At 34.7% G+C, this 72,089-nt stretch overlaps 1 protein-coding gene across 3 annotated transcripts; it reads left to right on the forward strand.

Annotated features, from left to right (window-relative positions):
* Positions 1 to 29,973: 29,973 nt before the first annotated feature.
* LOC141542920 (uncharacterized) lies at positions 29,974 to 36,752 on the forward strand. Of its 3 annotated transcripts, none has more exons than XM_074267633.1 (2): positions 29,974 to 30,441; positions 31,651 to 36,752. In XM_074267633.1, exon 2 carries the CDS (start codon positions 34,760 to 34,762, stop codon positions 36,464 to 36,466), a length of 1,707 nt encoding a protein of 568 aa, XP_074123734.1. In that variant the 5' UTR covers positions 29,974 to 30,441; positions 31,651 to 34,759; the 3' UTR covers positions 36,467 to 36,752. The 3 variants fall into 3 exon arrangements, with proteins under 3 accessions (XP_074123734.1, XP_074123735.1, XP_074123736.1); XM_074267634.1 differs by having other exon boundaries at positions 31,664 to 36,752; XM_074267635.1 differs by having other exon boundaries at positions 33,571 to 36,752.
* Positions 36,753 to 72,089: the final 35,337 nt, after the last annotated feature.

A 72,089-nucleotide genomic window follows, 5' to 3' on the forward strand; every position in this document is an offset into this window, starting at 1 on the left:
GAAAGGGGGCGGAAAGAGGGGAAAAGTTGGAAGAAAAGGTTTTGCAATTGTCAATGCTGAAAAATTATCCATGCATATATCTTGTAAATAAAAAAGCTGTAATTAAAAAATAAAATTAGTATGTTCCTCATTTTGATTGAACAATAATAATATTCCATTACTTTCATATTCCATAAATTATTCAGCCATTCTACAACTGATGGAGACTCATTCAATTTCCAATTCTTTACTACCACACAAAGAGCTGCTACAAACGTTTTTGTATATGTGAGTCCTTTCCCATCTTTTATGATTTCTTTAGGATACAGACCCAGTTTTGGCACTGCTGTGTCAAAGGCCACACATGTATAGCTTATATCAATTTGCTTGACTTCTCCAAGAGGGGGCAGGGGGCCAGAATATGAATATAAAAATGAATATAATGTTTACATGTAATTGAAAAAAAATTAAAAAGAACATTCCTGGGAAAAAATAAACTAACATTCAAAAATATTTGCAGGTGACTAGTAGATTTGCAATTAACTACCTACTTAAGAATCGGGAAGAGGAAAGATAAAGAACTCAGTTTTAAGAAGAAAAAAAAAAAGGTATATTAACTTTAGTTTAAAACTAGTTTTAGAGTTGACAAGAATTGAGGGAAGGAAGATTTGAGGATACGGAAAAGTAGGTTTGCAAACAAGATTACCTTAAAGTAATTTGAAAGAAACTTATAGTAGGGCCAAAAATTCTAATTAGGGGGAAAAAAGGCAACACAAATACAAAAATAGAAGAAAAAAGATGACTCTCATTACTTGAAATGTAAATAGATTAAAGGATATTAAAAAAAAGAGAGTGATAGAGTAAAAAAGAAAATAAAATCTCACAATTTATTTCGTACAAGCAGCACATCTTAAAGCACAAATATATATGAAAATAAAAGCAGAAGAAATGCTAGTCTTTCTTGTTGTTGCTTTGTGTGTTTTATGTGTTGTTTTTGTTGATTTGTTTTTTTAAGCATCCAATGAATACTAAAAAGATTTGCAATTATGGTATTAAAAAAAGCACAAACAAAAGTTAACAATAAAATGAAAGATAAACAATATAATTATAAACAATTATAATATATTTAAAAGAGCCACAAATGGACAAGATGTATGTAGGGACTTCCAGGGGCAAGTCAAGATGGTTGAAACAATACACGTTTCTCTCTGACCTTCTCTACAATTCTCACACTAATTACAGAATCTTCTGAATTAGGTCTGGACTAGCAGAAGCCACCAATATTGGAAATACAACAAATTATCAGCAGAAGACAATTTCGAAGATTGCCAGAAATTGGAAATGGGAGGGAGGCAGCCAGTGCAACCAGCTGAGTATAAATGCTAGAACACACAGAACAGAGTCCCAGGACCATGCAGTCTCCATGGGGTAGTGCAGATTCTTGAGTGGCAGAGAATCTACAGGAAGAAATATATAGGAATCTAAAGAAATGTTGGCCACACTGCCCTGGTTGCAAGCCAGTAGATTAACAGAGAAGTTATAAAACATCCAACACAAACACAAAAAATCAATAGTGAACCCCAAAACACCAGAGTATTATGGAACCTAGCCATGCCCACATAACACTGTCAGTGAATCAACACTGACCCAGCAGTTGAAGCCTCTTGGAAAACCTCCCCCGCCTTAAAAGGCAGACTTTAACTTTAAATAAAAGAATAAAAAATTAAAGAGAACTCTGACAATATACAGTTTTTATGGTGAATGAGAAGAACAGATTTCAAACCCTAAGGAGACTAAAGGCAAACTGTTTCGAGATAAAAGCCCCAAAAGGCAAAACAACCTGGTCCTGATCAGGTTTCTTCTAGATTCTTCTAGAAGAATTTAAAAGGATCTTAAAAGAGAGTTAGAAGAAAAATGGGGAAAGGAAATGAAAAATTTGCAAGAGGGTTTGGAAAAGGCAATACAGAAACTCTCTGAAGAAAATTCAATACAAAATAGACAATGAAATGGAAAAAGCATATAAATCATTAGATAGATTTGATAACAATGGACAATAGACAAAGAAAGTAACTCCCAGAAAAACAGAATTTGTGGAACAGAAAAAGAAAATAACTCCTTAAAACACAGAATTTTTGAAATGGAAAAAAAAAACATAGAACAAAACAACTCATTTAAAAATTCAATTGGACAAATAAAAAAAAAAGAAGTAAAAAAAATAAATGAAGAAAATAATTCACTAAAATTCAGACTTGAAAAAATGGAAATGAATGACTCAATGAGACAACAAAAATCAGTGAAGCAAAACCAAAAAAATGAAAAAGTAGAAAAAATTGTAGACTATCTAATTGGGAAAACAACAGACCTAGAAAATCGTTCTAGGAGAGACAATCTAAGGATTATTGGACTCCATCAAATACATGATGAAAAAAGAGCCTAGACACAATCTTTCAAGAAATCATCAAAGAGAACTGCCCAAATATCTTTTTTAAAATTAATTTTATAATTATACATTTTTTGACAGTATATATGCATGAGTAATTTTTTTTTATAACATTATCCCTTGTATTCATTTTTCCACATTTTCCCCTCCCTCCCTCTACTCCCTCCCCTAGATGACAGGCAATATCATACACTTTACATGTGTTACAGTATAACCTAGATATAATATATGTGTGTAAATCCATTTTTCTTGTTGCACATTAAGTATTGGATTCCAAAGGTATAAGTAACCTGGGTAGATAGACAGTAGTGCTAATATTTTATATTCAAATCCCAGTGCTTCCTCTCTGGGTGCAGTTATCTCTGTCCATCATTGATCAGATGGAAGAGAGTTGGATCTTCTTTACGTTGAAGATATCCACTTCCATCAGAATACATCCTCATACAGTATTTTTGTTGAAGTGTATAGTGATCTTCTGGTTCTGCTCGTTTCACTCAGCATCAGTTCATGCAAGTCTCTCCAAGCCTTTCTGAATTCATCCTGCTGGTCATTTCTTACAGAGCAATAATAGTCCATAGCCTTCATATACCATAATTTACCCAACCATTCTCCAATTGATGGACATCCATTCATCTTCCAGTTTCTAGCCACTACAAAAAGAGCTGCTACAAACATTTTGGCACATACAGGTCCCTTTCCCCTCTTTAGTATTGCTTTGGGATATAAGCCCAGTAGTAGCACTGCTGGATCAAAGGGTATGCACAGTTTGATGATTTTTTGGGGCATAGTTCCAGATTGCTCTCCAGAATGGCCAGATTCTTTAACAACACCACCAACAATGTATCAGTGTCCCAGTTTTCCCACAGCCCCTCCAACATTCATCATTATTTGTTCCTGTCATCTTAGTCAATTTGACAGGTATGTAGTGATACCTCAGAGTTGTCTTAATTTGCATTTCTCTGATCAGTAGTGATTTGGAACACTCTTTCATATGAGTGGATATAGTTTCAATTTCATTATCTGAGAATTGTCTGTTCATATCCTTTGACCATTTATCAATTGGAGAATGGTTTGATGAGAACTGCCCAAATATCAAAGAAACAGAAGGTAAAATGACCATTGAAAGAATTTACCAAACGTCTCCTGAAGGAGACCAATATTAAAACCCAAAAGAATATTGTGGCTAAATTTGAGAACTATTGGACCAAGGAAAAAATATTACAAGCAGCCGGAAAGAAATTATTCACAAACCTAGGAGCCACAATAAGGATTACTGAGGACTCTAACAGCTTCTACTTTAAAGGATCAAAGGGCCTGGAATCTGATATTCTGGATGGTGAAGGAACTTGGAATGTAGCCAAAAATAAATTATCCTGTTAAACTGAGCTTTTTCTTTCAGGGAAGAAGTTGGGGGGCAGCTAGGTGGTGCAGTGGATAGAGCACCTGCCTTGAATTCAGGAGGACCTGAGTTCAAATCTGGTCTCAGACACTTAACACTTCCTAGCAGTGTGACCCTGGGCAAGTAACTTAACCCCAGCCTCAGGAAAAAAAAAAGGAAGAAGTTGGACATTCAATGAAACTGGTGAATTCCATTTATTTTTGATGAAATGATCAGAGCTAAATAAACATTTTGATCTCAAAATATACAACTCAAGAGAAGCATAAAAAGGAATAAGAAAACAAAATCTTGACACCTGTATTTCTTTTACAGGTTTACATTGAGAAAACATGTATAATCTGATTTTACTGTCATAAAAAAAAGCAAGAAACTAGAGATGGAAAGGGGATTGTAACAGAATAAAAAAGGGAAAGTGGAGGTAAAATGAGGGTAATTACATCTTAGGAAGGAGCTAGAAAAAGAACAAATTAAAAATCCCCAATTGTAAAGGGCTAGAACTGAGGAGATGGATTTAACCTAGCACTTAAGGCTAATTACCAATTGGACAATTCTCTATTAACATGTTGGGGGGATGACCCTACTCAACTCTATGCTGGCTTGATCTGTGGGTGTGGTGAGACAAGGGAGGAGAGATCAGCAGGTGGAATAGGAGAAAGAGGATCATTCTTTGGTGGTGGTGAGAGAAGAAGGAGGTGTGGAGATTCCTATATCTAATCCCCTGATGGCAACCCAAAAGACCAAGAATAAAGACTTTTGCTTATCCTGACTCCAGCTGATTCTAAGATATCCAGGGTCTCAACACCAATCAAATACCAAACTTCACATTCTAAAAAGTAAAAAGAGAGATCAATTAAATTGAAACTTAAAAAAATGTTGAATTAAAAAATAAAAATAAGAGTTGGTTTTATGAAAAAACAACACAATAGATAAACCTTTAGTTAATTTGATTAGAAAAAGGAAAAATAAAAATAAAATTGTTAGTCTCAAAAATGAAAAGGGAGAACAATCCACCATGAACAGCTAACTAGAGCAACTATCAGGAGGTACTTTGCCCAACTTTATGCCAATAAATTTGACAACCTAAGTGAAGTGGAGGAATATCCATGAAAATATAGATTGCCCAGAGGAGGAAATAAATTATTTAAATAGTCCCATTTTAGAAAAAAGAAATAGAACAAGGTATTAATCAAATCCCTAAGAAAAAATCCCAAGGACCAGATGGATTTACATGTGAATTCTACCAAACATTTAAAGAACAATTAACTCCAAAACTATATAAAATATTTGAAAAAATGGGGAAGGACTCCCACCAAATTCTTTTTATGGTACAGACATGGTTCTGATACCTAACCAAATAGGAGGAAAACAGAGAAGGAAATTATAGACCAATCTCCCTCATGAATATTGATGAAAAAATCTTAAATAAAATATTAGCAAAGAGATTACAGAAAATCATCCCCACAATAATATACCATGACCAAGTAGGATTTATACCATGAATGCAGGGATGGTTCAATATTAGAAAAACTATTAGCATAATAGACTTATGTTAGTAGCTAAATTAACAAAAGTCATATGATTATCTCAATAGATGAAGAAAAAGCATTTGATAAAATGTAGCACCCATTGCTATTAAAAACACTAGAAAGTACAGGAATAAATGGACTTTTCCTTAAAATAGTCAATAGCATCTGTTTAAAATCATTAGCAAGCATGATATGTAATGGGGATAAACTAGAACCATTCCCAATAAAATCATAATTACTATTCAATATTGTATTAGAAAGGCTAGCTTTGGCAATAAGAGATGAAAGGAATTAGAGTAGGTAATAAGGAAATCAAATTATCACTCTTTGCAGATGATATTATGGTATATTTAGAGAACCCCAGAGACTCAACCTAAAAAAAAAACTATTAGAAATAATTCATAACTTCAGCAAAGTTGCACAGTACAAAATAAATCATCAGCATTCTTATACATCACTAACAAAATACAACAGCAAGAGATATAAATACAAAGAGAAAATCCTTTTAAAATAACTGTTTATAATATAAAATATATGAGCATTTATCTGCTAAGGGAAATTCAGGAACTATATAAGGAAAACTACTTTCCACACTAATAAAATCAGATCTAAGCAACTGGAAAAATATCAAGTGTTTGTGGATAAATCAAGCAAATATAATGAAGATGCTAATATTCTCTAAACTAACCTATTTATTTAGTGATACAGCAACCAAAATCCCAAGAAACTATTTTATTGACCTAGAAAAAATAACAACAAAATTCATCTGGAAGAACAAAAGGTCAAGAATTTCAAAGGAGTTACTGAAGAGAAAAGCAAATAAAGGTGGCTTAGCTGTACTAGATCTAAAACTATATAGTAGCAGTCATCAAAACCATTTGGTATTGGCTAAGAAATAGACTAGTTTATCAGTGGAATAAGTTAGGTCACAAAACAAAATAGCCAATGACCATAACAATCTAGTATTTGACAAACTCAAAGGCCCCACCTTTTGGGATAAAAATTTACTACTTGACAAAAACTGCCAGGAAAATTGAAAACTAGTATGGCAGAAAGTAGGCATAGATTCACAGCTAACACCATATACCACATAAGGTCAAAATGGGTTCATGATCTTGACATAAAGAATAATACTATAAACAAACTAGAATAACATAGGATAGTTTACCTCTCAGATTTGTGGAGGAGGAAGGAATCTGTGACCAAAGAAGAACTAGAGATCATTATTGATCACAAAATAGATAATTTTTATTTTATTAAGTTAAAAAGTTTTTGTACAAATAAAACTAATGCCAGCAATATTAGAAGGGAAGCAATAAACTGGGGAAATATTTTTACATCCAAAGAATCTGATAAAGGCCTCGTTTCCAAAATATATAGAGAATTGACTCAAATGTATAATAGTTCAAATCATTCTCCAACTGATAGATGGTCAAAGGATATGAACAGACAATTTTCAGATGAAGCACTTGAAAATATTTGTAACCACATGAAAAGTTGCTCCAAATCACTACTGATCAGAGAAATGCAAATTAAGACAACTCTGAGATACCACTACACACCTGTCAGATTGGCTAAGATGACAGGAAAAGATAATGACAAATGTTGGAGGGGATGTGGGGAAATGGGAACACATACATTATTGGTGGAATTGTGAATGGATCCAACCATTCTGGAGAACAGTTTGGAACTATACTCAAGAAGTTATTAAACTGTGCATACCCTTTGATCCAGCAGTGTTACTACTGGGCTTATATCCCAAAGAGATCTTAAAGAAGAGAAAGAGACCCATATGTGCAAAAATATTTGTAGCATTTGTAGTGGCAAGAAAATAGAAACTGAATCAATGCCCATCAATTGGAGAATGGTTGAATAAATTATGGCATATGAATGCTATGGAATGCTATTGTTCTGTAAGAACCAGCAGGATGATTTCAGAGAGGCCTGGAGAGACCTACATGAATTGATGCTAAATGAAATGAGCAGAACCAGAAGATCATTATACATAGCAACAACAAGGATATATATGATGATCAATTCTGATGGATGTGGCTCTCTCCAATATTGAGATGATTCAAACCAGTTCTACTTGTGCAGTTATGAAGAGAGTCATCTACACCCAGAGCAAGAACCATGGGAACTGGGTAGAGACCATTCTCACTCTTTCTTTTATTATTTACTTGCATTTTGTTTTCTTTCTTAGTTTTTCTTTTTCTTCCTTCTTGATATGATTTTTCTTGTGCAACAAAATAACTGTATAAATATGTATACATATATTGGATCTAAAGTGTATTTCAACATAACATCATGTATTGGACTACCTGCCAACTAGGGAAGGTGGGGGGGGGGGAAGGAAGGGAAAATTTGGAATAAAAGGTTATGCAATGGTCAATGTAGGAAAAATTACCCATCCATATGCTTTGTAAATAAAAAGTTTTAATAATAAAAAAGACCCACAAATATCAAACCAATATCATATATTACATTATGTGCTCTAACTGCTATAGCAAATAAATAAATACTTTCTGAATTGGATAATTTAACAAGAAGAGAAATAAAAGAAAATATTTATATCTATCTGTATTGCATTTATATATATATATATATATTTATTCATAATATGCATATACATATCTATATATACATACATATTTTTATCTCATACCTACTCAATTTGCCATGATGATAAAAGGTTAGAAATATACAAACGTGGAGAGACTGGAGAAAGAAATGCATACTAATTCACTTTTAGTGGAGCTATGAATTAGTGTAACAATTCAACAAAGAAATTTGAAATTATTCCAATAACGTGGACAAAATGACTATTACCTTTGACCTCTGATTTCCTACTGGGCATGAACTGCAGGATAGACATTGATAAAAAGAAAGGGCTCACCTATATAAAAACATAGTTAACCATCAATAAGGTAATTTTTTCTTGATTAGGTAAATTGAAGTTTATATAGTAATGAAATATTACTTTGTTCTATTAAAAAACAAAGAATATAGTCACTGCAGAGGAGCCTGGAAAGAGTTACAGGAGCTGATACAAGGAAAATTGAATAGAGCTAAGATAGTCACCACCAAACAACAGAAAAATGAACTTTGCAAAATTATTAATAACAAAAATGACCCCAAGGAGGAGATATGAAGATAGTTCTATAGGGTTCTATAGGTATAGAACCTTACATATGTTTTCATGTCATTTTACTCTTAATTTTTGTTGATTCTTTTCTTTTTTCTTAAAAATTTCCTAAATAAAAGTTGTGATATGAGATGTCTCTCTGAATGAATCAGAAATTGAAAGAAGAGAATTAAAAAGATGAAATTTAGGAGATATAACAACAAAGAAAATAAAAACATATTTTTTTAAAAAAGAAATTTTTTAAGTCTTTAGAGAGTTTAAAAAATACCATAAAGTTATATAACATGCATAACTTTCTCTACCCTGAGTTTTATTTCAAGAGAAATTAAGATATAATAATAAAGATACTATCGTTTGCATATATATATGCAAACGATAGTATCTTTATTATTATATCTTAATTATATATATATATATATATATATATATATATATATATATATATATATATATATATATATATATATATATATATATATACCCCAAATCCCTGTAGGAAATATTTTATATATCTGTATATTATTTCATAGAAGGTACTTAATTGTACAGTTTATAATTCTTGGCTGCAACAAAAGTGTTGCTATAAATATTTTTATGTAGATGGGCCTTTTCTTTTTATCAATGTCCATCTTGGGATATATGCCCAGTACTAAATCATAGGATCAAAGAATATGATCATTTTATCAACTTAATTTGAATAATATAAAATTGCTTTGTTAAATGTATATGCTAAACATGGAGATTCAAGTATATTCCTTACATAAAGGCTTTGTGATCCAGGAAAGATCACAAAATCTATTCACTGCTCTAAGTAATTATCTAAGATTCTAAATTAAATCACAATTGGTACAAAGAGTTTCTTCAATAGGGAGTTGCTCCCACTAATTACACACCTAGTTCTTATATCCCTTTTTTATATCATCTTGTGGCAAGTGAAAGTTTCTTCATTACCATCTTTTCAGGAACCAATCTTTTAAGAATTTTTAGAGTAATATTCAAGATCAAGCAAAGCCAAACAGATCCAACAAAGTGATCAGAGTCTGAAAGTTACAAAGACATCATAGCAAGTGACTTGCAATCCTCAAAGCTGAATTGAGACTGAGAATCCATAATGGATATTGAAGTCATAGCCTACTGATTCTAATGTCCTAATCCACACTCTGCAATTTTACTGGCATGTTTGTCATTTGGAAAGAAAGAACTTGAAAGTATGCCATGAGAAAAGTTACTTCTTTAACATAGACTCCATGAGGTTGATAAATTATTTCCAGTTATAACTGCGAAATTGTGTTTATTCAGCTTTCCAGTCAAAATGAATGTTGTCCTCAAACCTACAGGATCACTGAAGCTTATGAAAATCAAACAATATCCTGTCTGCTTCATAAATTATAAACAACAACAGCCAGATAATGGGAAATGGAGTTGGTTCTGAAAGGCTTCATGTTGGCAATTCAAAATGGCAATACATATAGCAGCTAAAAAAGAGCCTGACTTGATTTTCATAAACTAGCCAGCCCCTCCAGGGTGAAGAACAACAAAAAATAAATGAAAAATTATTCGGTAGTTTTTCTAGCAAGCTAAGCATGACAAGGAAATTGTAAAGATGAATACAGGCATGCAGAGTTACATTTATCTAGATGCCTATTGAATGCATCATTTTGGAAAGGGGGGGGGAAATAACAAATTCCAACTTATGTCTCACAGTGCAAATACCAAAACCTTGGGGATAGTCCTTTTTTAATCTATCTCGTTCATATTCTGCTACTTTTTCTCATTGAAGCATATTATATATTTTGTAATTTTTTAGTAAATCCTTTAACTCCTAAACACATACATAATTCCACACTAAGTCAAAATCACGATCCCAGTCTCTAGCATAATCACCAAAGGCCATGATGAAAAAGGGGATGATTATCCTTGATGCTAATTACAAAACTTAAAGGTAAACCAGAACCATCCTCAGTCAATTAACAGCCAAAGAGAGCTAATTCTATTTTGGGTTATGAAAATGCTGCAAGATTACCAATGTTCTTTAGCGATAATATTCTGAGTTCATACATAATGACAATGTTTCTTCATGAAGTTAAACAAGTAATCTAGGAGTGGGCTTGAGGCTGAGTAGAACATTGCCTGGGCAACTAAGTGGCACAGTAGACGGAGTGCTAGGTATGGAGTTGGGAAAATTCCTCTTCCTGAGTTCAAATCTGGCCTCAGGCATTTACTGGTTATATAACCCTGAGGAAATTCTTACAATAAACCTTTTATTTATAAAACCCTGAGGAAAGCACTTAATCCTGTTTGCCTTAATTTCCTGAATTATAAAATGAGCTGGAGAAGGAAACAGCAAACTACTCCAGTGAATTTAACAAGAAAATTCAATTTGTGATCATGAAAAATTGGACATAACTCTTGTGGCGAATACAAATGGCCAGTTCATGTATGGAAAGGCTTCTAGAGGCTTTTGACATCTTCTGGTGATAGCACTGCATTGCTCTCTTTGGTCCCTGCTGAATATATACCATTGTTATTGGGCGAAAGCTTTCCACTCTACATCCCTCTACTAGACTTGTAGTCTCCAGTGGAGACTGATCACAAAGTCTTTTGGACAATGCCAGATATGGATGCCTTCCTCCCCTGTGGACACATGTTTTTCTCTGTTTCCAGTTTCATTATTGTATTGCCTCCAGGTGTTTCCTTAGCTAAAATTCTTAGCTTGCTCTTCCTTATGAGAAGAATAAGTACAGCCATTGTTCTTCATTAAAATGTAGAAGTTTTCATGGTTTTTTGTTTGTTGTTTTGTTTTTCTTTTTTTGAAATAAGCCAGACTCATCTTGAGCTATCAGGAAGCTTCTCTATTCTATACTCTGGAGAGTTAGACAGGCCTATACATTCCAACTGAAAATTCTCAGCTCTAAGAGCCAGGCTCTCTAAGAGAAAGGAAGGGATTCTCACAATTGATTAATGTCCTTTATCCCATTTTTTTTTTGGAATAAACTTCATGAGTGTCTGAGAGCAACAATCATTAAATCAACAGCATTTCTCATGTCTTCTGATTTTAATTTCTAAAGCCAAGATTATAAGTCATGTAAGAATTATTTGTACAATAATTGCCAATCAGCTTAAAGTCTGGGGTTTCTCTATTTTTTCAGTTCTTTATCTCCTCTTACATAGATTAGGGGAAGGGGAGCACAAAGGAACAGAGAAACACTGAAGCTGAACGTCAAAACCATCTTTTCTTCTACTTGGTTAACCTTTTTTGGCCTTTCACACACAGATATGCCCAGTTAAAGTATGAAAAAAGCTTTCATATCTCTGTTAACAACCATTCATCCAGAAAATTAATTCTCTCCATGAAATGTGCTGCAACTATCACGGATAATCAAGTTTTATTTTAGTTTCTTTAATTTCTCTTAAAATAAGAATTTTTTAAGTTCTATCGCGTTATTCCCCAACATTGTTGTAATCTTGAATTTGGTGAACAAATGACCATTCTTTTTTTTTTTTTTTAATAGCCTTCATGACTATATATCATGCTTTTTTGCAGTTTCTCTCTGGACTTAATTAATCTTTTTAGTTTCTTGTCCCAAAGGACATCTCCCCTCCCGTCCAATGATTATTTTGGTTGTCTATCATATATATATGTATGTGTATACAAACTTATTTATGTGTGTAGATGTGTATAGAGAGAAACAGAGAAAAGAGAGTAGGGACACAGAAATATAGACAAAGAGAGAACCAGAGGCACAAGTATGTCAGGGGGAGATGGAACAAAATATCATAAATTTAGAGCTGGAAGAGACCTTAGAGTGTCTGATATATAGAGATTGAAGAATAGGAGGAATTTTAGGGGTTTTTTTTGTTTGTTTTGTTTTGTTTTGTTTTGTTTTTTGTTTTGTTTTTGGTTTTAGTTTTTTTACATGCCCTTTTGTATAACAATTATCTCTCAGTTTCTGGCTGAGGACTAACCAATACATTGAGTTGAGAATTGAAGGTGTATAGATCACTATTCTATAAGTATAGTTTGTGTCTTTCACTAAGCCAGTTATCTTGTATTATCAAAACTTGAAATATATCTGCCACTTTTTTGTATATAGTAGTGATGGTGAGGGTGTCAAAACAGGGTCTGATGGGTCATTGCAAGAGCTTCTTTTAATTTATTCTCATAGGTTTTATATTTCAATACCCAACTACTTAACTTTTAGGGGTATAAAATATAGGAATTTGAAGGGATTTCAAAGGGTATGTGCTTAAACTTAGACAAACATCCCCCATCATAAGACATCCAACAAAGGTTATATTTACCTTTAAATATCTCTAAGGAGAAACATTTCCTCCTAAAGCATCCCATTCCAAAATCTATGTTTTTATAATTTCAACACATTTCCCCTCTGAGGGCCAAAGTGATCCATAGAATGTCCCTTTCATATGTCAGTCCAGGGATTTTTATTCCTTGGACTGAGCATGCTCAGATTCTTTTTTTCATTATCTTGTTGGTCAAGGTTAATTCTTGGTTTATCAATATGCTTCCTAAAATTGGAGCTACATATTGAATACATCACTTTAGATGTGGTTTGACCAAGGCAGAGTAAGATACCATTATAACATTCCTAACACTGTTCATTTAGATTTAATAATTTCCAGAATCTGAGTTTGAAAACTCAGAAGCCTACCTAGCCCAAAGCCTACAAGAACAAAGATCTAAAATACCCTTGACCAGGATTCATTTAGCTGAAGAACTCTTATTAGAAGAGATATACAAAGCCCAGTTCTAAGAATTAGGACATTTTTATATATCAAACCTACATTGGCCTCCTTGGCACTTTAATCCTTTCAAATCATTAACCCTAAAAAAACCTCTCAGGTGAAATCTGTAGCATGCTATCATGTTCCTGATTTTCTCCATTACTATTTGGACAAGCCTACTACATTTTTCACTTGAGCAATTTAGAACCCAGGGGTGGCAGATATAACTTCAAACCCTGTGATTTTCTTTCCTGCTTGCTATTATTAATTTGTGATAAGTAGGGCTTTCTCTTCCCCAAACACTGAAAGAATCTGGTCACCTGGACCAATAAACAATGTCAAGTAGATTTTTCCTAATTTTATATATTGTGTTTTTTATTCATGATAATCATAAGTTTAAAATATGTTACAGTTTCAATAGAGTAAGAACAAATTAATCTCAAAATTATCCCAGATTTGTCAATTTAAAAAAAAATCGAATATGAAATTGATAGGCCCAGGATAAACCTCTTTTTGTCACTAAATAAATGGACATTAATCATCTCTGACAATTTAAATGGACTTAATGATATTTTAGAAAATTTTATTTTCTTTAATCCACTGATGTCTTCCTCCAATATGTACCTTCTCCAATATGAGTACCAACATGTATTAACTAAAGAGGTTCTAAAAGCCCAAATCTGTTAAAACACTAGTATTCTTTTTCATATAGGCAGCTAGGTGATTCACTGGATAGAGGACTGAACTAAGAATTAGGATAACTTGAATTTGAATCTTACTTCAGACACTATTTGTATGACTATTGGCAAATCATTTAACTTTTCTATCTTTCAATTTCCTCATCTATAAAATGAAAATAATATTAATACTACTTTTTACTGTTGCTCTGAGGATACCAATTATATGATCAAGGGAGAACATTAGAAGCAGGGCTTTCTTGGTAGTTTTAGTGAAATTAAAGATCAGGAAAAAGAGAGAGACAGACAGAGACAGAAGTCAGACAGACAAAGACAGAAGAGAGAGAGAGAGAGAGGAGAGAGAGGAGAGAGAGAGAGAGAGAGAGAGAGAGAGAGAGAGAGAGAGAGAGAGAGAGAGAGAGAGAGAGAGAGAGAGAGAGAGAGAGAGAGAGAGAGAGAGAAGGGAGAGAGGGAGGAAGGAAGGAAGGAAGGAAGGAAGGAAGGAAGGAAGGAAGGAAGGAAGGAAGGAAGGAAGGAAGGAAGGAAGGAAGGAAGGAAGGAAGGAAGGAAGGAAAGGAGGAGCAAAAGACTTATATTTTTATTCTTAATAGAATATAAGCCCCTGAAATGTAACTTTTTTTTTCATTTAAAAAAAATCTTTATATCCACAGAACTTAGTAAATACTTGGCATATATTATTTTTATTCAGTTGTGTCAAAATCTTTGTGGACTACATTGTAGAGAACTTCCAGGAAGCTAGAAACTTCAGTGACTGGGATGTTCTTTTCCTCTTAAGATTAATCAAGAGCTCATTTAAGCTTGAAATCATGAGAAAACATAAGGTCCTGGTACAATTACTGGAGCATTGTGAACTTTAAATAAGATTGGGTCCCTAGAAACTAACAATATGATTCCAAGATTATAGAAAACAGAAACCAGGGTTGGTTACAGAACAATGTTTTTCATAGTAACATTATTGTTTTAAGATATTTAGTCTACTTTAACATATTTAACATGTATTGGGTCAACCTGCCATCTGAGGGGAGGGGAAGGAGGGGAAAAATTAGAACAAAAGGTTTGGCAATTATCAATGCTGTAAAATTACCCATGCGTATATCTGATAAATAAAAACTATTAAAAAAAAAAGATATATAATCAACATGATTTCTTTCATTAAATGCCTCTGTTGAATTATCAGCAACCCCACCTCCTTATTTTCAACTGCCACTAGCCCATTTGTTGTACTGTCTGTAACATCACATCAAGCCAATACCATCCATGGGGTTTTCTTGGCAAAGATATTGCAGTGATTTGGCTATTTCCTTCTCTAGTGGATTAAGGCAAAGAGGAAAATGACTTACCTTAGCTAATATGTGTCTGAGGCCACATTTGAACTCAGGTCTTTCTGACTTAACACATAGTAGGCATTTAATAAATATTTGTTGAGTAAATAATATAAGTTCCAACTACTGTATCTATTCTAGTTAGGTCATAAATACTTAGTTCTGTTCCCTTTTTTTTCCCCCTTAACTCTAGTCCTGGTCATCTTTGCCTTTTTTTTTTTTTTTTGGCCTTCAAATATTGAGGGCTATTTTTATCCATGATGAGGCAATAAACTAGAGTTTTAGTACAATATTTATGGGGTGGGTTGGACTAAGTAATCTCTAAGGTTACTTCCAGCCCAAACATTCAATGAGAACAGAAGCTGGCACATAATACTTTCAAGTTTTAAAATTACTATATAAACATTATCTCATTTGAGATTCATACAGTACCCTAGAATAGCTATTACAATACTCTTTTTTGGAGATGAAAAATCTGAACTTTAGAAAATTTAAATAATATACTAATGATAGCACAACAAATAAGTATCAGAGATAGGATTTGAACCTAGGTATTCATAACTGTCAGCTAAATTTCTGTCTATTATGCTTTATTAGTTGTCCCTCACTTTGACATGCTAAGTTCTGATCAAACATGATTAGTCTAAGCTGTGAGGCAAAAGAGTTTTTGAATTATGTGATAAATGAAATTCTATGAAGTTCTAGGTAAGAAAAATAAATTTATTTATTAGCCAAGTGAAGGGCAACCCTAATTGGTTTAATAATGAAGTTAATAATTTAATAATGAAGTGAGCTAAGAGCTCTTAATACCTCTTGATTACTTCATCCTTGAGATAGGGAGGTAAGCTAAGTCATGAGTCCCAGCAGCCTCCTTCAATTCAGGCCAAGAAAAATCTCTCCTTTTTCTCCTTCATGAGCCAGGGTCCCCAAATTCTAATAAATAAGCTGAAGTCACAAGGTAGCACTTGGTAGTAGCTCTAGCTCACTTTAGTTTCTATTGAATAGGCAAAGAAAGACCCTGTTTTCTCTTGCCTCTTTTCTTGCCTCTTCCTAGAGGCAAGAACAGGGTGATATTCCCCAGCTAGAATGGGCCTAGTAGATTTTCTCTGTAATTTAGCATAAGATAATTCTTTTTAACAGAACGGCAGATATTGCAAATTAATATTAATAATCAAATGATAAATAATTGTAATTGATTTTATTCAGTTAGAAAACATGATTTCAAATTCCAAATATGACAAACTCTTGTCATCTTTGGCAAGTCAATTAAACTCCTTAGGTTTCAGTAAAATGATGTGGTTGGATCAGATTATCTCTAAGGTGTCTTTTACCTCTAGATTTATAATCTTATGAATTTAGCAAAGTTGTATAAAATGCATTTGGTGAATGAGTTTATGACATTCCTTGGAGCCAAAATGTACTATAAAAAATTACTATGCCTTGCATTTGAGAGTGTGCAGTTATTATGGTACACTGAATCAATGGCACGTGAATTAATCAGCTTTTCCACAATTTAATCAACAGCAGTCTTAACTGTGTTTTTTTCTTCTTTCTGATATCAGAATAACATTATATTATGGGAAATCCCTTCTACTACCAGAATGAAGCAATTTCAGTGTGACAAATTACTTCATGTACTTAAAAAAAATTGACAATTTAAATGATTTCCATTCTATAACACTGATTATTAACATCCCCAACCACATACAGATTCCAAATGTGATCACATAAGATGAGAATTTATGCTTCAAACATAATTTTAAGTGCCCAGATTCACAAAATACCTACTGAAAATAACTACAGAGGGAGATTAATATATTTCATGACCTTTGCCAATAGGTATATAATATGAGTCACTATACCATTGAAACATGAATGACATAGGTAATACATATTTCTGAAAATCACATTTAAATTTTTACAACAAAGTACGATGAAACTGTAGCATTTTAGAGAGCAATAAATTATTAAATATCTTTTGAGTAATCAGAATCTTTGTAGAGACTAAGATGCCTTATTTGATGTCCTACCAAAGTTCACTGTTTATTTTGCTTCAGATATTTGTGATCCATATAATCTGGATATTTTGTCTTACAAGACGCATTGCTATCTATGTTTATATTAGTAGACAATTATCATTAATTGCTATAACTAACAGTTTTTTGCCCTATGCAAATATAGAAAGACTAGTCCTTTGATGACAGACACTGCCAGGCAAGAAAGCTTTGGCCAGTCTATCTTAGCATTCCACTGGCAATTCAGAGTCACCTGAAGGCTAAAATGAGGCATCAGAAAATAAAATGATAAATAATTAGGTTTTTAAAAAAAGTAAAAAAGGTCTGAAAGTTAGCACCTATAGGAAAATTTTAAGAAGCTAAATAGTGTTAAATGTAATTCTAAGATCAAATGTATTATAGTGTATAAAGGTTGTAACTTTAATTAGCCAGTTAATAAGCCCAGTGAATATCTGCTATGTGCTCTGAACAGCCCCGTGCATATACAAAAGGAGGTCCTTGTTCACAAAGAATTTAGAATTGAGTTTGGACAGAGAGGGAAGAGATTGGTACAGATGACACAAAAGGAAGTAATAAAAAACAGCCTAGAGTAAATTTCTAAATGAGGTGGCACAAAATATAATGGCATAATAGTTTAGATAAGTGGAAATCAATGAGGGCTAGAATAGTCAGAAAAGGATTAATAAAAGAATAGAAACTCACTTTAAGGCTTGGAAAAAATAATTCCTTCCAATCACTGTGGTAAATTGAGTATGCAAGTATTATTATATTTATTTTACAGATGGGGAAACTGAGATTTTTAAGTGCCTATGATGATGCAACTAATAAGTGGCAAAAAAGATAAGATTCTTGAAAACCTGAATTTGAATGCTACTTTATATAACGAATTTAAGTGTGAACCTGGAGAAATCATTCCACCTTTTCATACCTTAGTTTTTTTATTTGTTTATTTTATTTTGTTTTTGAATTTATAAAGTGATGTCATAGAATTAAATGGTCTTTAAAGTTCCTTGTAGTTATAAATCTATGGTTCTATGATTATAATTGACCAGGCAGAGTTTGTACAAGGGATTCTTCAATCTGTTCTGTCATACTATGCTGCTCCTCCAGTGGGGACTTTGTATAGTTAAAAGGCTGAGAAGATGACTTGGTGAAGAAAAAAATGATTCAGGCAAAGGGGTGGATCACATCTAGAGCTATTTTATGTAATATTAATATTTTTCTCAGGTGAGAAAGCTATGAACACAGGAGGTAAAGACTATAACCCCAAAATACTAGTGTCTCTTGGTACCGGGCCATACCCACCCATCACTGTGAGGGACTCAGCATGAACTTAGCATGAAACTCCTGATCCTAGTGCAGATGCTAATCCCACCACAGCCACAGCTGCACTGCTACTTCAGACAGAGGCTCCTTGAAAATACCTCACTGCCCCCCATAAACACACCACAGTGTTTTGTTTTTTGTTTTTTGGTATTTTTTTTTTTTAGTAAAAAGGCCAAGCAGGCTCTAACTATAGCTTTTATATACTGAAACTATATACTTTTATACTGAAAGAAAGTAGATTTCAAATCCTCAGGAGACTAAAAACAGTTTGTCTCTAGATGAAAACCCAAAGGTAGATATAATCTAGTCCCCACCACATAAGGCTCTCATAGAAGAAATTTAAAAGGATGTTAAAAGAGAGCTAAAAGAAAAATGGGGAAACAAAAGGGAAGCTTTGCAAGAGGGTCAGGGATAAGGCATGTAACTCATTAAATGATAGAGAGGAAAAAGAAAATACCTTCTTAAAAAATAAAATTGGTGAAATTAAAAAAAAAATTCCATAGAACAAAACAATCATTTATAAATTCAATTGTACAATTAACAAAAAGAAATTAAAAAAGTAAATGTAGGAAATAATTAAAAATCAGAATTGAACAAAGGGAAATGAATGACTCAAGGAGACACCAAGAACCAGTCAAGGAAAACAAACAAAAACAAAAAAAAAACAAAAACAAAAAAAAAAAAGAAAGAAAGAAAGAAAAAAAAAAATGAAATACCTACTTGGGAAAACAACAGACCTAGCAAATAGATCTAGGAGAGAAAATCTAAGTATTATTGGACTCCTTGAAAATCATGATGGAAAAAAAGAGCCTAGACACTATTTTTCAGGAAATCATCAAAGAGAACTGGCCAAATGTCATAGAAACAGAAGGTAAAATAGTCATTGAAAGTATTCATTGATCACTTATTGAAAGAAATCCCAAAATTAAAACTCCAAGAAATATTGTGACCAGAATAATCAGATCAAGGAAAAATTACAAGCAGCCAAAAAAAAAAATATCAAATACCGAGGAACCACAATAAGGATTATGCAGGATCTAGCAGCATCCACATTGAAAGATTGAAGGGCCAGGAATCTGATATTCTAAAAGGCAAAGGAACTTGGTATGTAGCCAAGAATAACTCACCCAGGCAAACTGAGTATTTTCTTCCAGGGAAGATGGACATTCAATGAAATAGGTGAATTCTATTTATTTCTGATGAAAAAAAAGAGTTAAACAAAAAATTTGATCCCAAAATATAGGACTCAAGAGAAGCATAAAAAGGTGAAAAAAAACTCTTTGAGAACTGCATTTCTGTTATGAGTATACATAAAGAGTACGTGGATAATTTGGTTTTACTGTTATAATATTAAAAAGGAATTAGAGGTAGAAAGGAAATTGTACCAGAAAAAGGGAAAAATGGAGGTACTACATCTCACAAAGAGGCAAAGGTAACCTATTATATCTGAGGGAAAGAAGGGAGGCAGATGAACATAGTGTGAATCTTACTTTCATCAGAACTGGCTCAGAGAAAATATTGACATATTTGGTTTATAGAAAATAACCTCTCCCATCTCACTAAAAAGTAGGAGGGGAAAAATGGGAAAAGGGAAGCGGTAAGCTAAATAGAAGGGAATAAAGAAATAGTAAGGGAAAAGTTTAAGAAAAGGGGAGGGTCTCTAAGGGGGAAGGAAGGATTATAAAGAGGGAGGACTTTGTGAGGCAAGTGGTGCTTATAAGTTTAATATTGGAGAAGGGGAAGTAAGGAGGAAAGAAAAGAGAAAAACAATTTGGGGAAAACAAGATGGCAGGAAATGAAGAATTAGTAGTTTTAACCATAAATATGAATTGAGTAAATTCCCCCTTAAAGCCAAGGCAGCAGACTGGATTAAAAGTCAGAATCCTACAAAATCGTGTTTACAAGAAACAAACTTGAAGCAGAGGGATACATACAGAGTAAAGGTTAAAGTCTGGAGTAGAATCTACTATGCTTCAGGTGAAGTCAAAAAAGCAGGGATAGCATCCTGATTTCAGATCAAGCAAAAGCAAAAACTAATCTAATTAAGAGAGGTAAGAGTACTACATCTTGCTAAAGAGTAGCCTAGATAATGAAGTAATATCAATGCTAACCATATATGCACCTAAAGGAGAACTTGAGAGCTGCAAGAAGAAATAGACAGCAAAACTATAATAGTGAGAGATCTCAATCTTCCACTCTCAGAACTAAATAAATCAAACCACAAAATAAATAAGAAAGAAGTTAAAGAGGTAAATAGAATACTAGAAAAGTTAGATATGATAGATCTTTGAAGAAAACTAAATCAAGACAGAAAGGAGTACACTTTCTTCTTGGCAGTTCACGAAACCTATACAAAAATTGACCACATATTAGGACATAAAGACCTCAAATTCAAATGCAAAAAGACAGAAATAGTAAATGCATTTTTTCAGATCATGATTCAATAAAAATTACATTCAAGAAAAAAACATGGGAAAATAGACCAAAACTAAATAATCTTATCATAAAGAATGAATGGGTGAAATTGCAAATCATAGACACAATTAATAATTTCACTCAAGAGAATGATAATAATGATATGACATACCAAAATATGTAGGATGCAGTAAGTAAGTGGTAAGGGGAAATTTTATATCTCTAGAGGCTTACTTGCATAAAATAGAGAAAGAGAAAATCTTTCTTTCTAAAGCTAGAAAAAGAGAAAATCAAAACCCCCCAATCAAACACTAAACTTGAAATTCTAAAAATAAAATGAGAGATTAATAAAACTGAAAATAAAAAAAACAACTATTGAATTAATAAATAAAACTAAGAGTTGGTTCTCTGAATAACCCAACAAAATAGATAAACCCTTGGTAAATATGATTAGAAAAAGGAAAGAGGAAAATCAAATTGTTAGTCTTAAAAATGAAAAGGGAGAACTTTCCACTAATGAAGAGGAAATTAGAGCAATAATTAGGAGTTACTTTGCCCAACTTTATGCCAATAAATTTGATAACTTACATGAAGGATGAATACCTTCAAAATTATAGCTTACCCAGATTAACAGAGGAAGAAGTAAATTGGTTAAGGTCCCATTTTAGAAATAGAAATAGAACAAGCTATTAATCAACTCCCTAATAAAAAATCCCTAGAACCAGATGGATTTACATGTGAATTCTACCAAACATTTAAAGAACAATTAACTCCAATGCTATATAAAATATTTGGTGAAATAGGATTGAAGAAATCCTACCAAATTCCTTTTATGACACAGACATGGTACTGATATCTAAAGTGGGTAGGACAGAAACTGAGAAAGAAAATTATAGACCAATCTACTTAATGAACATTGATGCAAAGATCTTAAATAAAATATTAGAAAAAGATTACAGAAAATCATCCCCAGGATAATATACCATGATCTCGTAGGATTTATACCAAGAATGCAGGGCTGGTTCAATATTAGGAAAACTATTAGCATAATTGACTGTATCAATAACCAAATTAATAAAAGCCATATGATCATCTCAATAGATGCAGAAAGCTTTGATAAAGTCCAACACCCATTCCTATTAAAAACACTGGAGAGTATAGGAATAAATGGACTTTTCCATAAAATAGTCAGTAGCATCTGTTTAAAACCATCAGCAAGCATCATATGTAATGGTGACAAACGAGAACTATTCCCAATAAAATCAGGAATGAAATAAGGTTGCCCACTATCATCATTACTATTCAATATTGTATTAGAAATGCTAGCCTTGGGAATAAGAGATGAAAAAAAGAGATTAAAGGAATTAGAATAGATAATGAAGAAACCAAATTATCACTCTTTGCAGATAATAGGATGGTATACTTAGAGAACCCCAGAGATTCTACTAAAAGCTATTAGAAATAAGCAAAGTTGCAAGATACAAAACAAATTCACATAAATCATCAGCATTATTGTCGATAGTATAAAATATTTGGGAATTTATCTGCCAAGGGAAAGTCAAGGACTATATGAGCAAAACTACAAAACACCTTCCACACAAATAAAGTCAGATCTAAACAACAAGAAAAATACTAAGATAGGTCAAGCGGATATAATAAAGATGTCAATACTACATAAACTCATTTATTTATTTAGTATTATACCAATCAGACTCCCAAGAAACTATTATAATGACCTAGAAAAAATAACAAAATTCATTTGGAAGAATACAAGGTCAAGAATTTCAAGAGAATTAATGAAAAAAAAAATCAAATTAAGTTGGCTTAGCTGTACCTAATCTAAAAGTATATTATAAAGTAGCAGTCACCAAAACCATTTGGTATTGACTAAGAAATAGACTAGTTGATCAGTGGAATAGGTTAGGTTTACAGGACAAAACCGTCAATAACTATAGCAATCTAGTGTTTGACAAACCCAAAGACCCCAACTTTTGGGATAAGAATTCACTATTTGACAAAAACTACTGGCAAAATTGGAAATTAGTATGGCAGAATCTGGGCATTGAACCACACTTAACACCATAAACCAAGATAAGATCAAAATGGGTTCATGGTATAGGCATAAAGAATAAGATTATAAATAAATTAGAACATAGGATAGTTTAACTTTCAGACCCGTGGAAGAGAAGGAATTTGTAACCAAAGAAAAACTAGAAAATCCCTATTGATCACAAAATAGAAAATGTTGATTATATCAAGTTAAAAAGCTTTTATACAAACAAAATTAATGCATGCAAGATTAGAAGGGAAGCAATAAACTGGGAAAACATTTTTACAGTTAAAGGTTCTGATAAAGGCCTCATTTCCAAAATATATAGAGAATTGACTCAAATTTATAAGAAATCAAGCCATTCTCCAATTGATAAATGGATCATATAATAAATGTTCATATCAAAGGATATGAATGATTTTCAAATGATAAAATTGAAACTATTGCTAGTCATATGAAAAAGGTGTTTCAAATCATTATTGATTAGAGAAATGCACATTAAGACAATTCTGAGATACCACTATATACCTGTCAGATTGGCTAAGATGACAGGAAAAGATAATGACAAATGTTGGAGGAGATGTAGGAAAACAGGGACATTGATACATTGTTGGTAGAGCTATGAATACATCCAGCCATTCTGGAGAGCAATTTGGAATTATGCTCAAAAAGTTATCAAACTGTGCATACTCTTTGATGCAGAAGTGTTACCACTGGGCCTATATCCTAAAGAGATCTTAAAGAAGGGAATGGGACCCACATGTACAAAAATGTTTGTGGCAGCCCTTTTTGTAGTGGCTAGAAACTGGAAATTGAAGGCATGCCCATCAAATGGAGATTGGCTGAATAAATTGTGATACAATATGTTATAGAATATTATTATTGTATAAGTAATGACCAGTAGGATGAATACAGAAAGGCTTGGAGAGATTTACATGAATTTATACTAAGTGAAATGAGCAGAACCAGGAGATTATACACTTCCACAATAGTTCTATATGATGATCAATTCTGATGGATGTGGATATCTTCAGGAATGAGAGGATCCAAATCAGTTCTAATTGATCAGTAATGAACTACATTACTACAACCAGAGAAAAAACACTGGGAAATGAGACCACAATATAGCATTTCCACTCTTTCTGTTACTGTTTGCTTGCATTTTTGTTTTTCTTCTCAGGTTATTTTTTACCTTCTTTCTAAATCTGATTTTTCTTGTGCAGCAAGATAACTGTATAAATATGTATACATATATTGTATTTAACAACTACTTTAACATATTTAACATGTATGAGAGTATCTGCTAATTAGGAGAGGGGGGTGTAAGGAAGGAGGGGAAAGGGTCAGTGTTGAAAAATTACCTGTGCATATGTTTTTTCAATAGAAAAGATATAATAAAAATAATATGTCAGGCATATAAGTCTTTCCAGTGGAGGCCAAACTCATGTAGAATATATTTTTCATCCATAAATGATAATTTTTGGTTTGGTCCAGATCTGTGATTTCATTGATTAGAGGGAAATTCTGATGTCTACTCTAACACAGACTCAACCACAATTACTTGGGGTAGAGAACAGCTACTGTATTTCAAAAGCAGGCCTCAAACCCTAGTTACACTTATGTGGGGTCTGGCTCTCTATTAAACCATTTTGCCTCTGTTTACTACATTAAACAAATTATATCAGACAATTTATTCATTACAGAACTTAATAGAACCCATGCTGTTTGGATGACTTTCCTTTTCCTGCTGGCTATTCCATTAAAGTTAACTTTTTCTTTTTCCTGGAGATGTCTTTCTCTAATCTTTTGCTTTCTTAGAGAAATCTTTTCTTTCTTTTCTTGTGGTTCATTTACATCTTCTTGCCCTTAATGCCTATTGTCCTGCTGATTCAGCAAACAAACCTCTGGGCAATTTGGGTACTGTTGCTCAGCTCAAAGTTAAAAACAAACACCATATGCTATGGTTATGAACTTCCCAGGCTGGCTTGCAATTTTGTAAGGAAGAATTGATGGAAAGCAATCACATTTCAGGCTCAGAGAAACTGAAGATTTTACCTAACCAGGTCCTTTTAGACCTTTTGTTTTTTGTCTTTTTTTTTTCTTTTAATTTTTTTTAATTTTAAAAACATATGCATAGATAATTTTCAACATTCACCCTTGTAAAACTTTGTTTTCCAATTTTTCTCCTCTCTTTTACCCACTCCCTCCCCAGACAGCAAGTAATCCAATATATATTAAACATGTGCAATTCTTCTATACATATTTCCACAAATATGCTACATAAGAAAGATCAGACCAAAAAAAGGAGGAAAATGAGAAAGAAAACTAAATACAAGCAAATAGAATCAAAAAAGTGAAAAATACTATGTTATGAAATTAATGCCCTCAGAAAAACCTGGAAAAATTTACATGAATTGATACAAAGTTAAACGAGTAAAATCAGAACACTGTACATAGTAATAATAGTATTGTAAAATGATGAATTGTAACCCACTTAGCTGTTTTGCATTCAGAAATGCAATTATCCGAGACAACTTTGAAATACTTATAAGAAAAAAATTATAAACATTCCCACAGAGAGAATTAAATTGTCTATAACATAGATCAAACAACACATTTTTTACTTTATTTTTCTTGGATTTGAATAGATCAAAGAACACATTTTTTACTTTATTTTTCTTGGATTTGAATTTTGATCTATGTTTTCTTTTACAACATGACTCATACAGAAATATGTTTTGCATGATCACACATGTAAAAAATGATTTGCCTTTTCAATGAGAGAGGGAGACAAATAGGGAGAAAATCTGGAATGCAATTTTAAAAAATTGTTAAAATTGTTTTAACGTGTAATTGGGGAAAATAAAATACTAAATTAAAAAAATGATATGATCTCTTTCTTTGGAAGTTTTCAGGCAAAAATTGGGTTATAATTTCTCTAATATATTTAAAAGGGGATCTTTGATCAGCGAAAGTTTAAACTTTTTAGTCACTGACATCTATTCCAACCCTCAAAATCAGGAGTTTATAATGTGTTGTCCTTTCCAAGACTCCTTTCATTTACACACTAATGGGAGTTTTTCTGGGAACAATGGATGAATTCAATGGAGATGTTCTTTGGTTTGGAATTTCAGGGACTGAATGATAGCTAGAAGGAGATATTAAGGACTTTATTCCTTAAATGTCATGCATGGAGGCAGTTGTCTACTCAAACAATGGGGAGCCATGGCAAATAAATATGGATATATGAATGACAAAATGATATCATGTTGTTTGGCTATTTTAGTTGTATCTAATTCTTTGTGAAACATTTTAGATATCTTCTAAAATAAATTTTTCATTTTACAAATTCTAGTGAGCCCTAGTGACTCATTGTTGACTAGAGCCATAGCCAAGTATTTCTACAACCAGAAAGAATACAATCCAGGATAAGGAGTATGAAAAACACTGTCATTTGTAGAGAAGGAAGGAGAGAAACAATCAAGTGTGTGAATATAGAGACTAAAATATAACTTAAGATTATACCTTAGAAAGTTCTGTCTACAAACATCCCAGAAAGAATTGACCATTTGGTTTCTTCCTATCTAAACTTATTCTCAGTAATAAGGTTCTAAGGACAATTGTTTCTTCATATTGAAGCTTGCTCTGTGAACATCAAATGCCTCAAAATATCATGTGGAAATGGATAATTTTCCTCTATTAATTTTACAGATAAAGAAACTGATAGTCCAGAGAAGGGGAATGACAATGACTCTTTTCCCAGAGGAAAAGTTGCTCCTTTCTTACTGTAAATGATACTGATATAAAGTAGAGTCTCATATATATATATATATATATATATATGTATATATATATATATATATATAAAGAGAGAGAGAGTTACATACACACACATATACATATATATTTATATTCATACATATACACATTTAATACCATACAGCAATACAAATAACCCAAGAGTAATTATTTGCACTAAAATTATTTCATTTCAATTGATTACATGCCCTCAATTTCCTCATCAGAATTCTTTGGCCATTTTCATTTGAGGTTGGAATTATCTTATTCTGCATTGTAGTCCATTTCTACTTTTCCCCCAGTTTGCATAATTTCACAAATGTTTTTCCAAATGTTTGTATTTCTTATATTTTTGTCTTAATTGTATTATGCTATTTCATCACAATAATGTAACACTACTTAATCATTTTTCTACATAGCTTTTTTAGTTTTTCTAATTATGCATTTGTGTGTGTTATATATATAACTATAAATATTACATACTTACACTCTCACACACACATATATGTATATGTATATAGGATGCTTGACTTTTGGGAGGAAGCAATGGGGGAGAACTCTGAAACTCTCCTCTGACAGAGACCCACCCTTCAGGGCAGTTAAGTGGTCTCATTCAGTTAAAGATCTGGCTAGAGATGGGATCCCACCCTCTATTGATTTAAAGATTAGCCTGGGACCACTCCCAGTAGCTCTCCCAGTTAAAGTGGTCTCATTCAGTTGGAATTCTGGGCCTGATATTCCTATTGAGTGGCTTGAAACTCCAAGATAATTACTTTCTTTTTAACTGGAAATCTAGGCCTGGAGGTATTGACAACACTGAGGGATTCTTATTAAATTTTGAATACAAGCCCCAGCCTCAGACTGCTAATAAAAACACAATTCTGAATTAAATCTCTGCAGATTATGTCTTGCCAAGGAAACTTTAATCTTGTCACAGCTGAATGTAGGGACTCATGCCCACTGAAGATATGCTCTTCTCAGTGTTAAACTTTGCCATTTCCCCTGACAGGACCTTGCCACTGATGAGTCTGTCTTCTCAGTCAGTTCCAATAAAATTTCCTTTTGCCTCAGACTTTGGAGTTTGTGGTAGCCAGAAACTCAAAAAATGAATGGATGCCCATCAATTGGAGAATGGTTGAATAAATTATGGTATATGAATGTTCTGTAAGAAACAACTAACAGGATGATTTCAGAGAGGCCTGGAGAGACTTACATGAACTGATGCTGAGTGAAATGAGCAGAACCAGGAGATCATTGTACACGGCAACAATAAGACTATGCAAGATGATCAATTCTGATGGACGTGACCCTCTTTAACAATGATATGAATCAAATCAGATTCATTTGTTCAATAATGAAGAGAACCAGCTACATCCAGCGAAAGAACTATGGGAAATGAGGGTGAACCCCAACATAAGATTTCTGCTCCCTCTGTTTTTGTCTGTTTGCATTTTAGATTTCCTTCTCAGGTTATTTTTACCTTATTTCTAAATCTGATTTTTCTTGTGAAGCAAAATAACTGTATGGACATGTATACATATATTGTATTTAACATATACTTTAACATATTCAACATGTATTGGTTTACCTGCCATCTAGGGGAGGAGGTGGGGGGAAGGAGAGGAAAAGTTGAAATAAGGTTTTGCAAGGATCAATGCTGAAAAATTACCCAAGTATATATCTTGTAAATAAAAAAAGTATAATAAGAAATAAAAATAAAATTTTAGTACATAGTCCTCAGTTATTCTTCAAAAATATTCTACAACTTATTTTTGCCAAATTCCTGAAATTTGGCCTGTCTTTATGACATCCATCAGAGCATTAGCCTTTTCAGGGCAGCAGTTCCAGGTTTAATGACTCAGGATATGCAGCTAAGAAGAGTGAAAGGACCTGCATTATTCTTTAGGAAAGCTCCTCCCATGTTTGAGAAAGTTTAAGTAGATTTGAAAGACAAAAGAGTCAAGGAAAAGAAAATACCTTGTGATAAAAGAAGTAAAGAATTTCCCAAGAAGGCATGGCTTTCCAGCCAGGGCTTAAAAATTGCTTTCCTTCCAGATCTTGCCTACCTAAGAACCTTGACCTTCAATTACCTTCTTTAATGACAGATTCCTAGTGAAGCATTCCTCCATCTTAAACTTCGCTACCCTCATTCCACTTCCTCATGTACACTGCAAGGAAGCATTGTTCCTGCAGGTGCCTATGAGTCTGTCCTCTCAGGATTCAAAAAGGTTGAATAGAAGGGGTAAGCAAAATATTTTTGGAAAAGACAAATGATTCTTCAATTAAAACAATATTCTTCTTCACCTCTCAGTAACCCTATTGTTAAAATGTCTTCCCATTCAATAAGCCAGTCATTGGTGAGGAAGCTTTTTTACTGACCTACACTAATCCCTTTCCCTGGCTGTTCTACCTACATAGGTGGTATGCTCTAAGGAAGTGGGAGGAAGAATTGGTAGGTAAGATCATCACTTTTCTGATCAAGGCCATATACTACTCTTCCCAAGTAACTTTGCAAATAATTAGTCTGTATCCCTGCAAAACACTTAGCTCAATGCTTGGCATAAAGTAAGTACTTAATTCTTATTTTTGCCACTATTTTCTGTAACGTGCCCTCCTGGCAGTTACAATTACTAGTCTGTCCTAGACCCACCAGAGTACCTTTGACCACTGTCCTTTGCAGTGTGAGCTCTACCCGGCTCGCCTCCTCTGAGGCCTTCTAAGGTCTCTGGCCACAATCTCTTGAATCTATAGCTTAATAACCGGTAGCACACTCAAGAACAACCACGTGTAATCTTAAAAGCCTTTATTATACCTACTCACATAATGCCCTAACTGATGCCCTGACTTGTTGGTTCCCTGGTGAACACCTGGTCAAAAGACCCATGTGTTCACTACCAAAACCCTTACCTCTTTTGGCTACCCATCTTGGCTTGGCCACCCAGGCTAGGAGCCAGGGTGAACAGCACGAGGTTAAAGAGAGAGAGGTTGCTGCCTGCAGTGGGCTTACATAGGGCCTGTGAGGTCACACACACAGCCAATCAGCGAGAGAGTCACCCATTACGAAGCTATCTCAATATGGCCAGGATCCCGCCCAAGGGCAGTCCTAATATCTGTAAAGGGCCTAGAACCGATCTTCTCTGTGCGGAAGGGAGCCGCCCTAATGTCAGTCAACTCCAGCTCCGGGTTGATTATTAGAGCTGCGTGTCTGTGGATGCGTAGAGCTATGAGTCGCCTGGCCATAAAAGGAGAAACCCGACTAGGCATTGATAAGGGAGCTGGCCCCGCCCACGATGGGAGGTTTCGGGGAGGGTCCGAGAACCTCTATAAGAGGAATTGCCAGCGGCAACTCGGGGAGACATTTTGGGTGCAGACAATAAAGACCAGTTCTGCTACACGTTGGCTCTCTGTTTGCTTATTCCCCGCTCCTGTCTCCGGAGCGGGGCCGGAGACGTCCGAAGGCTGGTGATAGCGTGAGGCGCGCAGTAAGAAACTTTCAGTTTCCAGTGAAGCTGCAGGGAAGCAGACCCACAACAAGTGGCACCTTGAACAGGGACCTGGGCAGTGTATTCGCTGGAACAAGGAAAGGTAAGTAAAAAGACGCGCTCCTTGATTTTTAGAATCAAGAAGAAGCAAACAGCCTGACTGCTTAGACGCAGTTAGATGAGGCATGGGACAAAAAATAGTTAAAGCCCATATCGAGCCAACAGATTCAGGAGTATATGCTTCATAGCTATATAAACTCCGTAAAAAGAATGGAGTGGATCTTAACTTAAAAGCATGCAGAGCCTGGATAGAAAAAATAGAGCTCTGGTCTGTCTGTGTATGTTTGTCTGCTTTGAATTTTTTGTTCTGTGTTAAAAGTTAGCAAGCTCATAAGAGATAAGAATTCAGCCTCTGTGTTACAGGCTTAGAAAAATAACAGGCTGAACTGTGGAAATTGAAATTCATTCAGAATAGTAATTCTTTCAGAGTGGTTCAAAATGTATTGGTCTTAAAAATTGTTTGTGATTTTAAACTTTTTAACCTGTTGTACCAATTTGTAAGTAAAACAAAAGAAAAAAAAAACTTGACTATTTTAAACTGGTGGGAAAGTTTTCTCTGAAAAGCAGATTTTCAAAGCTAAAAGGGGAGTAATGGCATTACAATCTTATCTGCTTAATACCGCCTGGGAAGCTTCTTACTAGTGGCCTTGAAGCACTCAGGCAGGAAAAAAAAAAAAAAAAAAAAAAACTATTTGGTTTGCTTCTGAAACATTGGGTAACTTGTTATCATTATGGGTTATGAATCTTGAAGTTTAAAGTTTAAAAAAAAAAGGTGATTAAAGAAAAGGGACAAGAGAGATTGATTTGCAAAATTAATTAATAGTTTAAATGAAGCATCTAGTCAGAAGAGTTATTGGTTTGGAAGTGTTTAAAGTATGTCAGAGAAAGTTTGAGCAAGTAGGCATTGGGAAGAGAGAAACAGAGAGATAGGACAGGAGAATAGAGGTGATTTAAGAAGGATTTATTAGTGGGAGCAAATGATTTCAAGAAGAAATCAGTGGGGAAAAGAAGGAACTTGTTGGAAAAGGTAGTCATGGAGAGGTGACTGTGAGACGGAACGTATTTTTGCAGGGCTAGAGCAGCAATAGGAAGCTGCAGCTGTTTCTGGTTGAAGAAAGCAAACTGATTTAAAGGGATTCAAAATTCTTCCTTATATCCAATATTTGAAACCAAGGATTTGTTTTTAAGGAAATATGTTATGTCTTTACTTTAACATCTGAAAACTTTACAACTAAACAGGCTTATTGCTCAGACTCCTCCCTTAGGGTTTCAACAGTGCATGAGTTCTAGCTTGGAGACGGGGTCCTGGTTAGGACGTGGAAGGAGGACAAGCTGACCCTGAGCTGGAAAGGACTGTTCCAGATCCAGATACAGCAGTGCTACATAGGAAAGAGAGTGGACTCTGAGGGTGTGGACTTCCCAACTGAATGCAGAGAACAAGCTGAGACAAACATTGAAAAGCAACTGATAAACTGTGCATGTAAAATCTTGATAGAGGTATTGAAACCTCACTATTAGATAAAATATCTATTACTGACACCTCCCCCTCCTACAAAACATCCTCCATCAATCATAAGAGTTCCTAAAACTTGTACCAATAATGTAACTTTTCCTCCTCTGATGAATTGTGTTAGAAAGAAAAGAACCTGGTATGACACTTTATTTGGTGGTGCTGGAACTGGTTTCGGTATAGTTAATTCAATAGACCTTGAGATCTTGGCCAGCAGACTGCGCAGTGCTGGACAAGCTGTTTCTCAGGCTTTGACTGTAAATGCTCAAATAGTTGCCCACGACGATCCTACTCCACCAAAATACATTATAATATCAAGGCCAATTTCTACAGATTTTTGATGATAGTATTATTACTAGTTTGGGTTTTACTGGAAATATTAGTAAATTATTTAAGTGGACCAAATGCTCTTTACAAAATATGTATACCTAGATACAAAAAGAAAATGCTCAGAGATTGTTGCAATGTGGGATTATATGTTTAATTTACCAGAAGCATGGAAAAACAATGACCTGAAAATGCTATGTGTACTTTTTTTTTGGTGTACTGGAACTATTGTGTATTGTCAAGTTAAGATATGGGCTGTTATGTGTTAATTTCATGTATTACCTTTTGTCTTACCTGATTACTTTGCTTTACTTCATATATATGGATATCCTAAACAGATCTTAAGTTATGAAGAAACTATTAGAGTCTAATCAGCGCGCATTAAATGAACATCAAATACAGACTCTTATAGCTGCAGGACAACTTATCGAGGCCTCTCATTTAGTAACATCGGATACTAACCACCATTGGTATGATTTCTTATTTAGATCAGGTAGCGCTACCATTTATTTTAATAGTTTAGCCATACCCATATTATTATTATTGTTCTTTTTGTAATTATGTATGTGTAATTGTCATATGTATTGGAAAATGAAATTAATTTACTCTAATTTCACCCCACTAGCTCAGTCCTCTTATTATTTTCGTGATCTTAAGGCCAAATGATTAAGAAATTAAAAATTTCATATTAGGATTATAAGCTCACTCAAATCTAACAGGCCTCAGCTTCCAAATTATGGGAACTTGACCGTTCCATGAACTCTGTATATTTTTGACACTAGATGCTAGGAACTAGCCATTCCTAGAGATGTTTGTGCTCCAGAGAAGAGTGGCTCCCTCTCTGGGCATAGACAATTAATAAAGAACTGTCAAGATACAGACGATACGGAACGAGTCAACTAGTGAAGCCCTTCCGTACCCCGCACCTGCACAGATGTATGTGCCAAACCCTTATATAAATTTTTGGCAAAAATCCTTCTTTGTCTATAGACATGATAAGAAAATTAACTAGAATGAACAGAACCTTAAAAACTATGCTCATTAAACAAAAAGGGGGAATGGGATGCAAGAAAATAACTCAACAAGATATTGATAAAGCTCTCTTCACTATCAATTTTTTGAAATTTGACGATGAGGGATTAACCCCGGCCATGAAGGCTTTAGTTGAAAATACCATGGGTAATAAACCAGAAAGAAAATCAATGACAGAAAAATCGGAAAATGATTCCAAAGAATTAAGATTGGAAAAGATAATGTATAAAGATGAGAATAACGTTTGGAAAGGCCCTTACAAAGTTATTGTGAGAGGCAAAGGATTTGTTTGTGTCTCAACAGGGGAAAAGGAGAAAAGATGGATCCCGATCAGAAGGACCAGGTTGGTATGAGAAAAAGAAGACGAATCCATCGGGGCAGAGGAGAAAGGAGGAGAAATGGAAAAAACCGAACCCAACGAGCAAAGAGAAGAGAAGGAAGACGAGAAACTCAAATGCGAATGAATCAAATTGCATGCATGTTGTTAGGATTAAGTAGCCTGATAGGAGGGGTGAAGAGTGAGGAGAGAAATATGATTGCAGATTTGTCTAGTTTTCAAATGGTCACTTGGCATCATCAGCCTATACCATTAGCCACGTTAGGAAATGTTTCCTTTTTGGAAGGGATGGGGGCGTACAAAGAATCAAAAGTATGGAAGGAACATTTTAAGAAGCTCACTTTCATTATTCGGGATGTCCCTTTATGCCTGACATATAACTTAAAGATAAGTTCATGCATTATGCTGGAACCTTTTAGAATTAAGCAATGATCCCTCAAAACGAGCGACCTAAATGACTTGACTAGCGAGATGATAGTTGAAATGTTGGCTGTTCCCCACGTGGAACATGAGATAAAAGATGAAGTTGAAAGTCCCCTTCCCCCTTGTACCCCGGTTATGAACTCGCCTTTATTTTCACCTTTGATCAGTTGTTCCACGGGCGTGTTTCGTAAAGGCCCCTTTTTGCCAGGAGTTAACATTAGCTTTTGGAATGGAGAGACAGATGAGGTACCAGTACTGGTGGCACCAACACCCATAGTGGAAGGGCATATTCAGAATCACCTATGGAAGATAGGTCTGGCACTATCAATTACGAATATCTCAGTTATAATTAATGATCCTCTACATGAACATCCTACCGAACTGCTGATACTGCCACATAGAGTTTGGAAGAAGGATTTTGGAGAAAGGTTTGGAAGTTTACTAGGGAAAAATACTACCTGCTTTAAACACTCTAGGGTTAATCAGATTCAGACTTGCTTCCCTTTTAAAGGTAGAGTTCAGTCATTTGACGGTGCAGCCTTTTTATTATGTTTGATAGCGTCAGTTGAGCGAGTCAATGATACCTAGAGGGCATCCTGCTATGACGCGATTATCACCAATGAAATTGGGGAAAAAACCTTAGCCTTTAACAGTGGGGTTATATTTTTATTGAAGAGTCCCCCTATCACCCCACGCCCTCCTTCGGAGGGTAAGAAACAAGATGGCAAGGGTATGATTCCAATGTATACTCTACACGCGGCTAAGGCACCAACTCATTGGGCTATAACTCCTAATCTTCCCAAATTACGAATGATGACATGGGTTCATGAAAGCATCCCTTTAAAATTGACTGGTAATGGCTCATTCTTGGTAGGCTCACACATTTACTCAGGGTTCCCAGAACGACAACCTCAAATGTTTAAACAAAGTAAAGACAGCTTAACTTTTATGACGACCCACTTGCCACTGTGCATAGTTCTTGAGGGAATAGGGAATGATTGGTGTGCTACCATGAAAAGGCTGAATAGAAGTCATCTGCTACACAGTAATAGCGAATTAAATAACATAAGTACCAGTATGATGGTACAGATGAAGGAAATACATGGAAAAAATATAATGAATGCTGTGAGACAGAGACGTGCTGATTTGCCGAGTTGTATAGACTCAAGGTTGGGTGTAGTTTTTGGTCAATTAAGGGAATGCAGTACAGGACTAATGAGGAAAAGCATATCTTTGCAAGATGGCACTGTGAACTTGACGTTTTGGGATCGGAATGCCGATTCTCACTCTCAACTGATTGCTCCTGTATTCTATTCTAATCATGTCCTACAGCCACATCTGTGGAAAGTGGGATTAGTTACAAATAAGATAAAAATGCAGTTACATATATCTAATAATGAGGACAGGGAGTTGACTTTTACCCAATGGCATCGGGTTTTTGGCAACAAGAATTCCACTTGCAGAGGGGGAGTTTTTCCAAATAGTACATTGTGTTATAGTTTTGAAGGACAATTATGGACTTTGGGTAATGCTTTGTTCCTGATATGCTTGAATTCAAATTATAAGATAACCAAAGCAGAAGGGGAGTACGTGGTAGTGTGTACAAATGGGACATATACAAATGTTATAGGAGGTATTGAAAGATCATTACTGTATAATAGCACTTTGTTTTTGCTGGAAGTGCCACCGTTTACCGTTCATCCTATTTTAGCTAAGAACTTTGCAATATCACCAGCAGAAGGGGTTCTTCGAGGACTATTGAAAAATCTGCATCATAGAGGAAAACGGGAAGGTGGCAGTATGTTTTTATCACTGGCGGCCTTAGCTCTGAGTATCGCAGAGGAATTCCAGATAAGAGAACTGAATACACAATTGACTATTGTGGCGGAGAAGCTACAGAAGTACATGACTGAAAATGACTTGGCCTGGAGACACCAGGAGGCCATAGACTCTATGCTGATTTCTCAAATAACTCAACTGCAATATGTTTCCTTGGAGTTAGTGAAACAACAAGCTTTGTTGTCCCGATATGTGAAACTTACTTGTAGCTTTTTATATCGTGCCTCTTGTATATTACCTGTGTTATATAATTCCTCTGATTATGCATATCTTGAACGTCTTTTACGTAATGCTTCTATGCAAACGTCTTTACAGAATGAATTAATGGCCCTTGACAAAATTATAAATGGATTGGAGAATGTGACAATTGATTTTAATAAGCAATGGGAGGAATCGACCTCCTCGTTGATGGCATGGTTGAATGGGCTTGACTATCACAATGTAATTCACTGGTTAATTCTCGGGTGTGTTGCCCTCGTCCTTGTGTTATTTATGTTATGTTTTTTGCCTTTAATGATTCGAGCCATACTTTTTGCACTACGTCGGTCTCTGACAGAATTGAAGGCAGCTAATGTCTTAAATGCCAAAGGAGATTTGTAATCAATCCCTGATCAATGAGCCTAATGTTGTACATGTATTTTGATATTATCTATTTGTGTTTCGATTTCTGGTGCTCTGAATATTTTCCATTTTTGATATTTTCATAATTGATATTCCTGGTGCTCTACCTCCATTTATGTCCTTCCGAGTTGTGATGGCTGTATTAGACCGCCCTCTTTTTAAACAAAAAGGGGGAATTGTAAAGGGCCTAGAACCGATCTTCTCTGTGCGGAAGGGAGCCGCCCTAATGTCAGTCAACTCCAGCTCCGGGTTGATTATTAGAGCTGCGTGTCTGTGGATGCGTAGAGCTATGAGTCGCCTGGCCATAAAAGGAGAAACCCGACTAGGCATTGATAAGGGAGCTGGCCCCGCCCACGATGGGAGGTTTCGGGGAGGGTCCGAGAACCTCTATAAGAGGAATTGCCAGCGGCAACTCGGGGAGACATTTTGGGTGCAGACAATAAAGACCAGTTCTGCTACACGTTGGCTCTCTGTTTGCTTATTCCCCGCTCCTGTCTCCGGAGCGGGGCCGGAGACGTCCGAAGGCTGGTGATAGCGTGAGGCGCGCAGTAAGAAACTTTCAGTTTCCAGTGAAGCTGCAGGGAAGCAGACCCACAACAAATATCCACAGAAATTACTTCCGGGCCTCAATCTCCTGATGCACTGTGGCGCCCATTTAAAGGCCCCTTACAATTCCCTTTCTCTTGTTTTGCGGGAACCGCACATCTCACCAAGCTAAACTTTTAGCACCAGCTATAGTTCACTTGATCCATGAGATGACAGAGTGTTATGCCCAAGGACGTACAAAGCAGCAGATCAGTAAACAGAAGTATGACAATAAGAACCAGGCTCAACAGTGGCCCAAGTGTTCAACCCATTCATCAAAGTCATACTCGATATAATATGCCAATGAGGTAGGATGTCAACACTGAGGTGGGAAGTCAACAAGGTAAAACATCACAATTCTAGTTAACAATTAAATATCAGTGAAGTAGGTTGTCACAATTCTAGTTACATTTATCACAGTTCTAGACCAATTCTAGTTTCTTACAATTTTCTGTTGCACTTGTCACAATCCTAGAGCAATTCTAGCTTATCACAATTCTCAATTGCACTTTTCACAATCCTAGAACAATTCTAGTTTATCACAATTCTCTATTGCACTTTTCACAATCCTAGAACAATTCTAGCTTATCACAATTCTCTATTGTACTTTTCACAATCCTAGAACAATTCTAGTTTCACAGGTGCACATAAGCAAAGTCATGTCCAATAACATTGTCTCAATAACAAAGGCAGGTGGGTGTGTTGGTTTTTCACCCACTAATTTAAAAGCATAGTCCTTCAATAGAAAGTATAGGGCAAAGCCTCTTCCCAGGCCACCATATGGCAAGTAGCCACGGGAGAAGCAAGCAGGCCCATTGTCCATTTACAGTCTTTATATTGCATATCACCCAAAACAGTCCATTTCAGCTGCAACACTGGAACTGTGTCTGGTGTCTCTGGTGTCACGGTCAGGAGGGGCATCGCTGTCATCAGCGTCTGAAGGGCTGCAGACATCTGGCTGGTCCCTCTGTTGTCTGGTCCTTCTCTTGGATCCCCAGGTTACAAATGTCTCTGGTGGGGATGAACTCTGCTGCTGGATCTGCACCTAGGAAAGAATGTCCCCGGGGCCCAACTTGGGCCTTTCCAAATGCCATCCAGGCCTTTCCACTTGACAGTGGAAACAAAGTTGTTGTCAAAAAGATGAACAAAAGTCAGACAAAAGTTAGTCAGTCTGTCACTTAGCTGCACTTTCTGTGTATGCCCGAAGTGCATTGCTAAGGTAAAAGGCAAAGAATTTAAAAATGTAAAACCAAAATAATTTAAAAGTGTAAAACCAAAATAGATTAAAAAAATAAAACCAAAATAACTTTAAAATGTAAAATCAAAATACTTTGAAGATGTAAAATAAAAAATGTTTAAAAATGTAAAATCAAAATTTAAAAATTGTAAGCAATCACATATCCCAAAATTCCCTTCTCTTGTTTAGAAGAGAAGATCTTGGGGATAGTCTGTGCAGTAATGACTTTACTAATAGGATTATAAGAAATGCCATTGGAATGTGCAAAATCAAATTCAATGCAAAAACACCTCAAGGCAAAATATTTGTAAGCCAATCCATAAACTGTCTTAAATGCATGTGAAATTTCTACAATAGAAAAATGGTTGATCACATGTCTAGCTGCTTCTCCAGATTGGAATGAAGCCATAGTGTCCATTGGTCTTAAAAAATCCACTCATACAGTTAATGAAAAAAGAACACTCGGCTATATCCCTGAATTCTTTTGCCTAAAAATCAAAGTTTGAGTTTCTGATACCGAATTGTACTCCAGGAGTGTGAATCAATAAATCTGATATTACTTTTCCTCATTGTAAGGGGCCTTTAAATGGGTGCCACAGTGCATCGGGAGATTGAGGCCCGGAAGTAACTTCTGTGGATATTAGGACTGCCCTTGGGCGGGATCCTGGCCATATTGAGATAGCTTCGTAATGGGTGACTCTCTCGCTGATTGGCTGTGTGTGTGACCTCACAGGCCCTATGTAAGCCCACTGCAGGCAGCAAGCGCCCTCTTTAATCTGGCGTTCTTCACCCTGGCTCCCTAGCCTGGGTGGCCAAGCCAAGATGGGTAGCCAAAAGAGGTAAGGGTTTTGGTAGTGAACACGTGGGTCTTCTGACCAGGTGTTCACCAGGGAACCAACAAGTCAGGGCATCAGTTAGGGCATTATGTGAGTAGGTATAATAAAGGCTTTTAAGATTACACGTGGTTGTTCTTGAGTGCGCTACTGGTTATTAAGCTATAGATTCAAGAGATTGTGGACAGAGACCTTAGAAGGCCTCAGAGGAGGCGAGCCGGGTAGAGCTCACACTGCAAAGGACAGTGGTCAAAGGTACTCTGGTGGGTTTAGGACAGACTAGTAATTGTAACTGCCAGGAGAGCACGTTACAAATGGCGCCCCACGTGGGGCGCCAAATGCTGGAACTCTATCTTTCCAGAAATCAGCAGGAGTCAGGATCACTAAACGTCTTTATTCTAGATCTTTACCGTCGCCTCCAACGCCAGGTCACGAGTGCAAGTGAGCGTGAGTTCCACCACCCAAGTTTCTCTTGCTCCTCCCACACAAGTCACTTCCCTCTCTTTGTCTCACCAATCAAGTCAGCACAGAACAGCTGGGGAGGGTCAACCTTAAACAAGTTAATAGGGAACCGTCCAATTGGCAATTAGTCTCACATGCTTCATCATCCAAGTGCATTGCTCAGTTCTAGCCCTTTACAATTTTCCCCATCCTTTTTTCCAAAATGAAGATCTTCCCCACTCCACCATCAGGCTCTCCACACACCCAACCCTGCTACTGGCTCATAAGACATCCTACCTTGGGGAAAATGTTTAGTCATTGGGCAAAGCATCAACCTCATCCATTATCCTAATCACATATGTAATATTATACGGCTGAAATTATGCACACATGAGTATTACACAGCTAAGAGATATGTCACATCCCTTAGCTTTTATTATTAGACAGAAATGTAAATAAAATAAGGATTGAGCTTTGCTCAAGGCAGCCAAGTCTAAACATTTGTATAAGTATGTATTTGTTTCATTTGTTTATCTATATATAGGGAGATAAAGAGATACACATATACTATGTTAGGAGTTAGGAGCAAAATCCTAACTTCATCCTAGTCATATATCTAAGAGCTATAGCTTATATACCTTAAATGTATGTATGTATATATGTGTGTGTATACTCATTTCAGATCTAGATCTGAAATGAGTTTGTCAGACTACTTGTACTAACTTAACATGGAATTAAGTACTGGCATATATTGTGATTAGCTGCATTAACTTCTGCAGAATCAAACCATACTACATCTTAACAAATACACTTAGTGTCTTTCCATACAGCAGAATTTACAAAGGGGATTGTTTCCCCCTCTGCATTAAGGGGACTTTCCAGTCTTTTTTGCTCTATACTGTGGCATATGTAGAAATTTCTATAGTCTATAAATTATGTATATTTGGATAAAACACTACACATTGAAGGTGGAGGGGAAATTATGTTATCTAAGTAGGAGAAATTCTAATAAGAGCTATAATTTGAAAATTAATAATTGATTAGAAATAATTCAGAATTTTAGCAAAGTTGCACATAAATCCTCAGCATTTTTATACATTACCAACACAATCCAACAGCAAGAGATACAAAGAGAAATTCCATTCAAAATAACGGTCGATAGTATAAAATATTTGGGAATATATCTACCAAAGGAGAGTCAGGAATTATATGAGCAAAATTACGAAACACTTGCCACAAAAATAAAGTCAGATTTAAATAATTGGAAAGACATTCAGTGCTCTTGGATAGGCCAAGCAAATATAATTAAGATGATAATACTCCCTAAACTAATCTATTTATTTAGTGCTATACCAATCAGACTCCCAAGAAACTATTTTAATGACCTAGAAAAAATAACAGAATTCATATGGAACAACAAAAGGTTGAAAATTTCAAGGAAAGTAATGAAAAAAAAATTAAATGAAGGTGGTCTAGCTGTACCTGATCTAGAACTGTATTATAAAGCAACAGTCACCAAAACCATTTGGTATTGGCTAAGAAATAGACTATTTGATCAGTGGCATAGGTTAGGTTCACAGGGTAAGATAGTGAATAAAAATAGCAATCTAGTGTTTGACAAACCCAAAGATCCCAAATTTTGGGATAAGAATTCATTATTTGGCAAAAACTGCTGGGAAAACTAGAAATTAGTATGGCAGAAATTAGGCATGGACCCACATTTAACACCACATACTAAAATAAGATCAAAATGGGTCCAAGATTTAGGCATAAAGAACGAAATCATAAATAAATTGGAGGAACATGGGATGGTTTACCTCTCAGACTTGTTGAGGAGGAAGGAATTTGTGTCCAAGGGAGAATTAGAGATCATTATTGATCACAAAATAGAAAATTTTGATTACACCAAATTAAAAAGTTTCTGCACAAACAAAACTAATGCAAACAAGATTAGAAGGGAAGTAACAAATTGGGAAAACATTTTTTACAGTTAAAGGTTCTGATAAAGGCCTCATCTCCAAAATATACAGAGAATTGACTTTAATTATTAGAAATCAAGCCATTCTCCAATTGATAAATGGTCAAAGGATATGAACAATTTTCAGATGATAAATTAAAACTATTTCCACTCATATGAAAGAGTGTTCCAAATCACTATTGATCAGAGAAATGCAAATTAAGACAACTCTGAGATATCATTACACACCTGTCAGATTGGCTAAGATGACAGGAACAAATAACGATGAATGTTGGAGGGGCTGTGGGAAAACTGGGACACTGATGCATTGTTGATGGATTTGTGAAAGAATCCAACCATTCTGGGGAGAACAATCTGGAATTATGCCCAAAAAGTTATCAAAATGTGCATACCCTTTGATCCAGCAGTGCTACTACTGGGCTTATATCCCAAGGAAATACTAAAGAAGGGAAAGGGACCTGTATGTGCCAAAATGTTTGTGGCAGCCCTTTTCACAGTGGCTAGAAACTGGAAAATGAACGGATGCCCATCAATTGGAGAATGGTTGGGTAAATTATGGTATATGAAGGTTATGGAATATTATTGTTCTGTAAGAAATGGCCAACAGGAGGAATACAGAGAGGCTTGGAGAGACATCAACTGATGCTGAGTGAAACGAGCAGAACCAGGAGATCATTATACACTTCAACAATGATACTGTATGAGGATGTATTCTGATGGAAGTGGATATCTTCAACATAGAGAAGATCTAATTCAGTTCCAATTTATCAATGATGGACAGAATCAGCTACATCCAGAAAAGGAACACTGGGAAATGAGTATAAACTGTGAGCATTGTTTTTTATTTTATTTTTTTATTTTTGTTTGTTTGTTTTGTTTTGTTTTGTTTCTCTTCCCAGATTATTTTTACCTTGTGAATACAATCCTTCATTTGCAACAACAACAACAAAAAAATTTAGTTCTGCACATATATATTGTACCTAGGATATACTATAAGATATTTAATATGTATGGGAATGCCTGCCATCTAGGGGAGGGGGTGGAGGGAAGGAGGGGAAAAACTCTGAACAGAAGGGAGTACAAGGGATAATGTTGTAAAAAAAAAAAAAATTCCTATGCATATGTACTGTCAAAGAAAATGTTATAATTATAAAAATTAATAAAAAACAAAATAAAATATATAAAAAAAAGAAAATTAATAATTGAATCCTACAGATACCGTTTTGTTTGTTTGAAGTTCACTTTCAAATATGGGATTGCATTTTTGATACATAAATGAGTATCAAATTTCTAAAACTCAATACTACAATATATACTTCCTGGTTGCAATTCTATAACAAGAAAACTCAGTTTGAGTCTTGCTGATAACATCACAAAACTGTGACAGTTTTCTTATTCAGTTTATCTTGAAAATATTTCTCTTTCATATAGCTTGTGATAAAGTCTTTGTTTTGTTTTTGTCAAGGTGTTTAACAACTATGATATATGCTTTTATGGAAAGAAAAAATAACTTCCTCTTATATGTAAGGTAATAAATATGACTAACTCCACTGGTCTCCTTATTTGATTTATTTTCAAGTATCAGACTACTATACCAAAATGCCCCTTTTCTATCTGGTCCTTTGTGAAATTCACTTACAAATTATTTCAAAGACAGGTATATTCAGATGTATAAATATAGAACACCATGATCTCAATACTAATCAAATGTTACTTGCTCTATCTAAGAACTTTTGAAAATAACCACATTTAAATTTTTATAGTTCATATACTATTTTTAAAGTTTCAGGCGTACAATACTTCAAATCTTGACCCCTGTAATTATGCAGACAAATCTTAATAATATTTTTAGTCTTAACATTTTTAATGTATTAGTTTTCAACATTTGCTTTTATAATATTTTGATTTCCATTTTTCTCCCTCTTCTTTCTCTCCCCAAGACTGTAAGCAATCTCATTTAGATTATGCATGTACAATCATATTAAATATATTTCCACAGTAATCATGCTGTGAAGAAGAATCAGAATAAAAAGAAAAAAAAACATGAGAAAGAAATAAAAGACAGAAAAGGGAAAATCATATTCTTAATTCTGCATTCAGACTCCATAGTTCTTTCTCTGGATGTGGACTCCATCATGAGTGTTGGAATTGTCTTAGATCATTGTATTGGTGAGAAGATCAAAGTCTATCAAACTTAATCAAGTACATAATGTTTTTGTAAGTGTATATCTAATGTTCTCTTTGTTCTGCTCACTTCACTTGGTATCAGTTCATGTTACGTTTTTCCAGTTTTTTCTGAAATTTGCCTCCTCATCATTTCTGTATATCGCAATAGTATTCCATGATAATCTTATATACCACTGTTAATGCAGCTACTCCCCAAGTGATAAGCATTTCCTCAATTTCCAATTCTTTTCCAACCAGAGACCTGAAAGAAACATTTTTGTACTTGTGGATTCTTTTCCCTTTTTAAAATCAATTTATATTTACATACTAGTTTTAAAAAGGATATTGGCTTTGCTAAAAATGCCAGTGGAGGCTGTTGGCTTTTATCCATTCCTAGAGTGTTTCAAAGGTCTCCTCATGGGCTTATTAGAACTTCAAGGCAGTTATCGTGGAAGATTACAGAATTTGAAAAGGCAAGTGGAAAAGACTGTTAGTGTTTTAGCATAACTTCAAAGACTCAGCATGAAATGGCAACCATGTGAGAAGAACCTTTATACCCTGTGAGTTGGGGGTGAGATGAATGGATTTAGTCACAGAAACTTAGCTGGAGATGTGTATTGAAGACCTTCCATTGAGAAGAGCATGTCTGCCACCCTTAAGATCTGGGTAAGTAGCTCCTTTTTACACCAGCAAGGTGCATCTGTGAGGCTTAGGACAAGTAAAATTTTGTTGTTTACCTCAGAAGCATGTTGGCTCAGGGAGTCTCCTATAAGAATGATGAAACTTTCCTGAAGTGGAAGTCGTATGGCAGAGCTTCAGGAAATGCTAATTGGGAACCTGAAATATAGCAACAAACTTTGGTAGGAATTGGGACAAAGCAGAATATCTGTGACAAAGAGATTGTTATTTAATTTATAGTTATTGGTTGATTAGAGTAGGTACAATGTGAAGCATAGCTATAAATTAATCCTACACTGAACACAGTAACATGTAGGACTACAAAATGAATGGCTCAAGTAGGTTACAAAATAATTATAATTACCCTTCTATTTGACTTTCATATTTTAAAAAGTATGTACATACATATATGCATATATGTATGTATGTATAATATGTGTGTATGTGTATATGTGTGTAATGACACAGAGGCCATTTTCAAGTTAAAACCATTCTCATCCATAAATCTTAAAGACTTCTATGACAATCTATTATCCAGAATAGGCACATCAAAGGGCAAAAGCATAGCAGATTAAAATACAGCAAGGACTGATACAGGAGAGGCTTGAAATATCAAAAAGTCACTATCTTTATATTCTTGTAATCATCATTGAAGCCCTTCAGTAGCTTCTGGGATATACACACCAACTATGGCTTCTAAATGCAGAATTTCATCAGTGTTTAGTCTTCATTACACCCTGCCCCCAACCAATGTAATCAGAAATATTCAGAAAACTGCCTACTCACCTAAGTTTCTTAGGACTGTCTGGCATGTCACTCTATTTGTCCCTCTCTATATACTTAGCAATAAAGTGGCTCTAATTGATTCTTTTTAACAGTAGTAGACAATATAGTACCTTTAGGTCAAATCATAGTAATACTGAGGATATTGCTTAATGACATGTGCTAAAGACAAAGGAGAAAGTGCATAAGTATTATTAAAACAGAACCCTGGAGAAGCAGAACCAAGATGGCAGAGTAGAGGTGGGAACTTGCCCAACCTCTCCCCCAAATTGCTCCAAAATCCTTTAAATAATGTCTGTCATCAAATTTCAGAGCATCAGAACACCCCAAAATACAGAATAGAGCATTTTCCAGCTGAAGGCAACTTAGAAGCTCAACAGAAAAGCTCCGGAACACCAGGGTGTGAGTCTCAGGGCAGGACACTCAAGCATAGCCCCAACACTAACCAGGCCTGGCCCAGGCCAGAACTCTGAACCAGCAGTAGTCCTGGAGGCTTCCAGACCTCTCAGGCCACAGACACCAAAGAGGAGCTGGAAGCTCAGCAGGAAAAGATCTGTGGAACCTGAGCCCAGCACGTAATTCCAGCACAGACTCGGTCCCAGCTGCAGCCTAGACCCCACCAATAGTGATGTGGGACTTCTGCATCAACCGCAGTGCTGGAGGCTTCTGGACTTCTCATCCCCAGAACACCAGAGGGGGCTCTGAAGGTCAGTGTAGAGGGTCTGGGGCAATGAGGGGGGAAGTCCTGGTGCAGCTGCAGTCAGAGGAGCCCCAGCCCAGGCCAACATATTAGATCTTATTAGATCTTACAGCTACAGTAGGGCAGGAACACTCCTAGGCCAGAACAAGTGCTTGTTGTCAGATTCCTAGAAGGGTCTTTGAAAACAGCTGCACAAAACCCCTGAATCATGGGACCCTGCAATCTTCACCCTGGAAACAGAGGTCTATTTTAACAAAGAGTAAGGAGCAGAGCTAGGAAAATCAGGAGACAACAACAAAAGTTTCTGAGCATAGAAAGTTTTTATGGTGACAAGGAGGCTCAAAACACACTCAGAACATGATAACAAAGTAAAATCTCCTTCATCCAAAACCTACAAGAAAAATAAAAATTGGATGCAGGCCATAGAAGAGTTGAAAAGGGACTTTGAAAATCAAGTAAGAGAGATAGAGGAAAAATTAGGAAAATAATTGAGACTAGTACAAAAGGAAATACAAAAAGCAAATGAGGACTAGAATGCTTTAAAAAGCAAAACTGGCTTTTTGATAAAGGTCTCATTCCTAAAAGATATGAAGAAGTCTGTCAAATTTATAAGAATACAGTCATTTCCCAACTGATAAATAATCAAAGGATGCGAAGAGAGAATTTTCAGATGAAGAAATTAAAACCATTTATTGTGATATGAAAAAATGCTCTAAATGACTAGTGATTAGAGAAATACAAATTAAAACAACTCTGAGGTACCACTTCACACCTCTCAGATTGTCTTTTTTTGTTTTTATTTTTTTATTATAGTTTCTTTTTTTTATTATATATTTTTATAATATTATTCCTTGTATTCATTTTTCCAAATTATCCCCCCGCTCCCTCCACTCCCTCCCCCCGATGACAGGCAATCCCATACATTTTACATGTGTTACAATATAACCAAGATACAATACATGTGTGTAAATACCATTTTCTTGTTGCACAATAAGCATTAGAATCCGAAGGTACATGTAACCTGGGCAGACAGATATTAGTGCTAACAATTTACATTCACTTCCCAGTGTTTCTTCTCTGGGTGTAGCTACCTCTGTCCATCATTGATGAATTGGGAGTGAGTTGGCTCTTCTTTATGTTGAAGGTTTCCACTTCCATCAGAATACATCCTCATACAGTATTGTTGTTGCAGTGTACAGTGATCTTCTGGTTCTGCTCATTTCACTCTGCAGCAGTTGATGTAAGTCTCTCCAGGCCTCTCTGTATTCCTCCTGCTGGTCATTTCTTACAGAGCAATAATATTCCATAACTTTCATATACCATAATTTACCCAACCATTCTCCAATTGATGGACATCCATTCATCTTCCAGTTTCTAGTTACAACAAAAAGAGCTGCCACAAACATTTTGGCACATACAGGTCTCTTTCCGCTCTTTAGTATTTCTTTGGGATATAAGCCCAGTAGTAGCACTGCTGGGTCAAAGGGTATGCACAGTTTGATAACTTTTTGGGTATAGTTCCAAATTGCTCTCCAGAATGGCTGGATTCTTTCACAACTCCACCAGCAATGTATTAGTGTCCCAGTTTACCCACATCCCCTCCAACATTCATCATTATTTGTTCCTGTCATCTTAGCCAATCTGACAGGTGTGTAATGATATCTCAGAGTTATCTTAATTTGCATTTCTCTGATCAATAGTGATTTGGAACACTCTTTCATATGAGTGGATATAGTTTCAATTTCATCATCTGAAAATTGTCTGCTCATATCCCTTGACCATTTTTCAATTGGAGAATGGCTTGATTTCTAATAAATTAGGGTCAGTTCTCTATATATTTTGGAAATGAGACCTTTGTCAGAACCTTTGCTTTTAAAAATATTTTCTCAATTTGTTACTTCCCTTCTAATCTTGTTTGCATTAGTATTGTTTGTACAGAAACTTTTTAGTTTGATGTAATCGAAATCTTCTATTTTGTGATCAATAATGATCTCTAGTTCTCCTCTGGTTATAAATTCCTTCCTCCTCCACAGGTCTGAGAGGTAGACTATCCTCTGTTCCTCTAATCTATTTATTATCTCCCTCTTTATGCCTAATTCATGGACCCATTTTGATCTTATCTTGGTATATGGTGTTAAGTGTGGATCCATATCTAATTTCTGCCATATTAATTTCTAGTTTTCCCAACAGTTTTTTCCAAATAATGAATTTTTATCCCTAATGTTGGTATCTTTGGGTTTCTCAAAGATTAGATTGCTATAGATGTACCCTTTTTTGTCCTTTGTATCTAATCTGTTCCACTGATCTACTGGTCTAATTCTTAGCCAATACCAAATGGTTTTGGTGACTGCTGCTATATAATATAGCTTTAGATCAGGTACACTTAGACCACCTTCCTCTGAGTTTTTTTTTTCATTAGTTCCCTTGCAATTCTTGACCTTTTATTCTTCCATATGAATTTTGTTGTTATTTTTTCTAGGTCATTGAAATAGTTTCTTGGGAGTCTGATTGGTATAGCACTAAATAAATAGATTAGTTTGGGGAGTATTGTCATCTTTATTATATTCGCTCGGCCTATCCAAGAGCACTGAATGTCTTTCCAATTATTTAAATCTGACTTTATTTTTGTGGAAAGTGTTTTGTAATTTTTCTCATATAAATCCTGACTATTCTTTGGTAGATGGATTCCCAAATACTTTATACTCTCAACATTTGTTTGGAATGGAATTTCTCTTTGTATCTCTTGCTGTTGCATTTTGTTAGTGATATAAAAAAATGCTGAGGATTTATGTGGATTTATTTTGTATCCTGCCACTTTGATGAAATTTTGAATTATTTCTAATAGCTTTTTAGAAGAGTCTTTGGGGTTCTCTAAGTATGCCATCATGTCATCTGCAAAAAGTGATAGTTTAATTTCCTCATTTCCTACTCTAATTCCTTGAATCTCTTTCTTGGCTCTTATTGCCGAGGCTAGCGTTTCTAGTACTATATTGAATAGTAATGGTGATAGTGGGCAACCTTGTTTCACTCCTGATCTTACTGGGAAAGGTTGCAGTTTATTTCTATTGCATATTATGCTTACTGACGGTCTTAAATATATGCTCCTGATTATTCTAAGGAATAGTCCATTTATTCCTATACTCTCAAGAGTTTTTAGTAGGAATGGATGTTGGATTTTGTCAAATGCTTTTTCTGCATCTATTGAGATGATCATATGGTTCTTATTAATTTGATTATTAATATGGTCAATTATATTAATAGTTTTCCTAATATTAAACCAGCCCTGCATTCCTGGAATAAATCCTACTTGATCATAGTGTATTATCCTGGAGATGATTTTCTGAAGTCTTTTTGCTAATATCTTATTTAAGATTTTAGCATCAATATTCATTAAGGAAATTGGTCTATAATTTTCTTTCTCAGTTTTCGATCGACCTGGTTTAGGTATCAGTACCATGTCTGTGTCATAAAAGGAGTTTGGTAGGACTCCTTCATCCCCTATTTTTTCAAATAATTTATATAACATTGGGGCTAATTGTTCTTTAAATGTTTGGTAGAATTCACATGTGAATCCGTCTGGTCTTGGGGATTTTTTCCTGGGGAGTTGATTAATATCTTGTTCTATTTCTTTTTCTGAAATGGGACTATTTAAGCAATTTATCTCCTCCTCTGTTAATCTAGGGAGCCTATATTTTTGGAGGAAGTCATCCATTTCACTTAAGTTATCAAATTTATTGGCATAAAGTTGGGCAAAGCAACTCCTTATTATTTCTCTAATTTCCTCTTCATTGGTGGAAAGATCCCCCTTTTCATTTGTAAGACTGACAATTTGATTTTCCTCTTTCTTTTTTCTGATCAAATTTACCAAAGGTTTATCTATTTTATTGGCTTTTTCATAAAACCAACTCTTGGTTTTATTTATTAATTCCATAGTTTTTTTTACTTTCAATATTATTGATTTCTCCTTTTAATCTTTGTATTTCAAGTTTAATTTTTGATTGGGGGTTTTTAATTTGGTCTTTTTCTAGCTTTTTAAGTTGTAGGCTCAATTCGTTAATTTTCTCTTTCTCTATTTTCTTCAAATAAGCCTCTAAAGATATAAAATTTCCCCTTATTACTGCTTTAGCTGCATCCCACAGATTTTGATATGATGTCTCATCATTGTCATTATCTTGGGTGAAACTATTAATTGTTTCTATAATTTGCTGTTTCACCCAGTCATTAAGATGAGATTGTTCATTTTCCAATTACTTTTTGGTCTATTTACCCCTAACTTTTTACTGAATGTAGCTTTTATTGCATTGTGATCTGAGAAGAAGGCATTTATAATTTCTGCCTTCCTACATTTAATTTTGAGATCTTTATGTCCTAATATATGGTCTATTTTTGTATAGGATCCATGAACTGCTGAGAAGAAAGTATATTCCTTTCTATTGCCATTCAGTTTTCTCCAAAGGTCTATCATACCTAGTTTTTCTAATGTTCTATTTACTTTTTAAATTTCTTTCTTATTTGTTTTGTGGTTTGATTTGTCTAATTCTGAGAGTGCAAGGTTGAGATCTCCCACTATTATAGTTTTACTGTCTATTTCTTCTTGCAATTCTCTTAACTTTTCCTTTAGAAAGTTAGATGCTATACCACTTGGTGCATATATGTTTAGTATTCATAAGGCTTCATTATTTATGTTACCTTTCAGCAGTATATAGTTTCCTTCCTTATCTTTTTTAACTAGATCAACTTCTGCTTTTGCTTGATCTGAGATAAGGATAGCTACCCTTGCTTTTTTGGCTTTACCTGAAGCATAATAGGCTCTGTTCCAACCTTTTACCTTTACTCTGTATGTATCTCCCTGCTTTAAGTGTGTTTCCTCCAGACAACATATTGTAGGGTTCTGATTTTTGATCCAATCTGCTATCCATCTCCATTTGATGGGAGCGTTCATCCCATTCACATTTACAGTTAAAATTACTAATTCTGTAGTTCCTGCCATCATATTATCCCCAGATTATGCTTTTTCCCATGACCCCCCTGATCCCCCTCCCCGATATTTAATTTACAGACCGCCCTTGTGACGGGCAGCCCTCCCTTTTATTAGTATCCCTCCCTCCTCCAAGTCCCTTCCCTTATTCTCCTTTTCCTTTTCCCTTTTCCTCTCCCCCCTTTTAATGAGGTGAGAGAAAATTCTCTGAAAAACAAATATGTCAATTATTTACTCTTTGAGCCTCTTCTGATGAGAGTAAGATTCACACAATGATTCTCCCCCTCACTAAATTCCCTCAGATATGGTGTATTTTCGATGCCTCTTCCTGGGATGTAGTTTCCCTCTTTTTATCATTCCTTCCCCTTTTTCTGAAATGACTTCCTTCCCTTTACTACACCCCCCTTTTTTTCTTTTATATCAGTAAAATCAAATTATCCATGAGTACTTTTTATATACCCACAACAGAGTTACAGTTCTCAAGGGTTCTGTGTACCTTTTTCTGTTTCTCTTCAGTCTTGTGGATGTAGATCAAATTTTTTGTTTAAGTCTGGTTTTTTTCTTAGAAACATATAGAATTCCTCTATTTCATTGAATGACCATCTTCTTCCATGGAAAAAGATGCTAAATTTAGCTGGGTAGTTCATTTTTGGTTGCAGTCCTTGATCTTTTGCCTTATGGAATATCAGGTTCCAGGCCCTTCTATCTTTTAATGTGGAGGCAGCAAGATCTTGAGTGACCCTTATTGTGGCACCTTGGTATTTAAATTGTTTTTTTCTAGCTGCTTGCAAGATTTTCTCCTTTGTGTGGTAATTCTGCAGCTTAGCCACAATATTCCGTGGTGTTCTTTTTTTTAGGGTCTATTTGAGAAGGAGTTCGATGAATTCTTTCCACATCTACTTTCCCCTCTGTTTCTATTATCTCTGGACAGTTCTCTTTGATAATTTCCTGTAAAATAGAATCTAGGCTCTTTTTTTGGTCATAGTTTTCTGGAAGTCCAATAATCCGCAGATTATCTCTCCTAGATCTATTTTCCAGGTCTATAGATTTTCCCAGTAAGTATTTGACGTTGTTCTCCAGCTTCTCATTTTTTTTGTTTTGTTTGACTGATTCTTGGGTTCTCTGTGAATCATTCATTTCTATTTGTTCCATCCTGACTTTTAAGGAGTTATTTTCTTCTTTCACAGTTTTTAGTTCTTTTTGTAAATGCCCAATTTCGTTTTTAAATGAATTATTTTGCTCTATTGAATTTTTTTCCATTTCCCTAATTTTTTTTTGAGAATTATTTTCTTTTTCCAATTCAGAAATTCTATTTTCTTGAGACTTTTTTATCTTTTCCAATTCAGAAATCCTACTTTCCTGTGATTTTTTAACCTTTTCTAATTCACAAATTTTGTTTCCCTGCATCTCCTGTGAATTTTTTATTTTTTCCAACTCCAATTTCAGAACGTTGTTATTCTCTATCATAGCTTCCCTTTCCTTTCCCCATTTTTCTTCCAACTCTCTTAACTTTTTAATAGTCTCTTCTAGGAGAGAGTTATGTGATGGGGGGCAGGAATCGTTCCCCTTTAGGTTGTTATCTGCTGACTCTCTGCTGTTAACTTCCTCGGGGTTGGATACCCGCTCTTTCTCTGTGTAGAAGGAATCTATAGTTTTTTGGGGCTTCTTGCTCATACTTAAAAAATCTTTTGGGGTCTGTCCCTGGGGTAGGAAATTATTTATTTATTTCTTTACCAGCTTCCTTCCAGACTGGATGGATGCAGTGGCTCCTGCGCCTGAGCTAAGAGAGAGCTCTGGGAGAGAGTTCCCCACCCCCTCCCTGGAAGTGCCTCAGAGGTGACTAGCACTGCTGTGCCTTGAGGACGCTGTGTTCTAGCGGCTTCCCTGAGGTTTTAGATTGGACAGTAAAGGCGACACAAAGCCCAGCCTATGTGTCCGGGTGGGGCTTGGATGTCTGCAGCAGGTGACGTGAAAAGCCCCTGAGCTCAAACTGGAAGTGTCTGCCAGAAACCGCGGTCCCTAGTTCAAAGGTTCCGCTTCTCTGGGACTTCCTGGAGCTGAGTTCCACTCCCTCCAGCTAAGCTAGGCAGTGTGTGTTGCCTTGGGCTGTATCCTCCCACTTCTCAATCTCTTAACTAGTCTCAGATGGGAGCTAGGGGCCACACCCCCCAGTGCCAAGATCTGCTGAGTCACCCCCAGGGTCCAGGAAGATCTAATCTATCTTTGAATTTTTAAAGTAGTTTAGCTTTCTCCTTTGAACTGCTATATTATAAGCAGAGAAGAGCTAACAGCCTGTGCCAGATTCCTTTATCTCAGTGGCTTCTCTGATCCCAGAGCCCTTCCCAGTGGGATCGGCACACTGTGCTAGCACCCAGCCATCTGTGCTGGCCTCTCTTCTTCCTCCCCTGGGAACTGACCTTTCCTGTTGAAACTCCAGATTCTCTTCAGCTGGTAAGTTGTGCTTCCAGTCCTTGTGGTATTTATCAGTCCAACACTATTTCTGAGGCTGATTTATCTAATTGGTTGTGAGGGAGTGAGGACGTTCACAGAGTCGTGTGTTTCTTCTCCGCCATCTTCCTCTCAGATTGTCTTAGATGACAGGAAAAGATAATGATAAATATCGGTTGGAGGGTATATGGGAAAATTGGGATACTAATACATTGTTGGTAGAGTTGTGAACTGATCCAACCATGCTAGAAAGCAATTTAAAACTATGCCCAAAGGTCTATAGAACCTTTTGACCAGCAGTACCATTACTGGGTCTATATACCAAGGAAATCATAAAGGAGGGGAAAAGACCCATAAATTCAAAAATGTTTGTGGCAATTCTTTTTGTAATAGCAAAGAACAGGAAAATAAGAAGATGCCTGTTAATTGGAGAACAGTTGAACAAGCTGTGATATATAAAGGTATTGGAATGTTATTGTTCTGTAAAAATGATGAACAAAATGATTATAGAAAGGCCTGGAAAGATTTACATTAACTGATGCTGAGTGAAACAAGATAGCCAGGAATATATTGTTTACAATAACATCAAGAATGTGCAGTAAATAACTATAATGCTTGCTTCTTTTCAGTAGTTCAGTGATCCAAAGCAATACCAATAGACTACAGAAAATGCCATCTGAATGCAGAAAAATAAAACCTAAAGAGACTAAATGTAAATCAACACAAGCTATGCTCATCACATTTTTCTGTTTAATTTTTTTTAATATTTCCCATTGTTTTTCCTTTTTATTATGATTTTTCTCTCCCAACATGATTCATAAAGCAACATGCATTAAAAATAAATAAGCTTACTACAATAAAAAAAAAAAAAAAAAGCCAAAATTGGCCAATTGGGAAAGGAGATACAAAAGCTCACTGAGGAAAATAATTCCTTTTTTTATTAAAGCTTTTTATTTTCAAAATATAAGGGTAATTTTTCTACATTGATCCTCACAAAATCCTTTTGTTTTTTTGTGATCCAAATTCCCACCCCCTTTTCTATCTACTCGCATAGATGGGAAGTAATCCAATGTAGGTAAAAGGTTGTTCAAGTTTTCTATACATTTCTATAATTATTGTGCTGTACAAGAAAAATCAACTCAAAAAGGGAAAAAAATAAGAAAGAAAAAAAAATGCAAGCAAACAACAACAAAAAGAGGGAGAATGCTATTTTGTGATCCACACTCAGTTCCCACAGTCCTCTCTGTGGGTGTAGTTGGCTTTCTCCATCACAAGATAATTGGAACTGGTCTGAATCATTTCATTATTGAAGAGAGCCACACCCATCATAGTTAATCATTCCTTAATCTTGTTTTTGCCATATATAATGATCTCTTGGTTCTCCTTACTTCACTCAGCATCAGTTCATGTAAATCTCTCCAAGCCTCTCTGAAATCATCCCGCTAATCATTTCTTACAGAACAATAATATTCTATAACCTTTTCATACCATAACTTATTCAGCCATTCTCAAAATGATGGGATCCACTCAGTTTCTAGTTTCTTGCCACTACAAAGAGGGCTGCCCAGAACATTTTTGCACATACAGGTCCCTTTCCCTTCTTTAAGATCTCTTTGGGATATAAGCCCAGTAGTAACCCTGTTGGATCAAAGGGTATGCACAGTTTTGATAACTTTTTGAGTATACTTCCAAATTGCTCTCCAATATGGTTGGATCTGTTCACAATTCCCCCAACAATGTATTAGTGTCCCAGGTTTCCCACATCCCCTCCAACTTTCATCATCATCTTTTCCTGTCATCTTAGCCAATCTGAGTGGTGTGTAGTGGCACCTCAGAGTTGTTTTCATTTGCATTTCTCTGATCAACAGTGATTTAGAGTACTTTTTCGTATGAGTAGAAATGGCTTTAATTTCTTCATTTGAAAATTGGTTGTTTATATCCTTTGACCATTTATCACATGGAGAATGGCTTGAGTACTTATAAATTTGAGTCAATTCTCTATATATTTTAGGAATTAGGCCTTTATCAGAAAACTTGAATGTAAATTTTCCCCAGTTTATTGTTTCCCTTCTAATCCTATATGCATTGATTTTATTTGTACAAAACCTTTTTAATTTAATAAAATCTAAATTATCTATTTTGTATCCAATAATGTATTCTAGTTCTTCTTTGACCACAAATTACTTCCTTCTCCACAGATCTGTGAGTTAAATTATCTTTTGCTCACTCTTGATGTTTAAATCATGAACCCATTTCGACCTTATCTTGGTATAGGGTATAGGGTATAGGTATGGATCAATGCCTAGTTTCTGCCATATCAGCTTCCAATTTTCCCAACAGTTTTTGTGAAAGAGTGAATTCTTATCCCAGAAATTGGGATCTTTGGGTTTGTCAAATACTAGTTTACTAGAGTCATCGATCATTTTGTCCTGTGAAGTTAAACTATTCTACTGCTCAACTTCTCTCTTTCTGAGTCACTACCAAATGGTTTTGATGACTGCTGCTTTATGATATAATTTTAAGTCTGGTACAGCTAAACCACTCCATTTGCATTTAAATTTTTTTTTTAAACAGAATTTAATTCTGTTGAAATTCATGACCTTTTGTTGTTTCAGATGAATTTTGTTATTATTTTTTCTAGCTCTGCAAAATAGTTTCTTGAGAATTTGATTGGTATGAAACTGAACAAGTAGATTAATTTAGGTGTATTGTCATTTTTATTATATTCACTCAACCTACCCATGAATACTTGATATTTTTGCACTTAATTAGATCTGACTTTATTTGTGTAGAAAGTGTAATTGTGTGGCAGGTAGATTCCCAAGTATTTTATATTATCTACAGTTATTTTAAGTGAAATTTCTCTTTGTATCTCTTGCTGCTGAACTCTGTTGATAATATATAAAAATGCTTATTATCTATGTGGATTATTTTATATCCTTCAACTTTGCTAAAGTTGTGAATTGTTTTTAGTAATTTTTAGTTGATTCTCTAGAATTCTCTAAGTATACCAACCTATTATGTGCAAAGAGTAATAATTAGGTTTCTCCATTATCTACTGTAATTCCTTTCTCAGTAGTTTTTTCTTTTCTTTTTCTTCCCATTGTCAAAGCTAACATTTCTAATGCAATATTGAATAGTAATAGTGATAGTGGACAACCTTTTTTTTACCCCTGATCTTCCTGAGAATGATTCTAGTTTACTCCCATTACATATGATGCTTGCTGATGGTTTTCAATAGATGCTATCGAACATTTTAAAGGATACTACATTTATTCTTCTGTTCTCTACTGTTTTTTTTTTTTTTTAATAGGAATGGGTGTTGGATTCTATCAACTGTTCTCTGGCCTCTCTCACTCCACCCTCTGATCCCTCCTATGATTATCTGTATACACCAAAAGATAGAGCCAGCAAAGAATAGTGAGAAGGGCCATTTTTCCAAACATATGCTAATAGTTATTGTCTCATAGGTAATTAGCCTTAAATGCTTGGTTGTCTGATTCAAGCACACCTTTTAAGAATTTCAGCCCTTTACACTTTAGGATTGAAAAAAATTCCTTAAAAAATAGAATTGAAGAAATGGAAATGAATGACTTCATGAGAAATAAAGATACAAAAAAGCAAAAACAAAAACAAAAAAAAAACAAAAACAAAAACAAAAAGAAAAGAAAAGAATAGAATTGGAAAAAAATGTGAAATATCTCATTGGAAAAACAACTGATTTGAGAAATACATCCAGAGAGATAATTTAAAAATTATTGATCTACGTTAAAGTCATGATCAACAAAAGACCATGGACATCATCATTCAAGAAATTATCAAGAAAAACTATAGAAGTTGTAGGAATCCACCAATCTTCTCCTGAAAGAGATCCCAAAATAAAAACTTCTAGGAATGTTATAGCCAAATACTAGAGCTCCCAGTTCGAGGAGAACAGATTTAAAAAGCATCCAGAAAGAAGCAATTCAAATATCGTAACCATAGTCAGGATAATAGAAAAATTTGCAGCTTTTGAATTAAAGTACTGAAGGGCTTGGAATATGATATTCTAGAGAAAGGTAAAGCTAGGGCTGCAATCAAGAATCACCTACCCAACAAGACTGAGTCTAATCCTTCAGAGGACAAGATGGTCATTCAATGAAACAGAGGATTTTCAAGTGTTTATGATGAAAAGATCAAAGCTGAATGGAAAATTTGATTTTCAAATACAGGACTTAGGAGAATCATAAAAAAGTAATTAGGAAAGTGACATTATAAGGAACTTAATAAGGTTTATCTCTTTACATTCCTACATGGGAGGATGATATTTGTAACTTAATAGGATGTTCTAAATATTATGGGAGTTAGAAAGAGATATAGACAGAGGGAATGGGTATGAATTTAATATGAAAGGATAATACCATTTTTTAAAATGATGGAATTAAGGGGTAAAAGAAGAATGTATTTGAAAAAAAGGACATGGGATAAGTAGAATGCCACAAATTATTTGCCATAAAAAAGAGGCAAAAACAAAACAAAACAAAAAAAAAAAAAAACCTTTTACATTAGAGGGGAAGAGGGGAAAAAGATGGTAAGTGAGTAAACCTTATTTTCATCAGAATTGGCTTAAATAGGAAATATATTTTTTATCAATAAGGGTATAAAAATCTATCTTACCAGGAAAGAAAATGGAAAGGGAATCAGATATGGGAAGGGGAGGAGAGTAAATAAAGAAAGAGCATATTGAGGGAAGTAGTTAATAGCAAAACACTTTTGAAGAGGGACAGAGTGAAAGGAGAGAGAATAAATTGGGAGGAAATAAAATTAGCAATAGTAATTGTAAAACAAAATATTTCAAAGTAATTTCTCTTACAGGATATAATTGTTCTCTAGAAATGATGAGCAGGATGCTCTAAGGAAAAAAAAAATCCTGTAAAGTTCTCTATGAATGAAGTGAAATATATTGTGTATAAAGCAATTGCAATGTTCTGGAATGACCACGTATAAATGACTTTGTCATATTCTCAGTAATACAACCATCCACACCTACTCTGAAGGACTTGTGATAAACATTCTACTCTACCCAGAAAGGAACTGACCAAGTGTGTATATAGATTGAAGCATTCTCTAATACTCTATCTCCCCCTTTATTTTAACTTAATTTTTCTTAATGGTTTTTATTTTTATTAGGGTGAGAAATCTGCATTTTCTTTCACAACTTGAATTTTATGTAAATGTTTTGCATAACTTCACCTATGCTTTCTTAATTGTGAGTGGGAATAAGAGAGGAAACTTATATTTCAAAGATCTTAAAAACAAATGTTAAAAAAATTTGTTTTGAATATAACTGGGGAAAATATTAAATAAAAAATAAAATGGAACCCTGCATTTCCCTAGAAATATGAGAGCAGAAAAGTGACATGTTGAAAAGAATATGTGAAAATGAGACAAAGACTCCTAAGCCATTAATATAATCAAATAAGAAAATTAGTTAAGGGCCCTCTCACATGTTTATGAGGTTGTCAGAACTTTTCCTTCAGGAGGAGTTTGATGTAGCCCATTGAGGGAAAAAAAAAAAAAAAGATCTTCAGATTAAAACATCAAGAGACCTTGTGTAGGAGTGAGCAAAGGGTTTGTTTTTGGTTTGTTTGTTTGTGTGTTTGTTTTTAGATGATATTTAATGATATCCACAGAAAGGCCCATGTGGAATGAAGTCGCCTTCATTCTGCTAGAATAGTATAATTTTCACCCAAGTTGCCATCTTTTCCTTCACTCTGACTATTCTTCAATGTACAGAAGTTGACTTAGGGGTAGTCCCTGATGTTTGTCCACTAGAGCAACAGAATAACATGAAGATTATGTTTGTGAAAAGATTATGAATGTGTGACTGAATTGCAGATAGGTTATATGGCTGAGTAAGTAAACTTTCCTTATCTAACTTTAGGACATTTTTATCCATACAGTTCTCAGATCTTATTGACCTGGGAGCCAATTCAGAATGTCTAGTGAAGCAAACCTCCAGTCCTACAATGCTGCTTCTTTATCACCTCAAATGTCTACAATAGTTGCTCTTCAGTAGCCATCAGTCAAGCAGAAGAAGCAGTTGTTTGTCATCAGTGTTGAACTGTATGTCTGTCCTCTCAGAGATGGACATCTTAAAGAATATTCAGAGATTTATTTTATCAAAAGAGAAATGAGCATAACATTTAATTTTTAGAAGTGCTCTCCATAGCAAAAATAAAAATAAAATAAATTATTCTTTTGTTGTCAAAAATGCTAAAATATTCTTTCCTTATAGATACTAATAGAGGAGATCACAGTTCAGTGTCAGATGATATCAACAATCAGAATATCAGATAATCAGAAGAATATCACTCAAGAACAAGTTGTATATTTTTGAAGTTGCATAATGTAGCACACTTGCCATAAGTCTAAACAGGCCCACTTCATCCTTATCACTACAAATGGTTCTTTGGTGTTTGTTTTCTCAGTAGTCAATGGAGCTGTTCTTTGTTTAGCTGTTCCAAACCAGCTGGTGGACATTGTCCTTGTTCAGCTGACTACACAGAAACCTCACAATTCATACTGAGCACACATTCCTAGCAAAAGCTCTAAGGATAACAGTAGGAATCCTGCACTACAAACAGGGAGAAGCAGAGAGGCAGAGGACAGAGCTTCTGGTGGTACCAGGAAGAAGAAGAAGTATGGGGCTGGAGAAGGCCACAGGGTACCATTGGACTCCTCGTTTCAGCAGTCAGAACAGACTGGTGGAGAAGCGGGCAGATGCAAGGAACTCCCTGAAAATGAGCTGAAAGAGACTGGGGATGGGGGCAGAAGAGGACAATAGGTGCAATGAGGAAGCGATGAGCAAAGGAGAGAGCCAGACAAAAGCCAAAGGATCAGGTTTTATCCTCTGTTCTTTTCTCTCAGGCTCCTGCACCCACTAGCAACCTGAAGGTTTCTAATTGGGTATTTCCAATTATGCTGTCCAACTCTTAGCAGCAAACAGTATAACTGATAGAAATGGAATCATCCCAAATGGAGGTTCTCTATGTGTATAATATCACAGATGGAGAGATGGCAGGAACCCTGGAGGCCATTGAAACCAAACCTATTACTTTACATACAAGGAAATTGGGGATCCAGTAAATATCAGAAACAGAATTTGAATCCATATCTTCCTTTCTCAGAATTCTATCCACTCTTTTGTTGTAAACACTCAATCATTAGGAGTTGAGAGCATTCATTTAAAAACTTGGCTCTTCCATTTTCTTCATATGAGCCCACAAGAAAGATGAATCATATCTGTGGACCTCATCTTTTTCATTTATAAAATCAGAAGACAGGATTAGAGGTCTCTAAATTCCCTTTGAGTTGCAAATCTGTGATCTTGTGATTTTGTAATTTAGGAAATGGAGCTTTGCCTCTGGCTTTTATTCAGTTTTCCTTATTAATGAATACAGATATGTGTATGTATATATACACACACATTCTATTGAGAGGGAGGCTTTTACCTCTGTTTTTTTTTTTTTTTTTTTTTTTTTTTTTTATTTTGAGAGGAAAGAGAGGGAGGAGAAAAGGAATTAGAGCACTGGTTACTGGCCAGAGGGTCCAAATTTCAATTCCTATGTGATGTTTTAGCAACTCATTTTTAACCTTCTTTGGATCCAGTTTCTCATCTATAAAATAATGGTTTGGATCCAGAAGGATTTTGTGATCCTTCTAGGTCTGTTCTGTGAGCTTAGGCAGGAACTGAACTTTGAAGGAAGGTAAGCATTTTAAAGGGTTGCATTGAAAGTGGATAGCTAATGGTATGAATATGGAAGATGAAGTGTATAGTACATGTCATTTAGATCAATTTGTCTGGACCATATACAATGTAGAGGGGAGGGATATCTCATAAATCTTGAAAGGTAAGCTGGGATCAGTTTATAATATATTGTAAAAGGGGAAACTGCTGGAGCTTTATGAATAGGGGAGTAACATAACAAAGCCTCTCTTTGAAGAATATTACTTTGGGACCAGATGTAAGTTCTTGTGTAGCATAATTTTCTGATAGAAAAACAATTGAGTGAGAGAGCTATTGCCTTAAAACAATTTGTTACTATATTCTCATCAGACAGAATACTAATTCAGCAAGCAACTCATTCATGCCTTGACATATTTCATGATTCTTCTCTATTTTATACTGTAAATTCTATTTAGAGGCTTTACTCAGTGATTTAAAAATCTTTTGGTTCTTTTGATGTTTTGTGCATAACAGTGTAACACCCTGGCTATGCTTCTCGCATCCTTCACTCTCACCATATCATTGGCCCATTATCCCTTTCTATTTTTACATGTTCTCATGATGGCTTTTATACCACTCCTCATGCATGTGAAAATATTCTGCCATCTGCTACACTTACCTTGTGTTTTTCCAATACCCCCTGGATCACTCGTGGTTTTGATTGTTCTGAGATTGTGATACTTGGTGATCTAAAACTATGTTTAGTATTAAGAAGATGGGCTTTTTTCAGTAATGAACAGTCATATAAAGTTTTATGCAGTTTTCTGAATGGCAGTGTAGCTGATCTCCTCTAGTTCAATTCTGGATTCTGGTCAATTTTCATCTGTCACATCCCTTCAAGATGAAATTGCATGCAATGTTTTCTACTCATTTGGAATTTGCTTTGATTTTTGCTCTAAATAGTCAACAATTTGGTACTACTAAGAAAATTAATCCAGAAATCATTCCCATACTAGTAACTAGCTATTTTGTAATTGTTTTCCAAAGGAGTATAATTATATTTTTCTTTGACCCTCATTTGAGAAATTTTTTCAAGTTCTTACAGAACTTATCCTGCCCTTACTTCTCTGGAAGATATCAGTGCATAAAGAAGAATCATTTTCATGAAGGTCTTTCTGTTTATGTTCAAAATAAGTTCTACAAATTAAGTTGGCCATATTACCATAAAATGATGTTATGTGTTGCCCAAAGTAAAACTGCCTCTGCCAATTTCTCCAATTCCTTTGCCTCCCTGAGTAGGACATGTGAGCCAGCCATCCTTTAGAGGGACTGATTACTATGAAAAAATAAGCATTAAATAGACTGCATTGGAAAACTGCAACCAGAAAAAGGGTTATTCAGTTTATATGCAGCTATCCTTTGATGAGTTCTCTGACATGTTTTTCTTTTGACACTTATGACCTTTGAGGTAGACACTTTTTTTTTCCTTTGCAGCCAATGAGTGCTTCATGTGGGACAACACTACATATCTCCAGAAAAATATCCTAAAATATGTACTGAAGCTCTAACTTATCCAGGTTTTTGAATTCTCAAATAATAGTGACTTAAAAAGCAAAGTTAATTCAAATCTGCACTATCTGCAAGGTGTTCACACAGATATGTAACACTGTCTCAACTTCATTTAATAACTTGTCATAAAAGAGACTAACAACATCACCTTTTGCTGCAGAATTGTACACCTAGAGGCACTGAGGAAATATTTTGAATTAATCTGAATATTCATTTAAATTATTTCCCTTTATAATTCTTACTATTTTATGGAATCTATCTCCTTTGAATATAACCAATTTGCAATGTTCATTTATTACACCAAACTTAGGACTTGATACCTTCTGATACAGAGACAGGATGGGAGACATAATTTTTTTTTTCTGGGACAGATACAAGACCAAAGATAGATGAGGATTATAAAAACGTAAACATTAAAAGAAAGGAGAGAAGATGGTCAGATTTTGTGAGATTCTCATGTATCAAAAGTGAACTTTGACTTCAAAGCAGGATTAATGAAAATGGAAGAAGTGATTTAACCAGGTTTTCATCTGTCATGTCATAATTGAGCTGTCAACACAATGAGGATGGTTAGATTTGTAAAAGATCAGAAGTTTGCTTAAGGAAAAGGGATTTGTAAAAAGAACTGTAGGTAAAGAAAGCAAGATAATGAGTTCCAGAAACAACAGCTAAAGAAGGATGGATGAGACTGATACTATAGGTCTATTAGAATACCTAGAAGCAAGCATTCAGAAGTCAGTGGTAGCTATGTTATTGAACAGGAGAAACACAGATTCCATATTCAAGACACTTTTTTCTCTGGCTCCATTCACATAGTCTCTAATGAATCTGAATGTGAAGTATGAACACAGGATGAAAAGGAGACAGAAGGAGATCAGGATACTCAAGATGAAATTTGTCTAGTCAGAAACAAATAGATTTTATGATCATCTTTTGCCCCAAAGCAAAAATACTTCTCAGTAACATTATTAGCAGTAAAGAATATCTATGTATATGCAACTTCAAAATTTCCTTGTATAAAAGAATCAGACAGATGAAATGGATTTCAAAGATGATCCGATATCTTCCTGTATCAAAAATTCTAACTTCCCCAGCTCTCTCCATGAAGGAGAAAGTTAAAAGACTGAAGAAAAAAATCCTAAAATATATACTGAAGCTGGAATTCATTCAGATCAATTACAATTGTTTTGAAAGTTTTTTGTTAGCTTCATTATGCATCAAGCAAAATTTGCTCCTCAAATTCCTTGCACATCATTCTGTCCTTAGATCCAAGCAAAACAAATAACATTTTTCCATATGTCAATTCATTCTGTTTGAAGAATGATATCATGTCTCCCTAAGTCTTTTCTTCTCCATGATAAGTATTCCTAGATACCTTACTGAAGTTTATCAGGTCTATGGCAATCATCCATTTTACCAGCTAGAAGCCTAATTAAAATAAGAAAAAAATTATTTTGGTCTTCTGCCATTCATTCATGCTGAACCCATTTTAGTGTCTAGTAATTAAGAAGTCAGTCAATAAGCATTTATTTGTTAAGTGCCTACTATGTGCCAGGAACTGTGCTATATCATGGGGACACAAAGAAAGACAAAACCTAGTTCTAGATCTCAAAAAGCTCCTGAATCCAAGAAAATTAACACATGTGGAGGACCTACCCTGGTGAATTTGAATCCAGGGCTCTTTTTCTTGTCACTTTTACAGGTTCTAAAATAATTGACATACAACAATATGCACATTGATCACTGTGCCTTTCATAGTATGACTCTTGCTTCTTTGCAATTTATGTTAGGGTCTGTGATGGAGTTGATGAGAACAATGAGTACAACCATGATAATCAGGAGAATTCAAAACCTTCCCCTTACATCTGTGATTTCCTTTTGTGGTTAGTTTCTGTAATATAAGATAGTGGGAAAAGAAAGAAAAAAACAACAATGATGATCACCTATGAAACAGAATTATTTATATTTTAAAAAGCAGTCTTTTAGTCTATAGATCAACAAGTTAAAATAAAAAGCTAAATTTTATTAAAGCATATCTTTCAAATTCATGACCTTTTAAAAGTAATAAAAACCTTCAATTACTATGGTAATGTAAAAAAAAATAAAGATAATATATTTGAAAGTAAAGATAATGGAGCCTTATCTAACAAAGAGATGCTAATGATACTGAAACTAGGCACAGATGGAAGAGACTCCACATAAGCCAATTATTATTCAATCTTGATTTATTGGATGACTAGTACATGTTTTTGGTAGCACTTCATAAGAACCTGAAGAAAAAAGTGAATATAAAATCAAATGAAATCAATTGGTATGAAAATGTAGAAAAAGATATATAAGATTTTGTAATCATATTACTTTTATAAGTATATGTTTCATAACTTCCGAAACAAGAGTTTTTCCCATCTTCAGAAAATCCTTATGATGGAAACACTCAAGGTTTTTGCATACTTGAGTTCTTATTGTCTCATGCTACTTTGAAAGACTTCTAAAGATGGTGAAAGATCAAGAGATATTACAAATAAGAAATGTTTGATTTTTGACATTGTAATATACTTACAAAGAAAGTTTTTTTTTTTTTTGTAATACTCCAAATTATTCATGAGTGTTAGGTGACTCTGCTTTAAGATCTGTGAACATTAAGATTAAGAAAAAGAGACTAACAGCTATCTAATGTCAAGCTTATCTAATGCAGTAACATTCTTACTATTGGAATTATACATTCTAGTTGAAAAGCTTACAATTATTAGATTATTTTACCCAAATGGTGAGTGATAACCAATGTCAGATCATGGCATGAATTAAAGATGTGAGGGAAATCTCACAGTGCAGGACCAAGAAAAGCTTTGAAATGATTTTGTCAATTCTATATTGTATAACAACTATGCCACAAAATAATTGTTTGTGCCTGAACCATGCTTGGTGAGGTCCATACTAAAGATTTTTCGCCCTGAGTTTATGCCTACAGCTTTGATGATAAAGAACTCAACATCTCATATTTTGAGAAGCCAGAATTTTAAGAGGTTAGTAACATAAGAAAGTCAGGATGGTGCAGTGGGAGTGGGGTGGGAAAATGAAACAAAAAACATTGACTTTTAAATTAAAATTGGTTTAAACTATGGTAAAGTCTTTTAATGTTTGTGTGACCTAGGAGAAATTACTTGCCCTCTCTACACTGCAGTTTTCTATCTGTAAAATGAGTGTTGCATGAGATTATGTCTAAGAAAACTCAGCTCTTTTGATCATCCTTCTCTGTAACACTATATTGTTTGACATCCTCTTACTCAGAAATGTTGTTTTCCATGTTCAATCATTTCAATCATGTCTGACTTTTTGTCACCCCATTGCTTTGTTTTTTTGTTTTGTTTTTGTTTTTGTTTTTTTGTTTTTGTTTTTTTCTTTTATTTTTTGAAGGTACTGGAGTATTTTACCATTTGCTTCTCTAGCTCATTTCACATATGAAGAAAATGGGGCAAACGGTTAAATTACTTGCCTGGGATCACACTAGTAAGTGTTTGAAGTCAGATTTGAACTCAGGAAAATGAGTCTTTCTGACTCCAGACCCACCCCTCTATTCATTATCTATTCTAGCCACTTAGTTGCTCCTACTTAGAAATAAAATACATTTTCCACTTTGTGAAAGCAGCATTCATTACAGCATCCCAATTGTCCCAGAGCTTCACAAATGGAATGAAGTGATTATATGCAACTTAAGGTTTTGACACTTTCTTTGGGTTGCCTAGTATTTAAAAAAATATTCACTTAGACTGCCTCTGAGATATATTCAACAAATCAACATGGATTTATTAAATGAATTTTTGGTAGGCACTATGATTTCATAGGTAAAGGGAACTCTCACACTGATTCAATGTGGAATAATCTCTATAGCATCATTGAGAAACAGCAGGTACAGGAGAAAACATTAGTTCTGGGATCAAAGAAGCCAGATTCATGGTCACACAGATAGAATGTGTCAGAGATAGGAAGTGAATACAGGTCTTCCCAAGTCCAGATTAAGATACAGCAAGTTTAACTTAGAGAAATTGTGAGTCAGAGAAGTACACAGACAGGTGACATATACAAAATAGTTTGTAATTGAATATACATAATATAGCATTTTTAGGTTTGCAAAACACATTATATACACTAGCACATTTGATTTTTCTAGACCCTTGAGAGGTAGGTATTATTATTCCTATTTTATAGATGAGTACATAGAGGCTAAAAAGATTTTGACTTGTCCATGTACTCACTACACAGCTGATGACAATTTGATGACTTTGGTCTTCTTGACTACAAGACCAATTTTCTGTCTACTATGTCAAAGACTATAAAGGCTGTCTCACTCTCATACTATTTTGTTTCTACTTTTATTCCTTCATTTTCCCATTAATACCTCACTTTTCCTGATCTCCTGAGTGATGATTGAGTCTCCTTGTCAAATGCATGCAGAAAAAAAAATCAGGTTATAAGACTTTTAGAATTGCAGTTTTCCTGGGAAAAGGTAAATGAACCAGTAAAACTGGAATTAGAATATGCTTGAAGACTTCAAAATGTGTGTTTTTAGTGTGTCCATTCTATTGAAATAACATAAGAAAACAGAAGAAATCATTAAAAGAGTTAGATGATATATGGTTTCTAGCCTAGGATCACCATCATATTTCAAAATAAGTTTAACATTATTGTACATAGATAAAACTATATCAGATTGCTTGTTATCTTGGGAAGGGAAAGGAATGAAAAGAATAGAGAAAAAAATTGGATCTCAAAATCTTACAAAAGTGATGTTGAAAACTATTTTACATGTATTTGGTAAAAGTAAAACACTATTAAGTGAAGAAAATTATAACATTTCCAGGAATCTTTCTTAATTAATTAATTTCTTAATTAATTCCACAAAATAACAAAAAAAATTAAAATTTCTATTAAAGTAGGTTCTTGCTATATGTCTATTTTTTTATTTTGTTTTGGTTTTTAAATTATTTGTTTTTAAAACTTTTGAGTTCCAGAATCTCTCCTTTATCCTCATGCTCAAACTTCATTAAGAAACCTAATGTGAAATTATGCAAAATGTTTCGATCAAAGTCACATTATGAAAAAAAAAAAGATATTCTTCCACTCTTAATTTTAAAAAACCCTCAAGAAAAATAAAGTTAAAGAGACACAGGGAGAAGCATACAGACAGACAAGACAGAGACAGAGAATACTTCAATCAGTATTCAGACATAATTTCTTTGGGTATGGATAAGATTTTTCATTATAAGTCCTTCAGAGAAGTCATGGACCACTGTACTGCTGAGAATAGTGAAATCATTTAGAGTGATCATCCCAGAACATTGCTATTATCTTGTATACAATACATTTCACTTTGCTAGATTCCATGCAGGTTTTTTCTGAGAGTATCCTGCGTATAATTTCCCATAGAACAATAACATTCCAGGACAATAACATATCACAATGTATTCTGCCATTCCCCAATTGATTGACATCCCCTAAATTTCCAATTTTTTACCCTGAGAGCAACAACAAATATTTTTGGTAAAAAAAAATCCTTTTTTCTTTTCTTTTTTTTTTTTTTTTTTTTTTAAATCTCTTGGTAGTTACTCTCGGTAACTAGTAGTGTTATTGTTAGGTCAAAGGATATTAATAAATTTATAGTCTTTAATAGATAATATCTTTTCATCTTTCATCAATTGGGTCAAAGTTCTTATTTTTTTTTAAATAAAACTCATTTTCCTTAAGTTTTATCAGAGAAACTTGCTTCAATTTCTTTTTGCAATTGCTATGGCTAACTGTATTTCCTCTCATTTATTCCATTTCCTTGCTCAATTTGCCCTTAAACAAAAGTATTTTGCTACTGACCACCCCCTCTCCTAATATCCTCCTTTTTGATCCCTTGCTCCCATCCTATATACAATTCCTCTCCTATTTTCCTGCAAGTTAAGATAGATTTTTATGCTTCTATTGAGTATATATGTTATTTTTTAGTTAAAATTTATTCTCCTCTCCTCTCCTTTCTCTGTAAAAGCTTTTCTTGCCTCATTTTTATAATAGATAATTTGCACAACTCCACTTTTCCCTTTCCCTTTCTTACAGTACATTCCTTTCTCATATTTCATCATTTTAAAGATATTATCCCTTTATATTCAACTCATAGCTGTGCCCTCTTTCTGTATATGCTCCCTTAACCTGCCATAATAATGTGAAAGTTGTAATGAGTTAAAAGTGTCATCATTCCATGTAGGAATGTAAACAGAAACAATACTTGTTAAATCCCTTTCCTGAATAATTTTATGCTTCTCTTGTGTCCTGTAATTGAAAATCAGATTTTCCCATTAGCTCTGTTCTTTTCATCATGAATGCTTGAAAATCCTCTATTTAATTGAATATCCACCTTTCCCTGTGAAAGATTATATTCATTTTTTCTAGGTAGGTGATTCTTAGTTGTAATCCTAGCTCTATTGCTCTCCATAATACATTAAAACCAGTTGACCCTTTAATATATAATTTGCTAAATTGTTTGTTATTCTGATTGTGGCTCCATTATAATGAATTGTTTCTTTCTTGATATTTGCAGTGTTTTCTCCTTGATCTAGGAGTTATGGAATTTGGCTATTATATTCCTGGGAGTTTTCATTTGGGGATCTCTTTCAGGAGATGTTTGGTGAATTGTTTCAATTTCTATTTTATCCTTTGGTTTTAGAATATCAGGGCAGTTCTTGAAAATTTCTTGAAAGATGATATCTAGGCTCTTTTTTGATCATGGTTATTAGATAGAACAATAATTTTAAAATTATCTCTCCTGGATCTATTTTCCAGGTTAGTTGTTTTTCCAATGTTATATTTCACAGTTTTTCCTATGTTTTTTTCTTTTTTGTTGTTGTTTTTGATTTATTGTATCTTGATTTGTCATGAAGTCTTTAGCTTCCATTTGCTCACTTTTAATTTTTAAGGAATTATTTTCCTCAGTGATCTTTTGTACCCTCTTTCTGAATTGATCAGTTTTATTTTTTAAGGCATTCTTCTCATTAGTTTTTTGTTCTTAATGATTTTCTTAATTTTTCTTCCATCTCTCTTACTTGGTTTTCAAAATAACTTTTGAGCTTGTCCATGGTCTGAGCTCTATTCTTTATTTTTCTTGGGGATTGTAGAAGTAGGAGTTTTAAATTTGTTAACTTCTTCTAAATGTGTGCTTTGATCTTCCCTCTCACCATCGTAATTTCTATGGTCAAAATGGTTTTTGTTGTTGTCTGGTCATTTTCCTAGCCTATTCCTCTACTTTTAATTCTTCATTAAAGCAGGGATCTGTTTCCAGGGTGAAGGGTGGACTGTCCAAAGCTACAGGAATTTTGTACAGCTGATTTAAGAGATCTTGGACCTAACAACAAGCCCTCTTCTTTGCCCTGAAGCTGCTAAGTGTGCTCCTGCCCCACTGTAGCTACAAGATCTAGTATGCTAAGGCAATAAAGTACAGCTTTGAATGGGTTGGGGTTGGGTCTGAGCAGGGCTGGCACAACCTTCTCTGCCATACTTTCAAGTCTTCTTTGTTGGCTCTAGGCTGAGAGTTCTGGAAGCCACCATGGTTGATGCTCTCTTCTCAGGGCAAAAATTTGAAAATTGAGGAGATGTCAATCAACTGGAGAATGACTGAATATATTGTGATATGTTATTGTCCTGGAATACTATTGTTCTATGGGAAATTATAAGTTCTCCCAAACAGATGGATCTGTTCACAGTTCCACCAACAATATATTAGTGTCCCAGTTTTCCCACATCCCTCCAACACTCATCATTATTTGTTCCTGTCATCTTAGCCAATCTGAGAGGTGTGTAGTGGTATCTCAGAGTTGTCTAATTTGCATTTCTCTGATCAGTAGTGATTTAGAGCACCTTGTCATATGACTAGAAATGGTTTCAGTAACTTCATCTGAAAATTAATTGTTTATACCCTTTGTCCTCTTTCACAGCCTGTCTCCTTTGCCTGGGACTGGGCTAACTTTCTGGGGGACTTTCAGATGGGCCTTTGTCATAGTGGAAAAGAATAGGAGGTCAGCCACCAAGAGGGTTAGTTCTTCAAGTCTCTTCAAGTCCTCCTTCAGATCTGACTCTGACCTCTTAATTATTCTATTACAATTAAATCCATTCATCATATTGAGTATAAGCCAATCATTATATCACTAGGGAACCATTATTTGTTCTAAGATTAAATCAGTCATACTGAACTAGAGAACTAGTAATCACCATGCTAAACTAGGTAATCATTGTCTTATCAATTCCACTGAGTTAACCTTATTGTAAGAATCCTTGTCTCCAGTAAGTTTCTCCAGAGTTCTGGCCCATTACAAATAGCTTGGTCAATTTCTTTTTCTAAAATGGGACTATTTCTACAAATTTTTTTTTGTCTTCTGTTAGCCTGGCAATCTATATTTTGTAAGTATTCATCTATTTCTCTCAGATTATCAGATTTATTTCCATAAAGTTGGGCAAAATAACTCAGTTATTGCTCTAATTTCCTCTTCCTGGGTGGAAAATTCTACCTTTTTATTTTTGGTATTAGCAATTTCATTTTCTTCTTTCCTTTTTCTAATTAAATTAATTAAAGTTTTATCTCTTTTGTTGTTTTTTCATAAAATCAACTCAGTTTTATTTATTATATTCAATAGTTTTCTTTCAATTTTATTAACCTTTTCTTTTCAGAATTTCAAGTTTGGTGTTTAATTGGGGGGTTTTAATTTGTTCTTTTTCTAGGTTTTTTAGTTGCTAATCTAATTCATCAATTGTCTCTTTCTCAATTTCTTGCAAGTAAGCATACAGAGATATAAAATTTCCTGTAAAAACCACTTTGGTTGCTTCCCACAAATTTTAATATGTTTTCTCATTGTTGTCTTGTCTTAGATGAAATTATTGATTATGTCTATGATTTGTTGTTTCACCCATTCATTCTTCAGGATTATATTTAGTTTCCAATTAATTTTAGGTCTATGTTCCCCATGCCTTTTATTGCATGTAATTTTTATTGTATCATGTTATGAAACAATGCATTAATTATTTCTGCCTTTCTGCATTTGATTTTGAGATTTTTATGCCCTAATCCATAGTCCATTTTTGTATAGGTTCCATGTACTGCCGAGAACAAGGTGTATTCCTTTCTGTCTCCATTCAATTTTCTCCAAAGGTATATCATTCCTAACTTTTCTAAGATTCTATTTACCTCCTTTACTTCTTTCTTATTTATTTGTGGTTTGATATATCTAGTTCTGAGAGAGCAAGGTTGAGATCTCTCATTACTGTAGTTTTGCTTTCTAATTTTTCTTGCAGCTCTCTTAACTTCTAGGAAATTGAATACTATCCCACTTGGTGCATATATGTTTAGTATTGATATTAATTATCTATGGTACCTTGAAGAGAAAGTAATTTTCTTCCTTGTCTCTTAATTAATTTTGCTTTTCTTTGATCTGATATCAGGATTGCTACCCCTACTTTTTTTTTTTTTTAACC

This window comes from Sminthopsis crassicaudata, chromosome 5 (assembly GCF_048593235.1).
Source record: "Sminthopsis crassicaudata isolate SCR6 chromosome 5, ASM4859323v1, whole genome shotgun sequence".
Classification (NCBI taxonomy): Eukaryota; Metazoa; Chordata; class Mammalia; order Dasyuromorphia; family Dasyuridae; genus Sminthopsis; species Sminthopsis crassicaudata.

Excerpts from the sequence above, each read along its gene's own strand:
- LOC141542920 (XM_074267633.1), top strand. The coding sequence starts at position 34,760 with ATGATTCCAATGTATACTCTACACGCGGCTAAGGCACCAACTCATTGG.